The sequence below is a fragment of the Nelumbo nucifera genome, chromosome 6 (genome assembly GCF_055504915.1).
Source record: "Nelumbo nucifera cultivar China Antique chromosome 6, China Antique-T2T, whole genome shotgun sequence".
Taxonomy (NCBI): Eukaryota; Viridiplantae; Streptophyta; class Magnoliopsida; order Proteales; family Nelumbonaceae; genus Nelumbo; species Nelumbo nucifera.
In genome coordinates this window covers 39,495,321-39,567,409 of record NC_142654.1, presented here as the reverse complement: position 1 = coordinate 39,567,409, position 72,089 = coordinate 39,495,321, and the positions used below count along the sequence as shown (strand labels likewise).

The window sequence follows — 72,089 nt, the reverse complement described above, 5'->3', positions numbered from 1 at the left end:
TCTTTGACTGAAGCCGAGGTAGTGAAGGCCCAAGAGGAGGCTGAGGAGAATAATGAGGTCAAAAGTAGAAATTCTAAAGGAAGAACCCAAAGTTCCCATAAGGTTCGGGGAGCACTTCACCACGACTCCTTGTAAGCTGGTGTCTAAGGATATGTAGAGGATAAGGGAAACATACAACATCCCTCTTGAATAAGTGAGAGGGGAAACTTGCCTCAGCCCAGTGAGCTATGTGTGTATGAAGAAAGTCTAATTGTGGAACTAAGGTTTCCCCTAGATAACGGCCTAGTGATCATGTTGAGGTGGCACCATGTCTTGTTCATCCAATTGATGTTGAACTCCTTTAGGTATCTAGTTGGGCTTCTTTGCTTCTTTACCATTCACGATAGTCCAGTCACTTTGCCCATGTTCAAATACTTTCTCCACTTGTGGAACTAAGGTTTCCCCTAGATAATGGCCTGGTGATCATGTTGAGGTGGCACCATGTCTTGCTCATCCAATTGATGTTGAATTCCTTTAGGTATCTAGTTGGGCTTCTTTGCTTATATACCATTCACGATAGTCCGGTCACTTTGCCCTTGTTCAAATACTTTCTCCACTTGAAGTAGCACCAATGGGGCTATTACTACTTCTTAACTTGGTCGAACACCATTACGCCAAAGTGCTCACTGGAGCCCCTTCTTTGGTTAAACATTAGAAATGGGGTATTTTCTTCATGAGGCACAAGGATGGATGGCCCTTTGATCCTAAGCTAGCTATCTCGTGGACTAAAGTGAAGGCCTCGATGAAGGCCAAGCTGAAGAGAGAAGAAAGAGCAGCCCTAAGGCGGATCACAAAGGTGCACGTAAAGCAGTAAACCTCATCTTCCATGTTGATCCGAGCTAGGTTGTTGCAGCTCCCAACTGGTTGATCTTCATACTGTGGGAGTTTACTTGTTACCTTTTACCTTGACTTTCTAATTACTGACTATCTTTCGGTGTCATGCAAACGTAGAGATGGATGCTAATGATGAGGCTTAAATGCAGCATTTCCATGCTGCAACGGCAAAGAAGGCCACAACTTCATCATCGAGTACATTTCCTTCCTAGCATCGGTCTAAGGATACCACTCCCTGCCATCAAAAAGGGTGAGGACCACGAAAGACAACATTGTCAAGGTGGATGTCGAGCAAGCACGCTCCCTCTTTGAAGCCGGACCTGGTAGCGAAGAGGAGGAGGAGGTCGAGGTGTATCAACCAAATTGGAGTGTCCATTCTAGAGACACGTTAGAGACAAAGGGTGTAGCAAAGAAGCTCACCCGGGCCATGTTACTCCCTAAGATCTGAAGGGAGAATTCGAGTCATATGAGCAGGGCACTGGAGAGCTCAGTCATCCACAATACCATGAGGCTGTGGCGGTAAGTTTGATGTCTTTCTGTTTTTTTATTCATTTCTTCCAATTCAAGAGTTTGGTCTGATGTCTTTCTCTATTTTGCAGGTTGTCTACATGGTCACTAGTTTGGTCACCGCACATGTGCCCTTAGGATATTTTCCAAGCAGAGGGAAGGAGAGAAGACAATGTTGAAGGTCGAGCTGGATGAGGCGGAGAAGGCCATGGAGGCTAAGGAGGAAGACATGAAGAAGCTGAAGAGCCGCCTTCACGAGGCAAAGGAGAAGGCGAAGAAGACGACAGAGGAGGCAAAGGCAAGGGTTGCTCAAGAAAAACAAGAGACCATGGCTGAGTTCAAGACATCTGACGATTACAAGACTGAGTTGGACAACTTCGCCACTGACTCCTACCAAATAGGCTTCATGCACTTATTCCTGGATATTGCTCACGTGGTAGAGGAGCTCGTCCCTTGGGATCTGGAAGCACCCAACAAACAAACCAAGGGAGGAAGAGTAACCGAGGCCATTGACAAAGTGGACACCTAGGAGCCCTCCGATGATCCTTCAACTCAGCAATTATAATCGTTGAAGTCCTCAAGTGGTTACTCCATCAACCTTTTGTCCATTCTCTTGCATTGCACTTTTCTCTCTCTCTCTCTCTCTCTCTGTTGTCTTGTATGGCTCGGTATGTCGAGCCCAAACACTTGTACAAATTTTCTTTTGCAATGAAAATAGCCTTCGTTATTTCATTTTGATTTATCAAATTCTTCTATTGACTTATAATGAATTGTGTGTTTGTGACGTGGCCTCAGCCTCTAGGTGGCCAAGGTCCATGCCTTCATTGAAGGTTTGTTGGTTTCTAGAAACCGGATTCGGTCTTCGGATGATTAAGGCCTTTAGCTTGATGACGTGGTCTTTAGTTAACCAATGAAAGATTGTGTTAAGTTGGTTTCTACAACTCAAGTTGTCTCCGAGTTGGGCTGGCCAAGGTACTTCCAAGCTCTCTAAATGATTGGAGAGCTCGGTGGTGCCTAATCATTTTGGAGTCGATTGAAGGTTCCTCAATGGGCCAACAGTGACCCTCAGTCAACTCTACCCCAGCACCAAGCAAGGAAGCCATCATGGGTCCTCGGCCCTATGGAGCTATCTGGGCACCACGAGGTAGTCCTCTTTGGCCATCCTTTAGCCATGGGTGGTAGGGAAGTTTATCTCAGCAGTCTGGTGCGAAAATAGCTTTATTGCTTAACCGAGAAATTACAAAGAGTTCAGTTGTCGTTTATCTCAACGTCGTTCACTAATAGTAAATTCTCAAATTACTTGAACTTCAACTCCATGGTATGGAATTGCTATCAAGGTCCTCTAGTTTGTAAGGGCTTAGTCCCAATACTTTACTCGCTTTGTATGGCCCTTCCTAATTTGGTCCGAGTTTTCCTATGTCGGGTTCTAGTACAATAACTTTGCGAAGGACAAGGTCTTCTACCTTGAACTGCATGCAGTGAACCCAAGCATCACAATACCTGGCCATTCTCTACTAGTACGTCGCCATTTTGATCTGCGCTCAACCTCTAGTTTCTTCTAGGAGGTCTAGTTCGGCCCAAAAATAGCGAGGCAAGGTGCCTACAACCCCTTGTAACACATAGATATCAAAATGTTATCTAAATTCCAAAATTGGATCACTCTAATCAAACATCAAAGCACAAAGTTATGGCCTCCAAAAGTTTACATACATATTTAATGTGCAACCCATGACCTAGTCACATGATCAAATGGGTCAACGGTCTAACCAACTAGATTGAACAACTTTTTTTACCTGATCAATAGTTTTTGTACAAATTCCAGGTTTTACTAGAACTAAACATGGAATCATGACCGGACAATGTAAAACAAAGAAAATCATTGGTGTTTTTTATGCCTCAAAAGTCACCACGAAATATCAACTTTGTATATATATATATATATATATATATATATTTGATTTCTTGGAATAAAAAAAATGATGGCGCTAGAACCAAAAGAAGAGAGAGAGATGCAAGACACAGTTTCATGTCTTTGATCTTCAAACTAGAAGCATTTAAGTCCCGTAGGATAAACAAGAACCAATGTAACATTTCCACCATGTGAGAAGAGTTGGGCTATACATGTAGAGAGTATGCTGCACTCATCATATATTAATATATAAGAGGTATTACATGTAAATTAATACACAAAATACATCCAGGTCTCTTAATACTATAGCCAATAAACCTAACTTGCACCCTAAGTTTCTAATTACACCCCCTGTAGTCAAAAGATGGAAGTTACCGCCATTCAGTCATGGCAGTTGGAAATTTGATCATTGCAATCTTATTTCTCTTTCTCCACACAGTCCTAACCTTGCTTTGCTCTATCTGTTCATTCAACTTCAAATAAAACATCGTTCCCCTTAAAACTCAACTCAGAGCTACAGTTTTCTTTCAACAAGTACTTAACTTGCATTTCTTGATTAGCTCTTTTCTATTGGCCTAAAAAAGGAGCCGATTGTAAAACCAGAACTTAAAATTCAAGTTACTATAAAGAAAGGGAACCATGAAATTAGATGAAGCCATGAAAGAGTACGAATGCTCTGCACTCTGCTCCAATGTATGTACTCTCATAGGAGGCAGAGGAGAAGGAAACATCTCAAGGCTTTACCTTGTACCCATAATAGCTCTTGAAAACTCTGGGGAGAAAAACAGGCAGCAGCAACCCAAACAGATTGAAGCACCAGAAGACCAGATTGGCAACCGCAAGGCCTCTTCCAACATACAATCTCCTCGTCGACCCACCAATCTCACTCTTCAACCAATCCACTAGGGTAAATATCCTCCTCGTATTGTAAAACACTGGCACAAACACCCGGATTGGGATCGAGAATCTGTCCGTGAACGTCAATCCTTCCATGAATATTTGGCTGCATAACAGGAAAACGAGAGAAACGGCTGCCTTGATGCCTTCCTGGTCGCCTTCCAAGATCCCTTCCAGGATGTACGCAATTGGGAGGAAGATCCCAATTAAGGCAGAAATGGAGACGTAGATGCCCAAAAGCTTATTGCTTACGCCTAAGGTAGGGGGCTCCGGGGAGGGAGTGAGCAAAGGGAACACGAATTTGGAGAGGAAATGCACGTAAATGAGGGAGAAAATTACGAAAGCAAAGTCTTCGATGCTTACCATTCCGGTAACAGAGAAGACGATGACGACGGCGAGTGCGTTCAGATGTTTGTAGGTCAGAGATCTTCGGCGGGCGCTAGGTTTCTGCGATTTGCCAACAGAACCCAAGCGCTGTTGCTCTGATTGATGTTCTTCTGTCGCTGTACCTCGCCTGACATGCTCACTCATTGTGGTTGTCTCCAGCAGGCAGGGAGGGGAAACAGGAAATCAGACGGTTGCAGAGGACCAAGTGGAAATTTAGGACCGAAGAGGAGATCGATGGATTCCTGAGAGAAGACTTCCGGCCTTGTTGGATTAAGAGGGTCTGGACTGGAGTTGGGAGTTCAGAAGAGGATAAGACTTCTAATTATCAGCGGGGTAGGGCTTAGAGTGACACGTGTCATGAGGTCGACTGAACTCTAAATTTCCCATTAAAAAAAAGTTTGTCCCAGTCACAGCAGTAATCAATCAAGGTGGTTTGGTACTTGGTCTAGCAAATCAAATCGAAGCAGATGATGGAGCAAGGTAGAAACTTGCCGCGTGGATAAGTGTGAAGTGGCCTAAACTTACCAGCTGTACAATGTCTTTGAGGCCAGGGGAGGGTTGTGTAATCAATAATACACAAGAAAATTGTACACAGTATGAAGGTAAAATGCATCTAACGACTGTTGAACATAAAGATTGAAGAAAAATAACCAGTATGTACCAAAAAAAAGGCAAAAATAACAAGACACAAAGAAAATGAAAGCTTTGCAATAACGCTAAAAGCCCACATTATTACAGATAAAAAAAAAAAATTAGATAACATAACGGAAAGACCCTACCAGAATCTGGAAGAAATAAATAGAATAAAAAGAAAACCAGCCATTCTAAAGGACTTTCCGCCAAATTAATCTTTTTTCGTCTTTTTTTTTTTCCATTTCATCTTTCTGTTCTTTTTTATAAGCACAGAAGACCTCTGCTAAAAACTGGAACCTCTGCTGGGCGTTGGTGAAAATGCACAATGGTAAAATATAACAAAAAATGGTTTCAACTTTCAATCAAGTGCCGTTTCTCTGCTTGGGTATGTACTTTAGCTTTATCACCTTCTCCGGCTTTCCCCTGAACTTGGCTTTATTGGGTCCTGTAGGGGAAACCTCAAGAGGTCCCACCCCAGCGTTGCCAAGGTTATTCACTTTGCAACAATCAGATGGCAATGCCGTGGCCACTTCAGCATCATCTAAGATCTCTGGGGATCCTGGAGGTCCAGTTTTTGGGAATAGGACCAGCTTCACATGGTCAGCTGCTATTGCCTCCTTCCATCCTGCATGGAAAAATCTTCGTACAATTAGGCACACAAGATAGCCAAGTATGGTTTAGGTCAGGGAAAAAATAGAATGCTTACGCTGGGCAAGAAAAGCTGCTGCAGCACGACTCGAGAATAACCTGAGGCCTCTTGCATCAGTGCTTTCTTCCCACAGTTTGGAAGAACCATTTCTGCTCTCTGAACTATTATCATCTATATTACCTTGGACCAGACAGCTTTCATTGGACAGAATTCTATCAGTGCCTTCACCAGAATTCACATCCATTTCAGCTTCTCTAGTTTCATTTTGAACTGCCATAGAACCTTCTTGTCTTCCCACCGGTCTCCAGAGCTTGACCATTGATCGGCTTGTACTACTGTGACAAACATCAAGTTTAATGGGTTTCTCTTGGGTGTTGTTCCGTCTAGGCGGTTGATAATCCGAAGTGCACTGGTCAACAGAAGCAGCCAGAATATTGCCCTGGCACCCACCACTGCAATCTCCAAGAGTGACAGAGATAGAACCGATCAACAACTCGTTGCTTCCATTCTGATCTGATTGATTCAGAAATTCTCTTTGTTCTTTTACATTTGAACACTCCTCTTCATTTTCACACTTGGTTTTCCGTGTCCACACCTTATGACCATTAACCGTGGAAGTGGCTCTCTGGTCCCTGTAACTCCCATGCTTTGGTGCAGCTCCCACCTTCGACATAGGAGGAATCTGACCAGAGTGAAATCCATTTGAGGTGCCCTTTAGCTGTTTTGGTAGCTGCCTTCGAGCGGCATTCATCTGTCTTCGGCTACTTTCTTGCTGCACTTCATGGTACACATTCTGATAGTTGGCTGAACTGGTGTTACCAGAAGCCATCTCAACATCAGGATCACTAAAACCTGCGTGACTTCCTGTATCTGCTTCCAGATCAGTGTCCAAAAGTTGGTTGGGCTCCAAACTTGGTTGAATAGGATCCAATTGTTCTCCAGATGTGCATGGATGGGAGTCAGAGACGTCCACTGGGCTGGTTGTTTCTGCAGAAGGCAAATCCTCCCATGTCTCTGGGGAAGATTCTTTGAAATCTGTCTTTTCCACACTCGTTTGTTCTTTCGATTTCTGCTCTTTCTGTCTAAGTTTCTTCAGCCGTCTCTTTTCCAAGATCTCAGCTTGCCTTTTTAGGGGGGTGGAGGGTGGGAGAGAGAGAATGAGTCAGTTCAAGCACAAATAGAAAACGGATGTTTTTAACCTTAGAGCTTGGACCTCTAAAATGATATAAAACAGTTTTTTTTTTTCATTCTATGCCTTCTGAGCAGTTTAAAGGGCAGCCCAATGCACAAGGCTCCCGCCAATGTGGGGTCTGGGGAGGGACAGATGTATGCAGCCTTACCCCTGCATATACAGAGAGGTTGTTTCCAAGGATTTCCTGGTCACCCAGGTCATAATGGAGCAACCCAACCCTTCCAGCAGTTTAGCTGGTAAGTATAAGCAATTTGTTTGATTGAACTAGTTCACTGTTTGTTTGGTCATGAGCAAACAGAACAAAATACCACCTAAAGTTCGAATAACCTCGGGAAAAAAAAAAGCATAACTGTAATGCAAAATAGTTGTTCAATATCAGTGCCAACTGCCAAACAGGCAAGATTTTTACAGTGGGATTAACAATCCTAAAACCCAGCATGTTCTAGAAGTTCATTTGGCATTACTGCTGGAAATGATTCAAAAAAATTAATTTAATCAAAGTGTACAACCCAGAAATAGTTTTTTCTCTTTCATCTACAAATAAAATAAATGCTACACATTATTTATATAATAAAAATGCTACTCAAATATAAATAAGAAAATAAAAATCTAAGATAAATTGTGCCATATAAATTTGTCAGCATGTATATCATGCATGGTTTTAAACTCTTACCAGAATTTAAGGATTTAACTCCAGTATGATAACTGGAAACAAAAGTCAATGGGAAACTGGGAATTAAACAAAGTCAGTATCAGCTGTCTGGGGTTCTTGGGAGAGGTAGAGTGGTATGGACCCAACCTTTGGCATCTTTTTGCACAAAGTGGCCACTCTCAGACTCAGAACCCAAGTTCCCATGCTTGCCAGTCTGAGATTTTACCATTACACCAAGCAATGGCCCCTATAACTGTGAAATAAACCTATATAAAATAAATTACGTGTGAAGTTCAGGCATATGCATGAACCTGGTAGATTCAGGATATCAGACTTCGAGGAAAACTGAAATGAAATGCAAATAGAATAAATCATACATGAAGTTAACGTGTAATAAAAAGTTATGCATGAATGTAGTAGAGTCGCACTAAATTATTTTGAGCTGTTATTTTTCAACTTATTAGAGTTCACAAAATTCATTTTAAAACAAAAGGAAATATACAAGTGGTTAATTTTAGGGAGAATGACTGATCAGTCCAGGGCAGAATTTTGTAGCCCCACTGTACAGGGGGATGAATCCTGACTGTGGATTGATGTCAAATCCACGGGCAGGATGCGGTTTATAGGGGGGGGGGGCTACTAGTAGACTATGGGGGATTGTAATTCAGAATTCTGCATTGAGCTGCACTGTACTTAACCCTTAATTTTAACAACTTTAAATGAGAACTTTGTAAATATTAGAAGTTTCATTGAATTTGATGGGATATAAGCGTTGATAAGCTTGACAAAAATGCATAATGTATTCACTTCCATGTTCCATGTAAGCGTCCTAGATTTTGATACATGAAAAAATAGCATCAATGTTCCTCTAGCAATATCAATAGTTTAGCATATATATGAGCATCTCAGGTCCTTGTGTAGTCATCATAAAGAGAAAGTTTATGTTTCAAGTAATAACAAAGCTACAAGCCTACAACCCACTATCTTTACCAAAAAAAGAACCCACTCCAATCCTAAAAATTCTGGTAGTAAATATCACATATGAGATATGCATTAATTTGGTCATTCTTTCAGTAAATTCCAAAAGGAACCCAAATACTTTCAGTGGGTTCTGTGGCCCAACATCCAAAATATAGCAAATTATAAAACCACTTGCCAAACCATCAGATTCACAATTAGTTAATGTGAAGTCCATGCTTGCTACTGCACGAAAATGATAACCATCTTCTCAAAAGGTTTAGAAAGAAATAAAAAAAAATAGCCCCACTGATTTCCAGCACTGGAGGTTCGTTGTCAGAGACCACTAGATCTAGATGTACACAAAAATCCCATCTCCATATCAAGGGAAATCCGGTGTTCTAAAAGTGTAGGGTGCAAGAAAAGCACAAGGACCTTTTGACACTTGAAGCACAAGGTACAAGGCAAGGTATGTGCCATCTTGAAGAAGGGCAAACATTATTTTAAGTAAACATATGTGGACCATACCAAAGTGCTTCAAGCACTCAACAATTCAAGCATGAGAAACTTTCAATGTGTCCATTTTATCTCCTAGTTACATTATTTTAAGTAGCTAATGTAATGTAGACCTGTTCATGGGCCGGGCTCTAAATCTTCATAAACAGGATTTTCTTAGGCCCGAGCCCGAGCCCGAGCCCGAGCCCGGCCCAACCAACGGGCCTGCAACTTAGGCCCGAGCCTGGCCCTAATAAAAAGTCCGAAGCCCGACCTGTTGCTGACCTAACAGAAAGATGGTCACCGGTGCTGAGTTCGCATGACTGTGTTCGTCGGTGCTGAGTTCGCGTTGATAAAGCATAGGGAGGAAGAACCCCTGTTTTCTGAGAAACCCAAAGAAGAAAGGAAAATTGAACGAGCGACCATAGGGGGGGAGAGAGAGAGAGAGAGAGAACTCCTGTTTAACTGGATTGGATGAAGCTTGCTATCCCATTAGGGTTCTCCACCAACAACGATCTTAGCAGCAGCATCTTGTTTGACAGAGTGAGGGAAGAGTGGACAAACCTTGCTATGCATCACTATTTTCTACCGGTAGCGATCTTGCGACAGCTATCTCGTTCAGCAGAGTGAGGGAGGAGCAGATGAAGCTTGGTATTCCATCAGCCTTCTCTACCAATCGTGAATCGTGATATTGTTTGGCTGAGGGAGAAAGAAATTTGAGAGACCAAGAGAAGAGAGAACTGGGGTTCGGCTAAGACTAAGAGAAAGAGATGAGTGAGAAGAGAGGGGTTAGGATATTAAGGATTAGGGTTTTTTGGGTTTAACCTATAGGTCGGGCTCAGGCCAGGCTATTTTGGCAAATCCCGGGCCTGGCTCGAATTTATTGCGGGCTGGGCTTTTTGGCCCAAGGGCTCAAACGTTTGTTCAAGACCGTCCGGGGGCCGAGCCGGGCTGGGCCATCGGGCCACCCGGCCCATGAACAGGTCTAGTAAAATGTTAAACATCTTGCATTCCTAATCCTGGGAGATTGGCCCACCAGATCCATAAAGGGGTTGCATTTGTGGTTTTAGTTGCAGTTAATTCTATTTTAGGATTAAGTATCAGATAAAGGTGTTGCTTATGTATTGAAAACTTTTCTATTTGAGATCCTAGTTGCAAGAAATAAGACCTTGGGTATTTAAAAGGACTTTATTTTTGTTTATTTAATAGCTAAAAGGCCATTACTAGTGTACAAACAACAGCAAAAGACAATTTATACGTTGAGAATCTACAATAAAAAGGCATACAAGGGGGCTGTGCCTGGGTTCAAGCACAACACACGCCTCAAGATACACCTAACCAGTGACTCAGGTATGCCTTTTAAAACACTGGAGAGATCACTCATCCCTTGGAAGATACTTGTTGCATCAAGTCATTAAATTTTTCATCACAGAATGCTCTTTAGAAACTATTGAGTGCAAGATTTTGGTTCTTGAAACCAGACAGTGTTACTTCCAGTCTTCCACCAATACCAAGAGATTAATGCTATTTCTCTGCTCTCCCTACTTGGACAACCAACTATTGAAATTGTATCATATTTTTCTCAAAAAAAAAAAAAAAACATATGATAATAATATTTGAAATGAACCAACCACCAGGTCAAGTATTTCATCACATGTGTACCTTTTCTGAGCAGCTTCCTCTTCCTCCACAAGCAACTTCTGGCATCTCAGGGCTTCAGCATCCTTATCAGCTATCCATGCTTTAACCTGTGACAGGTGATAAGTGACTACACCACCAACAAAGCGTATAAAGTACAGACACATGTATTCTTTGCACTTGACAAGAAAACAAGGTTTCAAAACATCCACGTATAAAGTACAGACACATGTATCCTTATCGGCTATCCATAGATTAATGCATTTGCACTTGCAAGGACTTTCTGTTTGATTGAGCTCTTAAGAAAACATCCACTTTGGAAACATTATGATTTTACAACAATCAAATAAAAATCAAGGCACTCTTACTCCACAAGCACTTGCTACATTTTCAAAATCTATTTGAACCATGTGTAATATACAGTGACATATGGGTTAAGAGAGAAAAGGTATAAGAAATAAATATTTCAATTTCGCATCATTATTCAACAAGTGCCTGGATCACTTGCTTTTTAAGTTTTAACTGCCAAAATGCAGTGATGGACTTGAGATTGGGTATCTTTTAAGAAATGTTATTTAATTGTTCATATCTTGACACTTTTCTTCCAAACATAACCCTATATCAAATTAAACCAATTCAAACTTCTTACTATGCCTGAAAATGAAAATATTTTTCTATTTACCCTACACGAATTGACTACAAATATACATGGATAAGATTGCAAGTATTTGTGATGTGAAGAATGATAATAAAATAGCATAAAATCAGTGTTATCAATGCAGTCAAGCAATGACTAGTTGTTTAGGCCTCTCTAGTTGATGTGATGAGTGATGACTAGTCAATAAAAGAAGATATATTCTAAATTTAAGATATTGATAGTTTGATACAATCTCATAAGTCATAATAAGTCGACATAAGCTACAATCAAGCCACAAAAAAAAAAATGATATTGAACATTTAGTTTAATCTCTATTTTTCTTTTTTTTTTCTCTGGTAGGAGGAAGGGGGTGGGGTCAGAGCAGGGTACACATGAGGTCCACTGACCTACAACAAAGAGCCTGCATTTATGCAGGTACAGAGGGAAACAGTGACTGTCTCAGCTATGGGCATCAGCAGTTTAATCATTTTTTTTAAACAAAGAAAAGTTTCCAAAGAAAGAGAGCAACTTTGATTATTCGATGTGCCCTTTATTTGTGGCAACTTCATACCACTGAAAGAAAGAAAACTTAAAAGAATCCCATTGCCTTTTTTTTTATTTTATCCCTTTTTCTATTTTATATATCACCATCCAATCATGTAAGTTCCATCCCAGATATTTAAAGCAACAGCACAAATATAAACTAAATCGAAACATATTTTATATTTTTTCAAATAATTAAAAATCTCAAGGGCTGAAGGGTATTTCTGATCATAATCTTATGGATTACTTTATTCGATGTTTTAAAATGCGGAGGCATGACGCGAGGCGTTCCACTACCTAGAGGTTTGAGGCGTAGTTCAGAACGCAAGAAGCATAAGCCTCCCCGAACAGAAAGGGGAGGAGGAGGGGGGTTAGGAAGAGGATGAAGAGGAAGGGGGATCTCATTTTTTCTTTATTTTTAATAAAAATCTTTTATATTAAGAAGAATAAAGATGCATAACATCAGTTGAAGGGGGGGGGGGGGTCTTGTCAAAGCGGAGGCGAGAGAGCGAAGCGAGCTTATATTTTTGAGAAAAAAACTTACAGAGAAGATATCTAAAAGTACAAGTTCCAACAAAAAACAAAAGCTTATAGAGAAAATATCTAAACAACCATGACTCTGCAACATGGGCATGTTTTTCTTTTTTTCTTTTTTTTTTGAGAAAAAAGGTAAAGTATTGTATTAAACTTGACAAAAAGTACAAGTATCAAGTATGCAATATGGGCATGTTTTAAATAAAAAAGTTCAAAGGTTTAGACAGTTATCATCATCTGGAGAAAGCCTCAATACATAGTGGTCATGCAGTTGATACAAGAAATCAACCCATGGGCCAAGGCCAATCCAGAGGACCCACTACATCGTCTGAATTAACACCATCTCTCTATATGGCTGAAAGGAGAACATAGAGAGGACAAATGAATAAGCTACCTTTTTCTTTGATAGATAATGAATAAGCTACCCATTAAGAACACCTTGTATTACATAAAAATGTGTCCACATATTATACATACAGATAAATAGTTTGAGAGGGGAAGGGGAAGACAATACCAGCTTCTGTTCCACCAGGAAACTCGTGCAAGCAACCAGATTCTTCATCTCAAGACCAATCTTCCCAGCTTCTCCATCAAATACAAATTTTTGCATGGAATCAGCTGTGCCAGCACACAAGAAGGTATTTTCGCTTGCATCATCAAGGATGCTGAATAATTCCTGGGAAGATAAAGGAAACTTTGAAGGTCTAGCTTGGATAATATCCTGCAGAAAATATGTATACTTCTGAGATTCTCGTAGACAAAATACCAAATTATGAGTAATGATGTCATGGTAATAAGTAACAACTGCAAAATAAAATAGAGTAAAAAATGATGGAAAATATAGATGTCTCAATACCAGAAGGGCTGAACCAGCCTTCACATAAGCTTGTGGCAGTGAAGAAAACACCGGCTTCCAAATAAATGATGTCAATGCCCTTATAATTGATGACCCAGGAACTTCCTAAAATGTATTGCTTATTAGAAACACGTTAAACAATAGAGTGGAAAACATTTATCAAAAAAAATAGTGGAAAATACGAATTAATGGAGAAAGAAAGTGGGAAGGAAAAAAATGCAGTGCTAGTAACATCTTTACCGACTGCCTAAAACACCCAGTAACATCTTCGAACATGGACAGCTTGTATGTATTTTTTGATATCACTACAATTGACCTTTTCAAGATATAATATATATAAAAGGTTGTGTGTTCTTGCAGCCTAAAAAACAATTGTTAATATTATAAAAAAGGTTTTACTATCATGTATCATCATTTCCAAGATCCTTTTAAATTGGGAAGGGTAAAGTATCATTTTTCAATAATGTATAGCAAATTTACTAAACACTAATGCCTATGTACGCCAAGGCATTATACAGTAGAAAGTACATAAATGTATAGAGATGTCCACAACCTTCTTTTACATCTACTCTTTTGTAAAGCTCTTGCTCTCAAATGCTCTACCCCAAAACCACCCAAAATACCACCATAGAAATCATTTACCCAACTACCTTTATTGCTCAAACCGCTCAAATTACAGCTATACCCAAAAAAAACTCTAAAAATTCCGATAAAATTTGCCCATAAGTGGTCAGTTTGCAATGAATGAAAAGGTCTTCTGTTGTCACCTCATTTGCAGCACATAGTATGCATTCTAGTGAAATCTAACTCCATCCACACCCGCTTAGATTATCCCTCACTGGGCACTTACCTTAACACTGGTGGGCACCAGAGCTTTAAAAACAGCAATGTTCAAGTCCAGAGCTTATTCTTTCTCTTTATTTCCTATCTTAAATTTTATCATATAAAATTATAGCCTTCTTTAGTTGCTAATTTGATATGAAATTGCTCTATAAATGCTTATTATATTATATTATTTTTGAAAGTATGAAAATTCATTGGAGGAAATTAAACTTTGATGGTAGCTGTATGGGAAATCCTGGACCATCGGGCATTGGTGGGGTGATAAGGGAAGAGAATGGGAATATTTTAGCCATATACTCAGGTCCTATTCAGCATGGTGATGTAGTGAGATCAGAACTAATGACAGCAGTGTATGGTGTTGAAAAGCCAAAGAAATAAGGATTAACAGGCTGATTATTGAAGGGGACTCAAAAATTGTTGTAAACTGGCTGAAAGAGGAAGGAGTAATATGGAAGCTATGAAATGAACTCAGGCACTTCAAGCAGATCTCTAAATACATGTTAATCCAAGCAGATATCTAAACAAGGGATTCAAAGACGATCTATATTCTGGGCTGGTTTGTAATTAGTGGTTTTCTTCTCCCAGGCTTATCCTTCTGCCCACAACCTCTTGTTGTATATGCTTTTTTAATCTAATCAATAAATAAATTCTGTGTTGCTGATTAAAAAAAAAAGTATGAAAATCCAATATATTTGAAAGTATGTTAAATGGGTAAGCAGGTCAGCAAACACTGTGGCTGATTCATTGGCCAAGCAAGGGGTATCCAGGGAAGGTCTTTTTTGGGCATCTTTGTTAGGGGTGAGCAAAAAAAAGCGAAAAACCGACCGAAACCGAACTGAAAAATCGGTTAACCAAACCGATCGGTTCGGTTTCAGTTCAGTGATTTTAAAAAACCGAAGGTATCGGTTCGGTTTCGGTTAACCAATTTAAAAAACTGGTGGTTAACCAAACCGACCAGTATACATGTTTTTGTATATATTTTTTATATATTTATGTATATTATATGTATTTTATATATTATAAATTAATAAATACGCATTATATACATAAATATATATTTATAATATACTATATATTATTTATTATTTAAAATATAATATTTTATATATATTTATAATTTTTTATTATATATTTATATATTTTTATAATAAATATTATAAAGTTAAAAAAACCGAAAAACCAACGAACCGAACCGTCGGTTAACCGAACTGGTCAACCAATTAACCGATTGGTTTCGGTTCGGTTCCGGTTACCGGTTTTCCAAAAACCAGTACTACCGGTTTGGTCCAAAAAAAAGACCCACGGTTCGGTTACCCGAACCATGAACACCCCTAATCTTTGTAACTTACTCTAGTAAGTAGGGAAAGCTGTATCTGAATATTCTGAAGAGGTCACATCTCGTGCCTCTCCTTAGGATGCTTGTACTTCTTATCTTTGGTATCTAATAAAATTTATTCAATTGTCAAAAAGAAGTATGAAGATTGGAGCGAGCTTCAAGTGGACAAGAAGATCAGCATCAGCTAATGGACAAGCTAATACATTAACCAAACAAGGGACTGTGGGGGAGAGTTTGTTCTAGGCAGGGTTGTAAAAAGATTACTTTGTGTTCAACTCCCTAATTTGGGGGTTGACAGTTGTAATATTGTATCCTAATTTTATGTTAATGAAAAAAAATCAATATATTTGAAATACTAGGTCCTAGATATGAAGATTTTCCATGTTTTTTGGATCAGCAATGATTTGCTATGTTTTGAGAGGAAATGTAATGTTCTTAATAGAGAATTACTATATTTTCAATTAACATACAATTGTGCATGTTGAATGGTAATACAAACTAGGGAACCAGGCAAATTATAGATTTTTAATTTTATGAAATTCTTATCACCTAGGTGACTAAGCAACCCACTATTGCCCAGAATCGTCTGAATGCCTTGACAACTATGCTGTTATGTAGAAGAATCCCATACCATGGCTTTTTTATAAGCAAAGATTTATTATGTATTAAGCAAAATAAAATGTGTAGTGTGTATCAATGAAAACTTAACTACTTGCACATGTTTCGTCTTTAAGAAATAAAGCAAACAGACAATAAATTAAATCCAATAAAACCATTACCTCTAGTGTCACATTTTTGAAGGATACAAGTTCCTTGGACTCATCCAAAGAAAGCTGCAAAACATACAAATAAACAAGCAGTTCTCTTAGTGGGAAGTGCATTACTTACGAACAAACAGTATAAATTATAAAAAGACAAAATATTACCTTATCCCAAAATGCTCCTAATATATCCCTATTTTTAGGAGAGTCCTACAAAATGGCAACTAAACATCAAAAAACTGAATATCAAATGTCACAAAATAAGAACAAAGTCATCAGGAGTCTCCAACAGAAAGATGAAGACAATTTGCTTAACAACATGGAAGTACTATAAGTTTTCAAGATAGGATAGACCATAAATATTCAATATAGCTTGAACCATAAATATTCAGCATGGAAGTACTATAAGTCATCAATGTCTCGTAATAGAAATAAGACAGACAGAAAAAAAAAAAAAAACCTTGTCAATGTTCAAAGACCGACGATGTACACGTATGTGCCTTCTATAGTTGATGGGTGAGCAAAACTCCCGAGAACACTTATCACATTTTTGCATCGGAACCTTAGAAGGAGACAGCAGGGGCCATCCTGGGAGATCTACCATAGAGAAAGAGAGGTAATGAATCATCAACATCTTTGGTTTCAACCTCAAGCAAAACCTATTGCTAGCTACAACCCAAATACCTGATTATGACACTTGACATACATTTTTCAGGCTCACCATTGGCCTTAGCAGCTGCCTGAGCAAAGGCAACAACAGCCTCAGGGATTTTGAGAGTTTGCATGTTTTCAGAGGCACTCTTCGTCCCCTTTACTGCAATGCCGCTACTTTTTATAGGGTGAATAGATTCCTTTACCCCATTACTTTCCGAGGTATACATACTAACACCATTACAGTGCCCCAGATGACGTTCCTTCCCTTCTATGTTGTCATTAAACTTTGGGCCTTTAGAGAGCTTAGCAGTACCTTGCTGGTCTAAAGCATGAAGTAATTGAATCCACTGGACTGGACTGTCACCAGCCCTTGGAAAAGAAAGAAAAGGCTCTCTTCCTATTGCTTGTCTGATAAAACTGTCAAGGGAATCACTTCCCTCCTCTGGCTTCCCAACCTTCTGCTCAGGCCTCATTGTATCTGCAGTGCTGTAGTCCCTTGGTGTTGGCATTGGCATCTAAATTCCCAAACAAAATTGAACAATTGCTGCTTCACAAAACAGACCCTGTGTAAAAACAAAAACGGAATGGAAATTGTGAGAAAAATGTGCAAACAAACTATCATGCACTCATTGACACAACAGTTTTTTTAACTTCAATTGAAAATGACAAAGAATTTATTTAGTTAAATAAAAGCTCTTGACAAGGTAAAAACAATAAGATTCTTTTCCCCACTTTGTGCAAGGAGCAGGGCTAAATGATTAAGTTTAAGAGGACAGTGATAAGTTAGCCAAAAAATTGAAATAGTTCAAAGGAACTCATCCAAAGTAGCAAGAATTTAAATTCTAACAGCATTCTTCAATTTAGTCCTGCTTTCAAGGGTGTGCAGAACTGCATCTAAAAATAAATAAAAATATAAGTTTAGTTCAGTATGCTTTTCAATGATCTATGGACAAAAGGAGAGAGAAATATAAAGGAAAAAAAGAAGAAATGGGAAGGGAAGAGAGAAAAAGAAAAGTAGATTGTGGAATAAAAATAGGTATAAAATAAGTGCAACAGAAAAGAAAAAGAGGAGAATCAGGAGACATTCTATTTTCATCTGGTTTATACCCGAACTTTTTTCCCAGACAAAATCACACATTTTCAACTGAACCTTGGCCATCATTTCAGTTCCAAACCATATCAGAACTCTCTTTTGGATGGACAGACATAATGGTCAATGTTCAGTAGTTACAAATGATGAAGGCAGGGTTTGATCCCAAGTCCCAGGTTCAACTCCCCAAGACTTCACCAACAATGTTAGCTGGCATCACCAATGTATCAAAACTTAGTTTAACTGGAAACCAAGCCCTTGGTAACAGAAGCCACAAGAAATAGCCCTAGGTGCAGAAATAATGCAATGCTCCAATGACAGTTAATGCAGGATATGGAGGTTATAAAGTGAACTAATAACCACTTTGACCATTATAAGAGTAGTGCTACTAGTAAAAGTTACTGCATTGGCAATACAATGTCTTAAACACAGGATGATTTGCCTTCACAAACAGAATCATCCATGAAAAATCATCTTAGTCTTAAGGGTTGAGATATCAATAATTTTCAATCACAAGAATGAAAATAAAAGAACACTGATGAAAAATAAATAATACAAGGTTGAAAGACTATTAGATTTTAGATTTCATAAGCCACTACATTAAGTGCCATTATGGTGCTATTACCTCAAATGGATTTCATGGAATATCACTGTAAAAACAAACAATATTTCCTCTCATTTAGAGATCAAGTTGAACTCAAGAGTTCTATCTTTTTGTCAGGTAGGATACCATAGGTTTTTACTAAACGATTGTAATTTAGGATAATGACCTAAAATAATCCCATAGTAAACCATATACAGAAACGATTAGAACTGAGTATAGTGAATAATATACAATACAAAAGTCTTAGACAATAAACAACTAAGGCAAGTTTTCGTAACAAGACCTATCTTTATATAGCCAAACAGTTGTTCCTGGTCTATATGTGTTTAAAAATAGGTCTGTAATTTGAAAAAAAAAAACAATCAAGCACAAAGCATAATATAAGATAAACCCAACCATTACTCTTTAACTTGTTTCCGCTTTTGTTACCACTTAGAAATTGACAACATATAAAAGTAAAAATACTTAGAGTATTGCACCTGTTTCCATGTGACAGTTTTTACTAATACCAAAACATTTTAGCGGCCAAGGTCCTGATTCAACCAGACAATATCACGAAGTTAACATGGTATTAGATGATTTTCATTCAGTTTATCGCTTCAAACAAATGCAAGATGAGCTAGATTCTCCTAGAACTAGGTATTAACACTGAAACCTAATGTCAGGATCCCCTTTTCAATGAAATTTCTTAATGTGACTGTGATTAGAACCTAGTGCAGCTATTTTACTTTCAGAATGTGAAGCCTCTGCTGTCAGCCAGGGAGATCGCCATGGAATCCATCATTCTTTTACAGCGATTGATAGAAAAATTTAGAGGGAAAAAGAGAAATCTTCATATGGTGTTCATTGATCTAGAAAAGCATATGATAGAGATCCTAGAGAGATAATATAGTGGGTCTTGGAAGAGAAAGAGGTTCCAAATAGGTATGAATAGGTGTATATATATATAAAAAAAACCTAAGGAAAGGATTTGTATGAGAGTGCAACAACCAATGCTAAAACACCTGTGGGAGAGACAACAGATTTTATAGTTACAATGGGACAATGGGTCTTCACCAAGTTTGAAGGAACCTAGGAGTAGCTTCAATAGGTTATAAAATGAGAGTAGCTTCAATGGATTATAAAATGAGAGTAGCTTCAACAGCACCTGTAAGAAGTGATTTGTTGCAAGTTGAAGGGGATAGAAGGGCTAGGGGTAGACCAAAAAGGACATGGGTGGTAGTAAGAAATGATTTAAGTGCAAATAATTTAATAATGGATATGGCATTAAATAGAATGGAACGCTGAAACAGGATTCATGTAGCTGACCACATATAGTTGGGATAAGGCTTGGTTAACGATGATGGAATGTGAGGTTTCTGCTGCCAATAAATGGTTAGGTGAAAGTGTGGTCTGCAACAAACAGTTTTTCATTATTTCTATTTATGAAAACAATCAAAGTTATTATGTGGTGTACCATATGAAATATCATAAATGACTAATACCAATAAGAATAATCCCTTACTTTATTGTTAGAAACGAAATCAGGTGATCTCCAATTAAAAAGAAAAAAGGGGGCAGCCATTCAAAGCATTGGCCCCTCTATTTTCCCAAACAATCAAGCATGAACGGCACAAGCATATGGCTCCAAAGGAAATTCTTTAGCCTTAATAAAATTAACAACAAAGAGAAAAATATTAAGGGAGTTATATGTGAGTGTAGAAATTCGACGGGAAGATAAAATGCTATAACATTTTTCACGAAACCAAACAAAAACAACACGGACATGAGTGTAAACTTAATAAACAAGAATGTTAACTTCCTATTGTCAATATAAATATCCCTGGACTACACTCTTTACAGACTGTAGATTCACCAAAATTAAGTGAATGCAGCCCAAATCAATTAACCCGTACGGTACAAAGATGTGTACTACAAATGCAGCTAAGAACGGGTAACAGATTAGAATTTAGAACCTCCGTTTAGCCTCCAAATCTAAAAACAGAATAACAAAATTAAATATACGCCAAAAATCCAAAAGATAAATTTTAAAACATTATGAATTTAGGATATTTAGCTCCACCGCCCCGAACACTATGAATAAAAATATATAAAAAAAAAAGAGTAATAAAAAAATGCATATTAAAAAATGGAACGGATCAAAACCTAGAAAAGGAATAATCCAAACAGAACCATATAAAAAAAAAAAAAGTAGGTTAAGCAATCTGAAAATGTAAACGACCAATCGAATTCAAACCGGGTAAAGCAATTCAAGCGATCAGTTCGAATCAACAAATCACAGAACTTAAGAGAAGCTGGCTAAGATGCTCCGTCATGAGATCTACAATCATCCATTAATAACAAAACACTCAAAACAAGGAGGCGAAGTGGAGTGGCAGTTTGCATACCAGTTCAGATGGCGGGATCAGTCAGGAGAGTAGAGTTATTTTGGCAGGGGTTGCGGACGATCGGAAAGATTCGAGGTCACGGCAGAGAATTGACAAACCCTGAAGCCGGGATGAATCGGTCGGAAAATCTAAAGTGTTCGCCGAAATCTCGACCAAAAAAGCGAGGTTCCGAGGAGGGAAATATAGGGTATGCGAGAATATGAGGGGGAAAGGTACCGCTCTTATGAGAGAGAGAGAGAGAGAGAGAGAGAGAGAGAAAGAGTTATAGACAAATATACAGACCGTATAGCAGTATCATTTGGCACTTGGAGGATGACGTGGCAAATTCAAGCAGCTAATCGTATATACGATGCTTTGGTTGAGAGTTATTTTGGCAGGGGTTGCGGACGATCGGAAAGATTCGAGGTCGCGGCAGAGAATTGACAAACCCTGAAGCCGGGATGAATCGGTCGGAAAATCTAAAGTGTTCGCCGAAATCTCGACCAAAAAAGCGAGGTTCCGAGGAGGGAAATATAGGGTATGAGAGAATATGAGGGGGAAAGGGACCGCTCTTTTGAGAGAGAGAGAGTTCTAGACAAGTAGACAGACCGTATATTTGGCACTTGGAGGATGACGTGGCAAATTCAAGCAGCTAATCGTATATACGATGCTTTGGTTGGGCCGTTGGGCCTATTTTTTTTACCCCAACCCAGCGCAGCCCAGCCCAGCCCAGTGTAATGTAACTAATGTTTCGATCCCGGTTTTGAGATTCTGATAAACTAGCCACATCACATGATATTATTTGGGCCAAAATTCGTCAGGTCAAGAGAGTGATGCACGCTCTACTTACAGTGCGTCAAAGCGAAGTGCTCGGTAGAGCCTATTCTCTGCAAGTGTAAATCAATCCCGTTCTCAGAAGAATCGTCGAAGGCGCAATGGAGGACCTGCAAAGCAAACAAGAAGAAGATGAACAGATTAGAGAGCGTCGTCGTAAGCTAGAGGAAGTCTGTAAAAAGGGCGTGGGGAGCAAAGGAGGAAGAAGAATACTTGATGCCCCTATGGAGAAAAGATTCTGGGCGTGGGGAGCTAAAATGGTAAGTGGGGTAGGAATACCAATACCAAAGGCAAAGGAGGAAGAAGATTATTAGAAGGAGGAGGAAGAACCGATTTGGGAAAGAGCCTATAGAATCAGAGTATTATTAGATGTCAGAAACCCTTTAGTCTTGGGCAATTCACAGTGAAGAAGATGGCACAGAAGTTTGGTATTCATTCCAATATGAGAAGCTACCAGTCTTCTATAATCGGTGTGGTTATCTGGGCCATCGTGGATTTCGGATGTACAATTTTTTTACCAACTAACTAAGAGAATGGTGAACCATTCAATGGATCCAAGAAAAGAAATGCCTTCAAAGTCATTAACAAAACGACCAAAGAAGAAACTCACAGTCAGACGGCTAGGCCTGATAAGCCCTTTGATCAAAATGATGAAGAGCAGGATCGGGATTTCAGGAAGGCGTTACCGGAAAGAACTACAGACCGGCGACTACACACGGTAAGCAAATCTACAAGTTAAGAGAAAGTTGTTCCAAGATATCCAATCTCAAGCGGTAAATCCAAACATGGCCCGGATTGATAGGAACACTCTGCATGTGGTCCTATCTCGGGTGAAAAATGATCACCGGCAACTACCGGTGGAGGAAGGGGACAATACCGGCAAGCTTCAGTTGGGAGTGAGACCTGTTCATGGGCCGGGCTGGGCTTTGCCTCTTTATCAACAGAAGGCCCGAGCCTAAGCCTGGCCCGACCATCAGGCCCTTATATAAAGCCCGAAGTTCGACCTGTATAAAAAATGTCTAAATTAATATTATATTAATTTATTAATAAATTAATTTGTATTTTCTAATAGTAAAATAATATTTATTAATAATTTAAGAAATAAATATATGTTATATATTATATATAACATAAATGTTTTTTTATTATATGTAATAGTATCGGGCCGAGCTTGGGCCTGGGTTAGGTTTATTTGAGAAAGCCCGAGCCAAACCTGAAAAATGACTGGGCCTAGTATTTAAAGCCCAAGCCTGACCCTACGGGCCTGAAGTTTTGTCCAAATCCGAAAAATAACGAGTCGGGCCGTCGAGCTACCCGGCCCATGAAGAGGTCTAAGAGTGACTATAGATGGGAATGAAGTGACTAATGAGGACAACATGCAAGAAGCCCAGTGAGGCCTTTCAATCAAATCAAGTAGGAGATCACAGATTTGCTGAGATGGCAAATCTACAAAGACAAAGTGAACAACCATTAATGTTGTGTTTGTGTGCGGAGTGTAAAAAGCAAACCGGCTTTATACTCCTTTTACACTCTTGTGTGTTTGGAAATGTAAAAGGTAGCGTCGCTTAAGCCTTTGATTGCTTAGTCTCTCTCCTCTTTTTTCCATGTCCAACATTGAGCATGATCTTCAAAAGTCTAAAAAGCTGCAACTGAGATAAATGCTTTCGTTTTCATCATAGAACAAGAACCCCTATTTTTCTACAATGAATCAATAGATGAATGATGAATCGGTGTTAAATATTTGCAAGAAATTAAAAGGGAAAACATGGGAAAGAACAAGAGCTTTGTAGGATTTCTAGACGAAATTTGGTAACAAGAAAACCCACACAAAATCAAATTGGGATCGAACTATGTTGCATGTGTTACAAGAGCTTCATATAATTTAGGCTTATAGACTGAGACTCCAGTTTTGGGATCGAAAACTAGAGCTTCTTTGTCGCTACTCCAAGCCATGTAGTTGTAGAAGCTTCTCTCTTATCCAAGACATGTCTGGGTTTTCACCGCCAACCGACTAATTCCATCTCGTAATCCTGGATGTCGCATCGTAGTGACCATCGACCGATTAAAGTCGTGATTGTAACTACAATTGGATGTTTGAGGTCATGGTGGCTGCCACAATAGTTGTTCTTGGAGAAAGAGAGAGAGAAAGAGAGAGAGAGAGAGAATCACTCTCACCGAAGAAGCAGTGGCACCGAGGAAGAGAAATATTACTAGGAGAACTACCTTTACATCGATGGAGAGACAAGAAGATGTTTTTACATCAATTTTTTCAATGTATTTTTTACATCGATTCTCGATGTAAAAATCTATCGAAAAGCTTGTTTACATCGATATTCATTTGTATTTTACACTCCAACCAAACGGCTGTAAAACTGAACTAGAGTGTAAAATTACATCAAACCGGATTTTACACAGCTTCCAAACACAACCTAAGCTCGGCGAAGGATGTTCTTTGTTCAAAAAAAGGAAAAAAATATCATGTTGAATGACAGTATAGATGACATGGCCTTTGAATTCCTCTTGGAAAAGAAAAGGAATGCTTCAAATATTGTAATAAGGGAAATCTTGTCAAAATATTCAAGGGTCAAAGATCTCAGTGGTCGCAAGGAAAAGTGGGTAAGGATAGAGGAAGCAGACCTGGACCCAATCTCAAGTCAAGTTTTCCCCAGTATCCATAGCCAAAACATGACTCCAATTCTAATCTTTGCAGATGTTCAGGAACCAATAAACATGGAAGCCATTTTGGGTCAAAACTCAAAGGAACTAGAAATTAATTTTGAACATATGGAAGATGGATCTAAATCTAATTCTAGCATGGATAGTATGAATCTAGATACAAACAACATGGAAACCAATCTGAACCTGAATTCGGGGGATTTAAATGGCTCGACTCAACAGGATAAGTTACTCCTAAACCTAACGCTTCCTTTCATATTTGTTTGTCATCATGCTAGATCTCTATTTCTTTATAATTCTATTTCAGTTCATGAATGTTTATCAAAAGAAAAGGTGTAGAAAATAGAAAGGAAAAAATGTAATTGGAAAAAAATGACGTTAAAAAACTAGACTCGGGTGAACAGATTAAGCGAAATCAATATGAGGAAAATCCAAAAAAGCACAAAATATTTTAGTCCAGTACAAAAGGGTTTCCAAAAGCTATGCCATTCAATTCTTAAACCACCAAACACCTCCCTTTATTGTAATAGTTGGCAAAAACCCCCAAGAGCATGCTATAGCTCTCAGTCAAAATGAAAAAGTAGGTTGATGGGATGAGGTTGGTGAGAAAAATCCATGTTTAGGAATTCACTAAGAACCTCTACTTTTGGCAATTACAAAGAGATAGAAACAAATGAGTAGGTTTAAGGACCTATCCCGGAACAGGCCCTAGGGGAGAAATGAAAATCCTAAGCTGGAATTGTTAGGGAATTGAGTCTACCCTAACAATTTGAGCTTTGAAAGAGACTAAAAAAAATCAAATCTAGACATCATTTTTTTAATGGAAACCAAAAACTCCCTCCTAAATGTAAGGAAAAAATAGAAGTTTTTAAAACTCTAGAATTGTTGGGGATGTGATGCAAGGGGTTGAAAGGAGGCTTAGCTTTGTTTTGGAAAGAAGGAATTGTAGAGAAGGTACTCTATGTGCTAACCAAAATATAGTCCATGTCAAGGTTAAAGATATGGGAGGGCAACATTGGCATTGCTCTTTCATTTATAGGGAGCCAAAAAAGAAAAAAGAAAGATCCTCCTCCAAAAATGGAAACATTTAGCAAGGCTAGTGAAGGGGCCATGGTTGTGTTGTGAAGATTTAAATTTAATTTTTAATCAGGATGAAAAAGAGGGGGAAGGAAATGTAGTCTATCTTACTTATCCAGGAATAGAAAACACCTAAATGGCTGTGGTATTCAAGAGCTACAAAGTCATGGCTTGAACTTTACCTAGTTAAACAAAAGAGAAGGGGAGGGGAATATACAAGCAAAACTAATCAAAGCCCTTAGTAACCAGTAGTGGAAAAATCTCTATGAAGAAGCACATGTGAAAATCTTAATCTCCTTAGGCTCTGACCATCTCCTTGTCCTTGTAAGTAATGAAAAAAGATCCAATTGGAAGAAAAGGCCTTTTTAGATGAAAGAGATGTGATTCTCCCATAACACCTTTGAGGAAGCCTTGAAAGAGTCCTGGGAAAAAATCAACTTGGCTCTGTTCAACAACAATTAAATCAAAAAATTGGAAACCTCAAAAAGTGTCTAAAACTTTGGAATAAAGAAACATTTGGGAATGTGCATAGGAATGTGAAAATCCTTAAGAAATATTCGGAGGCCAAGCTGAGAAGAAAGCCTAATTTGGACATAAACATAATAAAAAGCATTGATTCAAATCTAGGAATTTGGTTAAAAAGAGAAGATCAATTCTAGGCTCAGAAGTCTAGAGTAAGTTGGCTTCAACGTAAAGACAAAAATACTAAATTTTTCCATGCCATGACTATGAAGAGGAGCAAAAACATAATCCTAAAATTAGAAAAGGGGCCAGGAATCTGGGTAGAAAATTATAAGCAAATTAAAGAAGTCGTCAACATTTTGAAGATATTTTCAAAACTTCAAATCCAAGGGATTGGGGAAATATTCTCAACAGTTTGGATGGGAAAATTTCTGTAGAGAAAAATAACTAGACTGAGAGAGATATTGAAGAAGAAGAAATCAAAATGGCTCTTTTCCAAATGCCCCCCCCCCCCTAAAATCCCTAGGACTTGATGGTATATAAAACTCCTTTTACCAAAAACTTTGGGATGTTGTAGGTCAGGATGTTACTAGAGTTGTAATCAATTTCTCTAATCACAACCAACTTCTATCTAACTTTAACAAGACCTATATTGCCCTAATACCAAAGGTAAAAAATCCCACTAATGCTTCCTACTACAAATCCATTAGCTTGTGTAACACCATATACAAAATAATAGCTAAGGTCTTAATGAACAGGGTAAACCTTTGCTCCACAAGCTGATTAGTGAGAACCAAAATGCCTTTACTCCAGGAAGGTTAATTCAAGATAACATTTTGGTTGCTCATGAAGTGATTGATTTTCATGGAAAAAACAAAAGGAAAAAAAATGCCAGATGGCTTTGAAGCTAAACATGAGTAAGTTTATGATAGAGTGGAGAGGAAATTCCTAAAGGTGGTCATGGGTAAGATGGGGTTTGGGAACAAATGAATAAGGTGGATAATGGAATGTTTAACATCTATATCCTATCAAATTCTCATAAATGGCTATCCAAGAAAGGTTCTTAAACCTAAAAGAGGAATTAGACAAGGGGATCCTCTTTCCCCTTATTTCTCTTCTACTTTGAAGCTCTATCAGCTCACCTCCACAGTCTTGTTTTGCAGAAAAAACTCTCACGAATTCAAATGAACAAGGAATCACTTGTGATATCTCATGTTTTTTTTTTTTTTTTTACAAATGACAGTTACTTCTTTACTAGAGCTATCCTAGCTAAAAGTCAAACTCTCTTAGAAGCAATCAAGCTTTATGAAAAAGCTTCTGGCCAACAGGTAAACCCTTCTAAATCTAAACCTTTTTTTCCAGTAAAAATCTGCACCCATGACTACAAAAAATGCTGGCAAAAAGCCTAGGTATTAAAAAGGTAGAGAAACCAACTACCTATCTTGGATTGCCCACGACTATAGGCAAATAAAAAAAAGACCTCTTCCATCACTTGTTAGAAAGAATAGAAGTAAAAACCTCAAGGTGGCATGAATTGCTTCTATCACAATGAGGGAAATAGGTTCTCTTAAAGTTAGTTGTAACCGCCATCTCAGCCTACTCAATGTCATGTTCCCTCTTGCCCAAGACTATTAGTGATGAAATGGCCAAAGCACAAAGAAAATTCTGGTGGGGCAATCAAAATAATCACAAGAAAGTACATTGGAACAATTAGAAAATTATAAGAAAGAATAAAAACAATGGTGGTTTGGGGTTTAGGGATCCTTATTCTTTTAACCTAGCTTTACTAGCTAAGCAAACCTAGAGGCTTTGAACTGAAGAAAACAACCTATGGATAAGAATTATAAGAGCAAAATATCTAAGAGGTAAGGATTTTCTAAATGACAGATTGTAGAGCAAAGGGTCCTAGAGGTGGTAGAGTCTCTTGGCTGGTAGGGAGATTTTAAAACAAGGTGCCTTCTGGGAAATCAACTCAGACAAAAAAGTTAAAATATGGAGAGATAGTCCTATTTGGGTTAGTGATCTAATTAATCAAGATACAAGAAGATTGGACTTTGAAGTTATAAGGAACAATTTTAATGAGTCTAGAAATAACTAAAATAAATCTAGCAAAATGGTCATTGGGAAGATAAACTTGTATGGAAAAGGGAATGCCTCGGGAAAGTTCACTGTAAAATCTGCTTACTTTCTTTTTTGCAAAAAAAAAAAAAAAAAAATCAGAATCCAAGACCCTCATGAACACCTCCCTAGCCAACTCATCCATAATCAACATTTCTCTAGAGTCTAGAAACAAATTTGGAAGCTAAAAAATAGACACCAAAATCTCCCATTTCTTGTGGAGATGCTGTTGCGATGCTATAGCTGTACAAGAAAACTTGGTCAAGAAAGGTCTCTTGGATTCTCCTATATATCCTATGTGTGGAAATGAATCAGAATCTATAATGTACGCTCTATTTTATTGTAATCATGCAAAACTAGTATGGTTTGGGTATGTGTTTAGCTATGATACTGATCAAGCTTCATGCTTCCCAATATTCATAGAATGCCTATGTAATTGGAGAGACAAATGTTTAGTGGATTTGACCAAAAAAGAAGATTTGTTAATTTTTTCATCTTTGTTGTTTTGGAACATTTGGAAAAGCAAGAACATGTTTGTATGAAAAGATAGATCCGAATCCTAAATCAGCTTTATTAATGTTAAATAGGGCCTGGAGGGGGAGGATGATGATTTTGCAACCTAAATGGCTAGGTACTTCACAAGATCATGACTCTACAAATTCTCAAATTTTTTGGTAAGCCCCCAAGAAATTTTTTTGAAGATAAATGTTGATGGAAGCTTTGAAGCTTTAGACAAAGCAACTTTTGGAGTAGTGATAAGGAACCATTTAGGACTTAGCCAAGCTATGTCCTATGGCTTATGCTCCAGCTCTTCCCCTCTTCAAGCGGAAACAATAGCCTTACATTAAGGGAATCCAAGTAGAAAAGCAACTTTTTGGTGGAGACTTCATTTTGGAAAGTGACAATCTAACTCTAATTTAGGCTCTTCAATCAAATAATTCATTAGTAGTGAAGGATGCTTATTATCTTTGAAAAGACTTATTAGCTTTATGTGAAGGGGTGAATGTTTTTTTTTTCTTTTGTTAAAAGGGATGCAAAAGGGCTAGCCCATAAACTAGCTCGAAGAGGGTTAAGGGAATCAGGCCTATTCTCAGAAGCCATTCCCCTTTGGGTGGCTTTGTGGTTGAACAGGTTTACTCCTTGCAATGGCTCTGTATCTTTCACTTTTGAATACTAATCTCGTTTGACAAAATAAAAAAAAAAGAGAATAATGCACAAATGCATTGAATTGTTCCCACAAAAAAAAATGCATTGAACTACTATCAATTTTTTTATTTATGAATTGTTTGCTACTTCAACCTCAAGCCCACAATGAATGCCACGTGGAAATGTAGATTAAAGTATTTGGTATCATTGTTGGTTCTATCTGAACTATTTTTGGTTGATCAATACAAAGTGGCATACAAATTTTATTTCAAGTTGTTTATAGTTGAAACAAGTATTACTTTAACTACCCTTCTAGAGGGCTGAAGTGTCGTGACTTCTCATTTTCTAAGGTGGGTTCCATGTAGACACAGTGGCTGATCCATGAACTTTGATCAATAGGGTCAAGAATTATCATTACCATCAATTCACAAATTGTTTGGTATTATGGTCATTTATTTAATAAACATTTTATATTGGATTTATCTTGAAAAATGAAAAAGTGATTGATAAATATTTATTTGGTGTTGTTTGATAGCTAGGTTTGATGCCATTAAGCGCCACATAAACTAAACAGTAAATAATCGGTTGGGTGTAAGGGGAAACATTAAGGTTACGTTTGGTTCTATGGGCAATTATTGGAAAAACGCCACCACAGCAGTGCCACATAGGAATTGATGTTTATTGTGTATGAAACCCACTATTTGGTTTCAATGGTTATCAAATAAAGACTGAAAAACAGAAATTCTTTGATCTATGTTCATGAGGCATCGAGGGAAACTTCAAATTCTTGTTTCCCCCAACCATTGGGCATTTATTGAAACGAAATGTGGTGCACTTTAAGCTGAGGTGGAAAGTAACTTTATGGTGTGTTACTTGAAACGCCCAATCAAACAACAAAATCAATAATTGTTTAAAGTAGTATTTTTAAATAAACATTTATCTATGTTGGGCTTCACAACAATCACCACAAAATAAAACTACAAAATGTTTGAAAAATATCAACCAAGAATAATCCAATATATATACAACTTTAAAAAGCACGAATGGCCTCAAGAATATTTCTGGAATTTTTTAAGGACAAAATTTACCCCTTTATATTTAAATTTATTGATAAAAAATGAGGGCAAATAGGGTAATCAGTTCTTGATATTAAATGAATTGAAAAGAGGTAATTTTAAGATATTCAATGCATTCAATTCTCCCTCATTAAATCCAACATTTAAGTTATTAACTTGCAATTATATTCGTTAAATCATATATTAAAGTCATTTTTGTTTCTTCTCATCATTAAGTTCTATTAATTAAATTCATACTAAATAAATTAATAATTCCAATAACATAAATGCTTATACTTTTAAAGTCTACCTAGCAAAAATAGTGTTTTCATCTAAGTGATGGTAAGAAATTAAATCATTTTGGGTCAAATGGGTCAATCTATGTTGCCATGATTAAATAATATAATTCAAAAATAGATAAAATGAAAAAAATAGAAATTAGAAAAAAAATTGGGAACATTTTTAAATACATATTAAACAATAATAAGTATGATAAATAAAAAAATGTTGTTACTAATGATGAAAATGGAATATAAAATTTAAAACTAATTAGAAATAAAAATATTTTCCTATTCTCCTCATTAAATCCTATATTTAAGATATATTTTTCTCATCATTAAATCCTTGTAATTAAATCCATAATATTAATTTTAATAGTATAAAAATAAATATTAAAAAAATTAATTTAAAAATAAAACCATTTTCTTCCCTCTCGGTGGTGGGCAAGCAATTCGACCATTTATGGTCAAATGGATTAATAAATAATAAATAATTAAAATAAATAACTATGAAATGTAAGAAGTATTTTTATTAACGATGAAAATGGAATGCCAAATTTAAAATATACTTAGAAATGAAATAATGTCATAATCAAATAATAAAATTTTTAATAATAGAAAATACAAATAATCACAAAAATAAAAAAAAAGATAAAGAAAATTTGGGTACATATCTAATGCTATATATTTATAAAAAAATAAAATATTGGGTACATCTCTAATATTATGCATTCATTATATTGAACAAAAATAAGTTTTATACATAAGAAATAATTTTATCAATGATGAAAATGTAATACAAAATTTAATCTCAACCTAGAAATCAAACTATTTTTCTTTTTAGATGGTGTATTAGTGTATTGAGTCAAATTATATCATAGACAAACAAAAATTAAGTGAGATAAGTAAAAAATATTTTATATAATGTAAATAAAATATATAATTTAAAGGGAAAATTATAATCAAAGTCAATTGTACAATTAGGTTGCAAGTTGGTCTAGAAACCAACAAAACTCTAACAATCGACTCTACATTTCAAATTATAAAAACTCCCATTATGTTATTAAAGGCTTATGTGGCTATTGCTTGAAGGGATGGAAGATTCATCATATGGATGGTCGAACCATGCAGGGTGGTTGGGCGAAATTTCAAAATTTTTTTCCCATCCTGGAATCGTATTCCCTAATTTATAAAAATTACATTTTTCAAGGTTCGTTCTTGAAACAAACCGAACTAGATTTGAAACCAAAAGAAGGAGAGGGATATACCTGATACGGAATATAAGTAACTCCCAACGTATGTGTTCGCGCCCAAAGAGGTCACCAAAACCCGCCTCCATTGAAAATGACACAGTTTGTGTTAAGGCAGGATCAGCATGGAGGTTCTTCAACAAGAACCCTAATTCTTCAGCAAGAGTCACGCAAGGGGTTGTGAGCATGACTTTAGATTATTTCTTTTAGCAAGAAACAATATCAAGATCTAATCTTGATCAATTCCAAGAGTGGAAATCGAACTGGGTAGGGGCGACAAGAGCTGGGGGAGAAAACTACAGAATGTTGAATGTGTAAACTAAGGAATTCGCCCCCTTATTTATAACCTTCTTTGGATTAGCTTTCTAATCCAATTAGGAAAGAGTTTCTTGATCCCAATCTGATATTTAGATCTGGACTCTTAAGTGGATAAGACATATTTTATCCTCTTGCTTATAAGTAACTCCCAACGTATGTGTTCGCGCCCAAAGAGGTCACCAAAACCCGCCTCCATTGAAAATGACACAGTTTGTGTTAAGGCAGGATCAGCATGGAGGTTCTTCAACAAGAACCCTAATTCTTCAGCAAGAGTCACGCAAGGGGTTGTGAGCATGACTTTAGATTATTTCTTTTAGCAAGAAACAATATCAAGATCTAATCTTGATCAATTCCAAGAGTGGAAATCGAACTGGGTAGGGGCGACAAGAGCTGGGGGAGAAAACTACAGAATGTTGAATGTGTAAACTAAGGAATTCGCCCCCTTATTTATAACCTTCTTTGGATTAGCTTTCTAATCCAATTAGGAAAGAGTTTCTTGATCCCAATCTGATATTTAGATCTGGACTCTTAAGTGGATAAGACATATTTTATCCTCTTGCTGATTCTAATAAGATTATAAACCTAATTCGCCCCATTTAATTAAACCACTTAAGCCCAATTCGAAATGGGCTTTAGGCCCATTAAGTCATATGACTCACTTTCCCTTTTAAATGTTGGCTAGTTTGGTTCTCTTTGTATGGCGTGAGACCCTAACATTAATCTCCACAAAATCTATATGGGTTCAGCACAGCCTATGTTACAAGGCCTGGCCGAATTCACTACTGAAAACAGTGAACCCCTGAGCCCATCAATATAGGCTCTTAGCATGCCCAACATTTACACTAAATGGTCCCTGGGTCTAGCTACCGTATGAAGGCCCAAGGACTATGGACTTATGTGATATTAGCCCATCAGGTAAAAACCCTAAATTGTCTTACACATAACCTCTCAGCCCATAATGATCGAACACTACTCGGCAAGAGATGATCTCTCCTTCTACTGTAAGGTACAGTGTTGCACTCTCTACTCACATGGATCCTGGGAATTAAAACATTTTGCAAACATTTTGTAAAAACATAATATATATGTATATCTCTATATAAATATATTTTGTAGAAACAAATCTCTACAAGTTTGAAATCAATTGCCGATAGTTTAGGTTTCCATCAGTGAGAGTGCATTCCCCAATCATTCACTTTGTCTGACAAAGGGGCTGATTCTATCACTATGATCACCCACTTAGGTGAATTCTCAGACTACCCCAACATACCCAGGTTTTGACCCCCACTAAGGATCTTACTGATTGGCATATCAAAGGCAATTTAATCCAAAAGCTAGTGCAGTACCATAATTGAGTCTAGGGGTTAGGTGTAACTTTCCAGTTTTGTCCATTTGTCTCCAAGGTCCAGGGCATAACTGGAAAATGGTCTAGTTCAGAGTTTCAATCAAACCCACACTACATGTGCTTCAGGTTTCACCCTGGTAGCTGAGACAAGCCACCCTAACCTTCTTGGTAGCACATTAGTGTTAGCATTGGCAGGATAAACCTCCCCAGGTCTATCCAACGGCTATGAAGATTCTAAACTAACACGAGTCTCATAAATGTCCATTTTAAGGGTATTACACAGAAACACACCATAATAACATGAATCAATTATGTACTTTATTCATTTACAATAAATGTCAATAAGTATATCAATCCGATTGGAACTAAGGGCATAACTGTCTAACATTGCCAACATGGGACTCTTAGTTCAAGTTGGACAACAAAAAGCCTATACCGAAAGTAGGTTTTTAGTTTCTCTCCCACTTCATCTTTCTTTTGATCTCCCTCCCTTCCCTCTCACTCTCACAATCATCTCTCGATCTCTTTCTCCCTTTGTCTCTCACTCTTTCAACTTCGGTATATAGCCAAATCAAAACCTCTCTCTCTCTCTCTTTATTGTTTTCCCTCAATCTCTCATTTTCTTCTCCCTCACTCTTCCTCTCGGTCAATATCTCTTTCTCCCTTAACCTCTATCATTCTCCAGTTGGTGTAAATTTCATAGCCAAGAGTTTTTTGTGATTTTTTATTAAATTGGTGTAATGATTTTTGAACATACCAAGTTGGTCTCATGTTCTTTTATACAACCTGATTAATACCATATAAGCGTGTAAGAAAATAAAAAAAAAGAATAAGAGAGGGAGTGAGAGAGAAACTGAGGGTGAACAATAGAAATTAAGGGAGATTGAGAGAACATAAATATAAAAACCAAAAACCATTTTTATTTATTTTCAAATCACACAGTCATTGAGCAAATAAAGATGACAATGAGAGTGAGAGAGTGTAAGGGAGATTGAGAGAGAGAGAGACTAAAAATCCCTTTTTTATTTTCAAATCACCCAACATTAAAGGGAAATTTCAATATAAGCTTTTTATTGTGTCCAATATGGATTAAGAGTGCCATGTTAGCAACAACTACACAAGTCTCTGATGACATGGCAGGGGTTTTTTATAATTTGAAATGTAGAGCTGGTTGTTAGAGTTTTGTTAGTTTATGGACCAACTTGTAGCCTAATTTTAAATGTACAACCAACTCCAATTATAATTTTTCCAAATTTAAAACTAATCCAAAAGCAAAGCTAGCTATTTTCTTATCTAGATGGTGGGTCCACGGTCCAACATTTTAAAGAAACCCATGATGTCATAATTGAACAATAAATTTAAAAAAGATAGAACACCAAAAATGAAAATGTACAGAATTTTGTCGAAAACATTTGATAACATTTGTAATGTTATATATTTATCATATTAAATAAAAATAATTGTTAAAATAAAAGTTATTTTTATTTATGATAAAAATGTAATACAAAGTTTAATAATAATAATAATAATTGTTATTTGCTATAAGCATTTAAGTTTATTTTTAATCATATTGTTACTTTTGTTAATTTTCAATTTCTATCTTAAATATGATATATCTAAAATTCAAATGATTAATATAAAGGAAATTTTCTCATGTACAACGCATGTGCTTAATTACTAGTTAACAAAAATAATGAAATCTAAACAAAGGCAAATGAAAGCAAGCACCACCAAGAACATAAAGGATTTACGTGGTTCGGCCCTATCGCCTGTGTCCATAGGAGAGATGAAAAATATTCTTCATTATGAAAGAAAATGAAAATAGTACAAGTACCTTATGGCTTGCAACCCAAACCAACCCTTAACCCTTGTACACCTGTTCTCCCTTTCCTTTCTTGACCTGAAGAACAAAAACAAGAGAAAAACTCCACTATTATACCAAGAGCACACCCTATTTCTCTCTACCTCTCTTTTTTTCTTCTCCAATAAGAAAAAGAGTAAACTTCTCTCTTAAAAACCTAACCCTACATACAAAAGAAAGCTTTTATATGTAAAACCCCAACCTAAAGAGTGACTACACCAACTGCTAAATTAAAAATAATCCAATGGTTGAAAAATAAAACATAACCCCAACAATCTCCACCTTGGCTTATTTTTTAACCACCTTAGAGATCTATTGTTTTATGCCTCCACCTACTTGTAAATACTGCAAACCTCCATTGGCCTTGTAAATAATCATCTACTACACATAGCTTGAATCACTTGGTCCTGATTCCACTTGATTCAAACAAAATGACCAATGTACCTGTGTAACTACACTCGAGCCAACAATCCTAGTTAATTCCAGAGAGAGGAATTGATCATTCTTCTCTTCCAACAGGAATATTCCTCTCACCATCATATATACCTTGGAAACTTGTAGCACTTGTCTCTGCCTTATTTGGGAAAGAGACTCTTCATGTGGCTATACAACCTTGCGCACTCCATTTCCAACATCCCATCAAGGTCGTGGGAGCGACTACACTCCCAACTAGATGATACAAACCCTTACATTTTCTCCCTTCCTTAGGATCATGCCATTGTGTGTGATTTTCATGACTCCACCTGTAGCAAAGACCTTACAACCCTTGGAATCCAATTAGTTTAATGATATTAGATTCCTATGCATTTTTGGGACAAATGCCACACCACCCAAAGTGCGAACCACTCCATCAAACATTTTAATTTTCATTGTCTCAACAACCATGATGTCACACGTAGATCCATCACCTAAGGAAACAACACTTGTCTTCTTCTCTTGAAACATATCAAAATATTCTCTCCTACAACTAATATGCATAGAACACCCAGAATTAAAACCCACTCATTTAAAGAAAAATTGCACATACATTTGGAGACTATGAGAACGTCTCCATCATCATCCGATGCAATTGCCACAGTTCCATATTCATCCCCACCCTCATTTTCATGTAGGACAATCTCTCTTTATGTTGCCAAATTCCTTGCATCTGTAATACTGTACTTTTCCCTTCTCCCTATCCTTGGATCTAGACCTACTGCTCTTAAATCCCCTGTTAAATGACCTTCCTTTCCAATCCGTTCCTTGCATAACCAATGTAGAGTCCTGCTCACTCTTATACTTAGGCTTCCTCCTAAACCTCATTGGATAAAAAAGATGCATTGACTTCTTTCAACTTCACTTTATCCTTTCAGTATATCAATGCTGTCACCAAATTTTCATACGAATCAGGAAGCAAGGTAAGAAGCAAAAGGGCCTTATTTTCTTCCTCCACTTTGACGTTAGCTTTCCCTAATTGATCTAAGATACTGTTGAACACATTTAGGTGTTCCAAGAGATTCCCACCTTCTACCATCTTTATCCTATACAACTACCACTTCAGATATAACTTTGTAGTTAAGCTTTTTCCCAAATATAGTTTATTCAACTTATTCCACAACTTTGGTGCAGAATCTTCCTCCATAATGTTATTATCGAGTAGTAATCAAATCATAGTAATACACCTTGACTCGATGTCCTTCCAATCAACATCCTTCATGTCTTTTTGTCTTCCCATCCTTTCCCTTCAACACTCTAGCCAAGCCTTGTTGAACTAAGATGTCATTTACCCTCATTTGCCATCAAACCTCTTAATATGGAACTAAGAGCTTGTACCTTTTGTTACCATTATCTCTTAATCAATTTCACAAACACCTTGTAAACACCAACCTGGGATCTTTGATACCACTGTTATGAATTGAGAGGAGTTGTCAAAACTAGAGTATCATACACGTATATGCATGTAGGACTTACACACAAGAGAGGGGCACCACATACAATCCAAAAGCTTAAGCTATTGGGTTAAGGGACACTCTTGTATAAAAGTCATTTGCACCTCTCATTCCTTTCCAATAGGGCTGTTCATAAGAAGACCCAAATCAACCAAACCGATCAACCCGGTCCGACCCAACCCGAGTTGGCCAGGTTTTCTTTAGCAACGGTCGGTTTCGGGTTACTAAAAAGCATAAACCGATGGGTTAGTTCATTTTCGGTTTCCACACATGAAAACTGAAACCGAACCGACCCAAACCGACTTAGTTCCTAGTTAGTACTTAGTAGTTAGTACCTAACTTAGTTTATACTTTCTACTTACTTATAGTTTCTACTTTCTAGTATTCTTTTTAGGAATGCCATTAATGGCAAGCATTGCAAGACAAGGAATGCCATTAATAGCTTCTTGCATTTTTTGGAAGGATTAAAGAAATGATCATATTTTCTAAGGTCCTTTACACCAAATTGGTAATTACAATTAGGTGTCTTTTTTCTTCCTCCACTTTGACGTCAGCTTTCCCTAATTGATCTAAGATACTGTTGAACACATTTAGGTGTTCCAAGAGATTCCCACCTTCTACCATCTTTATCTTGTACAACTACCACTTCAGATATAACTTTGTAGTTAAGCTTTTTCCCAAATATAGTTTCTTCAACTTATTCCACAACTTTGGTACAGAATCTTCCTCCATAATGTTATTATCGAGTAGTAATCAAATCATAGTAATACACCTTGACTCGATGTCCTTCCAATCAACATCCTTCATGTCTTTTTGTCTTCCCATCCTTTCCCTTCAACACTCTAGCCAAGCCTTGTTGAACTAAGATATCATTTACCCTCCTTTGCCATCAAACCTCTTAATATGGAACTAAGAGCTTGTACCTTTTGTTACCATTATCTCTTAAGCAATTTCACAAACACCTTGTAAACACCAACCTGGGATCTTTGATACCACTGTTATGAATTGAGAGGAGTTGTCAAAACTAGAGTCTCATACACGTATATGCATGTAGGACTTACACACAAGAGAGGGGCACCACATACAATCCAAAAGCTTAAGCTATTGGGTTAAGGGACCCTCTTGTATAAAAGTCATTTGCACCTCTCATTCCTTTCCAATAGGGCTGTTCATAAGAAGACCCAAATCAACCAAACCGATCAACCCGGTCCGACCCAACCCGAGTTGGCCAGGTTTTCTTTAGCATCGGTCGGTTTCGGGTTACTAAAAAGCATAAACCGATGGGTTAGTTCATTTTCAGTTTCCACACATGAAAACTGAAACCAAACCGACCCAAACCGACTTAGTTCCTAGTTAGTACTTAGTAGTTAGTACCTAACTTAGTTTCTACTTTCTACTTACTTATAGTTTCTACTTTCTAGTCTTCTTTTTAGGAATGCCATTAATGGCAAGCATTGCAAGACAAGGAATGCCATTAATAGCTTCTTGCATTTTTTGGAAGGATTAAAAAAATGATCATATTTTCTAAGGTCCTTTACACCAAATTGGTAATTACAATTAGGTGTCTTTTTTACTTAGATTAGAAGCCTTCTTAAAAATTCCAAATTTCAGTCTTCTTTTTCTAACACAATTTGACTTTCTCTTTTCTTGGTAACTTCTAACTTGGTCCGCCCTTACTCCCTTAGCCCCTCAACTCAAGCACTCAAACTGATCCAAACCAACCCAAACCGACTCAAATCGACTAGGTCGCTTTTGCCTAACACAGGGTCAGTTTTGGTTTCATTTTCAAGCAACCCGACCAGGTCGGGCCGATTGGAAAAATAGTAGTAAACCGACCCAACCCGACCCATGAACAACCCTACTTTCCAATGTTGGATTCTTTTCAACTACTCATACATGAATCCCAACAATATCCCCCTTACATATGTGTTTCTTCCACATTGGGAATTCCATACTCCCCTTTCGAATGGTAGCCATTGTCATATTGCCAAACTTGATATGCACCAACCAAGAGCCCTTTGCTTATGACCATAGGGGAGCCAACTATGGGAGCACCATTCCCATGGATGGAATTATCATGGGATATCAACCACTCTTGCCAACTACTCAACCCTGAGAAAGCTGGCAAATCCATGGGAGTCACCATATGCATCTGTCAATACTTGTGCCTAGCCAAAACTTTGGCTTCGATGCTACTTTGTTAGGGCCTCACAACAATCACCCATAGAATAAAATGACAAAGTATTTGAAAAGTAGTAACCAAGAATAATCCAATAGCAACAAAAATAACGAAATCTAAGTATAAACAAATAAAAACAAGCACCACCAAGAACATAGGATTTACATAGTTTGGCCTTACCACCTATGTTCACAGGAGTGACAAAAACTATTCTTCATTATAAAAGAGAATGAGAAATAGTCCAAGTACCTTGTGGTTTGCAACCCAAAACAACCCACAACCCTTGTACACTTGTTCTTCCTTTCCTCTTTCAACCCGAAGAAAAAAACACAAGAGAAAAACTCCACTCTTACACTAAGAGCACTCTCTTTCTCTCTACCTCTCTTTTTTCTTCTCCAACAAGAAAAATGTAACATTCTCTCTAAAAGAACCTAACCCTACATTCAAAAGAAAGCTTTTATATGTAAAACCCTATTTAACCTAAAGAGTGACCACACCAATCATTAGATTAAAAATATTCCAGCGGTTGAAAAATAAGACACAATTCCAACAATTTGATAAACACTGCATCAATAAATGCCCATGGAACCAAACATATTAAAAATGGTGTTTCCCCCAATATTTGGCTCTCACACAAACCAAGAAAATGTTTATTTAATAAATAGTCTTACCAAATAGCACTTTGGAATAAATGCCTATATGGTAATGAGTTGGCACCAATTTTCAAATAAATGGCCACAAAACCAAACACCATCTTAGTCATAATAGGATGGGTTTGAAGTGGGAACCACATTCCCCAAATTCAACCTTGGTCCCTTTTAGGGAGAAAGGTGGGTCGGGTAGGGTGGAGACTTCACTCCCCATCCTTATGTGTGTCCTCGTCCTTGATCGGGTATCCCTATCCTCACCAAGGTAGTATCCATCCCTAAACCAATTAGGTTGGGGAGGTTGGATACCTAGCAAGGAAGAGGAAAAATGCCATCTCTAGGTTTGATGAGACAAAGTAGAGAGATAAGATTAAGCTCCTCAGGGATGTGAAATGAGAAAAAATAAACAAATGAAAGAAAAGTAAAACAAAATAAACATAAGAGTTAAAGCCCTACATCTCAAACCTTATAACTTGATGCACATGGGATAAAGACATAGGTGTCATTCTTGTATATTTTTTCTTTATTTCTTACATATTCACCTCTAAAAAAGGACCCCATTTAAGAAACCAAATTTTACTTGACCCCTACTATTTTATTTGTGTGGGGGAAATTGTGAAAAAACTTAAGTTTATTCACAAGTTTCATAACTATATATATATATATAGTCTTAGTGTGGGAAACTTCCCACATTGACTTCAATTAGTTATTTGAAGGGCTATTTGTTTCAACATCTTTAAATAGTAGCTTACCTAGAGCTCTTTAAAACAATTGAACCAACTTAGCTGAATCTTCAGCTTAGCCATCCTATTTCATGCCTTAATATCCATGTGTATGAGGTTGTTTGTAGAAATGTCAAATTGGCCTTTCAAGTAGAAACAACTAAAATACTAATAACTCTCACTAAAGCTACTCTCATATGTGAGGTAACAACACTTATATCACCAATTTGTAGGAGTGAGCGTTATTCAGTTAAAACAGAAAAACCGAACCGGAAATTTTGGTTTCAGTTTTTTCGGTTTGGTTAACTCAATTTTTGGAAATTTCGGTTTTTGGTTTCGATTTTCATAATTATAAAGTCGACCAGTTAACTAGAAAAGTTAAATTAACCAACATTCATTATATAATATATAATATATAATATGCTATATATATTAGTTTATTATATATAGTATATATAATGAAATTCAGTTTTAACCAAAATAATAAAAAACCAAACCAAAAATTCCGGTTTTGGTTTTTAATTTTTAATTTCGATTTTTAAAATTGTAGTTTATTCGGTTCAGTTTTTAACTAGATAAACTGAATGCTCACCCCTACCAATTTGTATTGGTCAACCAAAAATGTTTCAAGCAGAAATAGTAATGATATCATAGAGGTGCATGCCACCACTAATATAAAAAGAGGTAGAGGATGGACAATCAATGTTTTAAAACCAAGCTTGAAGGCTGAAATTGTTTCCCCTTTAGACAAGAGGCCAATGGTTCAACCATCTAGGTTAACAATTGATATATGATATAATCAATGAAAAAAATGTAAAAAAATAAGAAATGTTATATACTAAAACACCCCTATATTTTCATGGATTTATTAAAACCTACCCTATGGTTTACGTTTTACTAAAACACCCCTATAGTTTGCAATCAATTTACTTAATTGACCTTCCATTAGATGATAGTGGAAAATGACAATTTTGAACCTCATGTCCATTTGAATAAATTTAATCAAAAGGAAAATAAAAATAAAAAATATCATTTTTGCCCCTAATAAGACACGAGCAACCATTCTATTTGGTTATATTTGGTTAGTTTTGTTTTTTGTATGAATAAGTGTTAGGGGTAATTTTGGAAAAAACAATCATGGCCCCAATGCCCTTGAACATTTTCTACTCAATTTAGGTGATCATGTTACCATTTCTAAATGGCAAAACAAATCACTTCGTAGTGAAAGGTTGATCAAGTAAATAGTTTGCAAACTATAGGGGTGATTTAGTAAGATGAAAACTTTATGGTAAGTTTAATTGCTTAAATAAATCCATAAAACTATAGGGGGTATTATAGTAAATGACCCAATAAAAAACAATATAGAAACTCGATAACCTGCTGAATGGATCAGATCAAGACAACAAATTTTTGTAACATAGCAAATTAGAGGTTAAGGGATTGTATATACTCATCGTACTTGATCACATGTTTATTTTATTTTGGATTTCAAATGGTATTGTCAATGGGTTGGGTCTGGTTTGGGTCATGATAGACCTGGTCCAATTTGAAGCGAATATGCAAAACCAATTATTAACTGGACACTATAGGATTAGTAGTCAGAACTATTGGGTCTAACCTGATAAGACCCAATTATAACCAATAGTTGTATTTTTAACTAATTTGCCGATAGAGGATAGACGTACTTATTTGTTAATCATTTTCTTACTGGTTGTCATTATTTCCCTAAGCTTATGGATCTTGGCAATGAGTGGTTAATGACAATTTTAATCATCACATCCATTTGAATAAATTTAATCAAAAGAAAAAATACCATTTTTACCCCTAATAAGACATGAACAACCATTTTATTTGGCTTTATTTGGTCAATTTTGTTTTTTTTTTTTTTGTACGAAGAAGTGTTAGGAGTAATTTTGCAATAAACAATCATGGGCCCCATGCCCTTGAATATTTTCTACATAATTTAGGTAATCATGTTACTATTTTCAAATGGCAAAACAAACACTTCTTGGTGAAAGGTTGATCAAGTAAACAGGTTGCAAACTATAGGGGTGTTTTAGTAAAATGAAAACTTTATGGTAGGTTTAATTGTTTAAATAAATCCATGAAACTATAGGGGATGTTCTAATAAATGGCCCAAGAAAAAATAATATAGAAACTTGATAACTTACTGAATGGATCAAATCAAGACAATAAATTTTTGTGATATAACAAATTAGAGGTTGAGGGGTTCTATATACTCATATGATCACATGTTTATTTTATTTATTTTTGTATGCTTTCAAATTGTGTTGTCAATGGATTGGGTCTGGTCTATGTCATGGTAGATGACCCAAGCCAATTTGATGTAAATATGCAAAACCAATTATTAACCAAACACTATAGGATCTGTAATCAAAACAATTGTAAGACCCAATTATAACCAATAGTTGTATTTTTAACTAATTTGTTAAGTGGTTCTTTTGTAGCTTGTCATCATTTCTCTAAGTTTGTGGATCTTGGTAGCGAGCGGTTTGATGTCATTCTCTTCAGAAGAGCAAGATAATGGTGGTGTTAGCATCCAATTTTTGCTCTCCACTACTAAATTTGATTGGCATATGGAAAATCTTAAGTCTTTGAACAATGATGCATTTGAGTGGTTGAAAAAAATACCCCCAGCTCTATGGTCTAGACTAGGAGTGGAAAGGAATCGAGCCTTTCACAAGCTATTCGAGCTTGGCGAATTAAAAGCTCGATTCAAATTGATTTATGTTGATCTTCAAGCCGAATTTGAGCCAGTGAAGCTCGGCTTGTGAGCCAACTATATATATATATGTGTGTGTGTGTGTATATATATATATATATATATATATATATATATATATAATTTTTTATTATATGTATGTATACATACATACATACATACATACATACATGTAAAATAAATAATTTTTATTATTCTTATTTTTTTGTATGTAAAATAAAAAAAATTATTTTTATATGTTTATAATAAGCTTGGCTTGCAGTCAAGCTTCAGCCTTTGGACGTGCTCGAGCGTAATACTATTATGGTGAGCCGAGCTCAAATAGCTAGGTATTCAGCTAAACTCGGCTCATATCGAATCAACCCCTAGTCTAGATTAGCCTTTGGACCAAGAGCCCATAGCGATGATGTCTGCACAAAATTCTCAAAAGCTTTTAACAAGTGGATATTGTATGCAAGAGGCAAACCCATCATTACATTGGTGGAGACAATCAGGAAATAGTTAATGAAGTTGGTCTAGACAAGGTCGAGGTATTAGATGCTTGACAATGAGAAGAGTCTTGTTTGCCCAAATGTCAAGAAGAGGATAGAGTATTTGCAAGAGCATGCCTGTAACTGTTTCTCTGTGCATGTTGGGATGTTTACACTAGAGGTGGTTTACTTTGATAGGAGGGTAGTTTTTAATTTGGAGAGAAGGACTTGTACATGTAGACAGTGGGTAGTGACTAGGAACTGGGATACCTTGTTGTCATGCAATTTCATGTATACAAATGCAGAAGGGTGTAATATATGATTATGTAGATCCTATGTACATTATTGAAAAGTGCATATGGGCATACAACAATATCATTGTGCCCATCCCAAATGTTAGTGGCCTTGTGTTGAGCAAGTGATCCCCATTGTCCCACCTGCCATAAGGCTACAACTAGGAATAGAAAAGAAATTATGAAGGAAGGGCCCAAATAAGATGATTAGTGGACACCAAGTGTCTAGAAGGGGCAGGTTCATGACATGTACCCTATGTGGGCTGGACATAGACCTAATACTAGGAGCACAACACAAGCTTTAGAAGTGAGGGCACAAAGAAGACTAGTGTTTAGAAAATCAGACCATACCAGCCAGTTGAATCGGTTGAACTATAACTTGAGACCTTAGCTAGTTTGGTCTTACCCCAATAAACTCTATTGCTAAAAAAACTAGTGAAAACCGGATGACCAGCCAATTTAATTGAAAAACCAGTAAGATGGTTCTAGTTTCATGAAACTGCCTAGGTCATTAACCAAGTGAAGTTTTAAAATGTGTTTAATAGGGTTTAAACCCATGACCTCTTATTTTCATATATTGCTTAATTACCATTAGTCCACCTCTTAACTTGTATTAATTAATGACTATTTATTGTACATATTACTTTATTATGCATGTATTTTAAAGAAAATATAAATTAAGAGATTGAACCCTACTTATTTGCTTTAAAAGTTAAGGAACTTGCCATTCATACACCATATTTTAGTATATTAAAAGTTGTGAAATATATTATATATAGTATTTATATGTCCTGTAATATATCTATCTATCTATCTATCTATCTATATATATATATATGTGTGTGTGTGTGTGTGTGTGCGCCACATCATCATGATTCAACCTCCGGTTCGGCCCCAATTTAACCTCTAACCTATGAACCTCTCCCTTCTTTAGTTTTATGCCTGGTCCAGTTCTTTGAACATTGGAGAAGACTACATACTAGGAGGGGAGAGATCTTAGGGGGAGAGATTATTATCCCAAGGGGTTGGAGTTGGAGTTGGGCCTTTGAGGCATAGAGCACCACTGGGTGGAGTTCCACCTTAGGCAACTAGTAGTAGGCTAGTGTTACAGCTGCCACCGTCCCCAATGAGAACTACAACAATTGTTTTTTCTCAGGTACATTATTTATTTACATATTTTGATTATTGTCTTAAACCACTAATTCTATTGATGAACCCATACTCTCTTATACATTATCTCACTTGTTCTCATGATTCTATTGATTATATAGGAAAGCTTTACCATGGAAGGAGGGCCATCCACACAATAGATCAGATTACATTAATATACAAGGTACCACAACTTATAACAAACTGGTTTGATTTATGACTAACTTTATTTCTTTTTTTGCTGAAACTTTGCCTAGGTATTAGCATCACCATTAGTGAATTGAGATACAAGGCATGCTAATAATCTTGCATGTGCTAGGAACAAGCATGATTATGATTTAACTCACTCACCAAAGGTTGTGATGTAGCTCATTAGGGGTTATGATAAGTTCCAATGACTCATTAAAAGCTATGATTTAACTTACTAGTAAGGTCTGTAACTTGATATAAATTTTAATTTCACTTAGTGGATGTTCTTATGTAACTCAACAAAAGTTCTGTTATAACTCATTTGAAGTGATGTTTTAACTCACTATAAGTTATGTTTTGATTTAACTCACTGGTGAGGCATGATTAAAGTCACGAATGAAGTCTGCCTTAACTTAGTGGTTGAAAGAGTTCCTATGCAAGTTAAATGACTTACTTTAACTGGTGAGGTCCATAATCCCTTTGTTATTATGGAGCTGTGATTTACCAGTTAAAGGAGTTCTTGTACAAGTTAAGCAGTTTGGTGTTTAACTTAGGTATATTTTGTAGAGGGTTGGGATTTTGATATGCATAAGATAAGGGTTTTGATGTGCTTGTGTTGAACTAATGTTGAGCTAATGTGGGTTAAACATAGAAGTTGAAAGTGCTTCTCAAAATTTTTGGGTAGCAGAGTATTCATATGAGAATCCAAAATTTTTTAGGTAAAAGACCTTTAACTCATGAAGAAGATGGAAGTGATAGAGAGAGCAGGTGGCATAGGCAATGACAAAGAGAGGAGATGACATAGAGAGTGACGGAGAGAGGACACGATAGAGAGAGTGAGAGAGAGAGAGAGGAGATAAGCCCAACTCCATAGCAGATCTTAATTGTTGCAGGAATAGCTAGCGGAACCCATTTTGCCAAACAAGGGAATAACTTTACAGGAATGTTTTGTGTAATTTTTCCCAAATTCAACCTAACAGTCTCCATGGCAAAATCCCATTCTATAATAGACCAAGCTCAAAAAAACTAGGAAATATGATTCCATATTAGAGTTGCATTTTGAAGGATGGGAAACAAACTCCCTCACTTCAAAATCGTTGGTTTCCAAGCAAGCACTCATAAAAATTAGCTTAACAAGACATTAATGAGAAAAATAAAATTTAACAGAGCCTTTGGAGAATTAAAGATCATCTCATCATCCCTTAATTTGTCATGATACCACAGTAGCTTCTACTTTTTTATCAGTAAGGAGAAAAATGTGCCTGGCTGTGTGTTTTGAGAAGATAAAACATTAATCATGTTCATCAAAAAAGTTAAGGAATAAGAGTATGTAATGGTGTAGCCCATGTACAACAAGAGCCATATGGTGGGGCCCCTTAATATCCACCCAAGAGAAACCTATGATACATATATTCTTTGATGGTGGGGAGCTGGGGTCTAAGATAGGACTAGTGTAATCGGGTGGGTGGAGAATGAAGCAGAAGGTCCTTGGCTGTTGAGGCATAAAAGAATGAAGCTAGAAGTCTGGCATCTAACTTGAACTGCTCATATAAATACCTAGAAAAACCATGACTTTGTTGATGGACTTGCAAGGAAGGGGGTAAACAACAGCATTGTATGGGGGTCACCAGGCTTAGGGACTGATACAACTTTGTAATAGTTTTTGGCATTTCTAATAGATCCTAAAACCTTTCTCCATTCTAATATGGAAACTTAAGCACTATTGGAAATATCAACTTCATGCTTTATGGCACCTAATACCTTTATTATAACTTTAGTTCTTATAATTTTGTGATGGTTATATGCAAAATATTATTGCAATATTAGAGCAAGCAAGTTGAGGAAGATTTCTACCATTTAATTCTTTATAGAACTTCAGTTCTTATAAGCTCATTTGATTAATACTTCAAACATACTTTTTAACATCTGATGCTTATTGGTTCATGTAGGAGCTGATGGAGTTTGATAGAGGTTATTTTGAAGGAGTTGGTCTTTATTGCTTGTTGTGTAGACACATGTTACAAGTTTTTTTGGACAATTGGAGATACAAGTAGATACAAGGTTTTATTTTCTTGAAGAGGTATAGTTAAGGTTGGGTTGGGTACAGGATATAGTCAAACAAGTTCTTTGCTAGGATATAGTTTTTTTTTTCTTTTTGAGTGTTGGGCTGTTGACACAAAACTGATTTGAACCTAGGAAGGTGATTTTGGTCACCCACACATTAATGTAAATTCAGGTTTTTTTTTTTATGAGAATTTTTTTCTGAGTGTTGGATTGGTGATACAAAATTGATATGAAGTCAGGAAAATGATTTTGGTCACCCATACACTGATGTTAATACATGTTTTTTCTTTTTATGAGATACAAGCTAAATACTCTATGATAGCAAATAAAAAGTTCTTATTTTGGTCGACATGTATCCATCCAAATCGGCAATTCCATTGTCATTAATGATACATTTGATTTGCAGTCATCTAAAGCAATTAGAATTATCTTTTTATATGGCTCTAATTGATAGAACACATATGTGCAAGTCAAATAACTTGATGTTAAAATGCTCAATTGAATTGGATGCTAAAAGTGATTTAGATGTTGAAACAAGTAAAAGAAACTTTGATGTTGAAATCATCAAGTGATTTAGATGTTGAAATAACTTGATGATTTCAATATCACTAATTGATTTCAGATTTAAAATTTTGAAGAAAAAAAAATCAAATGACTTAAGGTTGGAGCAAACATTCTTTCAAATTTGCAATTCTAAAACAATTCAAAAATTGCAATAACTTAATGATTCAATATCATCAATTGATTTCATATTTACAATCTTGAAAAAAATATTTTTTTTTTTCAGATTTGCAATTCTGAAACAATTCATAAAATTGAAATACCTTGATAATTTCAACATCATTACATGATGTCATATTTACATTTTTGAAACAAGTCAAATACCAATTTTCCATACTGAGTGGAACCCCTTCAATCCAATTCAGATTTACAATTTTGAAAAAAAAAAAAAGATTCTAAGTGGAACTTCATGACAAAACATAAGTGCACATCTATGTATATCATATTCAAGTTCATAATCATTTGAAACAAAACATCAATTTATAGTGTTTCATTTATTCAAAACAACCCATACCCCAATTTGAATACATACATCTCAATTCTACTTCTTACTTTCTATACATGTAAAGACAAATGAACCCAATGATAGATGCAATGCCTAAGACATGCATTGTCTTTATCCCCTTTACAACCAGTTTTATGGTAGATTCCAGTGACATCAAACGAGAGTGGAGATCAGCTATCAACCTATGAAGCTCCCCAATATGGTTTTATACAAAATTCATTTCTAGACTGATTTTATTAGTCATCTGTAGGAACCGTCCACTGAAAAAAGTTGCATGGTGCATGTATGCTCCCCTACATAAACAGTCAAATGCAATGAATATAAGCATGATTGCCAATTGATAGTCAATACACATACATATATAAAATCATTTTAATGCTTACAAGATTGTTGGTACAGCTGTAAAATATCCGATTTGGATTAATAACATGTCTCGGACACCTAAATCATGCATCTCTTCCCACACTTGCAACCATTGGCTTTATACCTCAAGTATTTGACACATGAAGACTCACTGTAAGATTGAGAAGACATCCTTGCATTAAGTTTCAACCAAAGTCATTATATTTGAACCATAAACTCATATTCAAACAAAAGATTAAGTGAGGAACTTAAACTAACATTACATTTCAAGTGAGAAATGTAACCAAAGAGTTTTCGTGCAACTTTTTTTTCTATAAACCATTACATTTGAACCATAAACTAATGAAGACTGAATTCGCTTTGGTTATATAACCAAAAAATCAAGTAACAAGCATAAACTAACATTTAAACAAAAAAACAGAGAATGACACAGTAAGGAAAGAGATCATACTGATGATAATGGAGCACTGGAATTGGTAAACCTTGAAATAAAATGGCAATTGTAGACACTCGAAATCTTTGTTCCAACTTTCACTTCCAACATTTTCCACTCACTGTAGCTTAAACGAACTTTAAAATACTGTTTATTCAACAAACCCTAGTTTTCCCCCCTAAAATTTAAGTTTGTCTTAAGAAGGGTAAAATCATTTAAAAAAATACTTAAAAGGGTAGTTATGGTATTTTAAAAAATCTAACCATCACATGTCATCACGTGATCGACATAACGGACAGACTGTTAATGGTAGGGACCAAATTGATAGTTTTTGGGAGTTTAAGTACTGTAGTGGCACATTTTGAAGTTCAATGGCTCCCCCATAAACAATTTCTTAAGTTTCTTCCCTTGAAAATTCCTTTGAAATTTTCATACATGTGTTTCACACAAAATTGGTGTTTAGCACTTGGAATCATTCTCTCGAATGTCTCCATAAGGCCCTGAAACACAATTAGCATAACTTTTAGTATATTTATTCAAATATCAAATATAGATTGGAATTAAAGCGGTAAATATATTACTTCAAACATGCTCCTTTTCCCTCCAATTAGTTCAAACAATAAAGACAAAAATCAAGTCCAAGATTCTTTGGCATCTAACAACAACAAAAGCAATTAGGAATATACAGTTATTCCCATCTAGTATAACTATAGGTAGTATATGATCAAAGTTAGATTGCTTTAAATGGCAGCCATCAAGCCCTATAAATGGGCGACAACCCTCCATAAAGTCAACCTTCACTGTATTGAAACACACAAATAGTCTTTAAAATTGTCTTGATGAATATTCTTTGAAACCAATCTTTTTCTATACTCCCTAGATTTGAATTCAACAACACATGACAATAAATAATTAACCAACTTCTTATATTGCTCACTTTGAATTCCCTCTATACCAATGATTGCCTTCCTCTTGGCTCTATATGTTATTGACCTACTAATATCAATTCATGTACTCTTTGAGGGTTTTGCTACATAATGTAAGTGCTTTCAAGTTCGGATTTATTCTTGTACTTTTTTTGTAAGTCATGCTGCACTTAGCTTATCATTCTTCAAAGCCTTTGCACATTTACACTTTTTTGAGAATGATTTGATTTATAATGTCTCCTTATCTTGCATCCAAGAGCTATATATGTACCAATCATATCTTTTCCGGGTTTGCATCTGCCCCCCCACAGATTTGTCCCAAAAAACATCCCACGAACTCACAGCGCACCGCATGTCCTCCCACACGCAAATGCATCTAACTCGTGTGGAGCTAATGGGACGACCGTTAGCTCATCCCCTTAGCTCCCACTTCACCCAAAATAAGTAATCTCTCACACTCTCACTCCTCTCTCTCAAATCTCAGCCTCACTTAAACCCTCGACCTGGAGTGTGCGAATTGAAATCCGCCAGAGCTTTCCCCTGTTCGAGTTCCCTCGGTTGATGCCGATGATCGTTTCAATAGCTTTATTTACTAGAGGTAAGTTTCCCTCTTTGTTCTCAGTTCTTCCATTCTCAGAATTGTTTTTTCTTATTTTCTACCTTGTTTTTTGTTTTTGCAATAGAAAAAACAACGGAAGCTCCAACCCACATGGGTATGTACAACAGAATGTGTTTGATATTTTGATGCTTGAAACAAACAAAATGAATTAAGAACTGATTTTGGGTTGAAATGTTCGGTTCAGATGACTCTAGATGAAGCCAAAAAATCATGCTCGCATGTCTGGATGATTCAAGCTCTGGAGGAATTGGTGCTTCGTCTGCAACAAGAAAGGAATTAAGTTCTTCCTTGTTCTCTAATCTAGGAGATGATAGCAATTGACTAGTAAATTTTTAGACTGGTGACAAAGAGACAAAGCACAGAGCATAGAGGCAGAGGAAACAAGAATCCTTCATGACAACTTGAGAACAAGAGAAGCAAAATTGTACATGCTCAGTGATTTGGAAAAACCCATGAAGATTACTCAAGAAAAGAAAACATCATATTGTACAATTAGAAGCAATTTTTTTTTTTATTAAATGAAAATGGGTGATTCCATTAGAACCTTAAATTGTCATCAAAAGCATAATATTTTTTCTCTTGTGAAGTGAGTTGTTGGTCAATGGAAGAGGCATAGAGTTGTAGATGTTGCAGCGGTTCTGACTTGTCGGCGTCGATCAGCGGAATTGGAAGGGGGCTCCCACTCCGGCGAAAAATGAGAAAAAAAAAACAAGGTAGAAAATGAGAAAAAACTTACCTCCGGTAGGGATACTTACCTCCGGTGGGTTTCAGTTCTGAGAGCAGAAGGTCGAGGGTTGAAGTGAGATGAAATTTGAGAGAGAGGAGTGAAAAGGATGACCTTTTGGGAGAGAGGGAGCTAACGGCCGTCCTGTGGAATGTGTGGGAGAACACGCACGAGTCCCTCTAATCCGCATGTGGGAGGACACGCAGTGCATGCTCACAACCCATGGAACGTTTTTGGGGGGCAAAGCTGTGGTGGGGGGGGCGGATGCAAACCCATCTTTTCGTATAAACTGTTGCAACTTTTTCTTTATTATTCTTCAAATAATCAAACTAGATACCATTTATAATTGCAAATGTCATAAGAGCTTCATTAAATGATGTTGATGGATTGAGAAATGTCAACCCCATTGACAACTTTGGTGCATTCATAAGTATCTAATGTACAAATGACTCAAAATGTGATGAATGCTCATCATCTGAACCATGTGCACAATGCAACTCACCTGAATAAAATAGAACCCACCACCAATAAATGAAATTAAAATAAATTTTGATGCATCTCTAAAACAAAATGGTAATTGTGCTTTTGGTTGTATAGCCAGGGACTATATTGGTAAAATTCTTTTAGCAAAAATGAGTCCCATTGGAAAAAACCACAATCATGGGAGCCGAAATGCGGGCGGGCAACCTACGAAACCCACAAAATTGCTCAAAGATTCAACCATGTCTCAATTACGATAGAGGGCAACTTTCTAACTACTATTGGAGTGCTTTAGCAAAGCTTCATCCCCCTTGGAGATGCACCCACCGATTTGTGGACTACAATTCCATCACCAAAAGTCTTCCTCGAGGGTAGACCTGTTCATGGGTCGGGCTCGGGCTTGATTTTTGCCAAATTTTGAATGGGGCCCAGCTCGAAACCCAAGCCCAACACAGTGTAAATCAGTCCCGAAGCCTGGCCCGTGAACAAGTCTACCCGAGGAGTCAAGTAAGGGTGTCAACGGTATTTGAAAATCTAATTTTGAATTTGAGATTTGACATAATCGAATCAAATTCGGATAATTCGAATATCTAATTGGTTGAATTCGGATATCCTATTCATACCAAATAGCTAATTGGATTTGAATTATATAATATATGAAATATTTATATGTTTTATATATTTTATACATATAATAATTAAAATATATAAATAATTTATATATATATAAATAAAATATTTATTTTATATATTTGTTAATTACCTGAAATAATTAATTTGTTGAATTCGAATCAAATATTTAATTGAATTTGATTTGAATATTATTTTTTCAATATCCCTCGAATATCAAAATTTCTAATCAGATTCGAATTTGGATATTATCTGATTCAATTAGAATTTGATCCATTTACACCCCTAGAGGCAAGTATGTTCAAACCTAGAAAGAAGGCAACTGTGCAGTGGGATTGGTTAGGGACATCAAAGATTCGAGACTCTTCTTCAAAGACTTCCCCTGGGATCTTCGCTGCATCTCCCTCCTAGACTTAGCTTGGAGATCGTTCCCTCGTGCTGTGTAATTTAATTCTCTTAATATCAACAAAAAAGAAAAAAAAACTTGGATGTTTGTTTTTTGTCATCTATTACTGCTTCTCTCCAGTTTTAATTTATGGCCAAAGGGATATTCGGATTTGATTTTAGTTTACCTATTTTTATTCCAACAATGTGTTTAACAAATTTTGTATTTCACGTCATCTTCTTTCTTATATGGGCATGTGTACTTGTATTTTGGTTATATACAAAATTTAAATTAAAAGAATAACAAAAATACATACAATAGGATTTCAGGGATGGTTCTGTAGCCATTCTTGAATTGCAGATCGTAGGGCATGATTTGGGATAAGATTGCAGTGGGCAAGCTTAAGGTTTGTCATGGGTGAAGTGTCGTGGCCACTGTCGATCCATGCTTTTAATGCCTCAGCTTCATACGTATAACCATCTGCTGCAATGTGAGGGTCTCGCATGATTTCCTACAGTTTGATCAGGAATAACAACCATAAATCCATAATACAAGAAAAGATGTACTCATGTTTTTAATCAATTTTTGTTTTTTTTATTGTTTTTCAATCCAAGCACAAAAGCACTTAAACATTGCAAAGTATAAACATGTAGGTTAGGCTGTGTTTGGTTGCAATGCAAATAAATTTGCACTGATCCGCAATGCAAATGATTTGAATGTAAATTCTGACAACTTTTTTGTTTCAAATTTGCCTTTATACTAATGCAAATAAAATTGCACTGCAACCAAACACAGCCTTAAGGGTGCAATCCAAACCCAAATCCAACATGTCTGCTCTTGTGAGTGTTAGGTGTACATCATATAATAATACATCAACAGTCCACAGTCTGTACGCTGGTTGTTATGTGTAACATAAATACAGTGCTGAAACATCGTGACCTTGTGGTCCTCGTTTTCATATAAAACCCAACTGAGACTATTAGGGTAAAAAATAAGTAAAGAAACTGGGCCCAAATAAATCCAACCCAACCCAACTTTAGATTGAAGGTTGGGTTCCGCAACGGATTCAGTTGAGATTCAAAATTTAAAGTTGACCATTGACCTAACCTAATTTAGCCCAAATTGAGTTCATGCTTACATGTGTGCAAATAAATATTAATCACATAAATACGAAACCCAAAGCAAGTGTCCCACTTTATAAATAATATTATAGGGAAAGGGATTAATATAAAGTTAAAAATCAAGACAAATATGTTTGGGTCATTATTAATAATGGGATTAAATCACATTAATGGCAAATACTAGGCACAATCGAACCATTACTTTTCAGCTTCTTCCAGGTACGTGGACGACTGACTTGAGTCCTATCTACATACTATATGTATGACCAATGCAAGGGGGGTGGGTGACCTGTTGCGGAGCTGGTAAATCAGAAGACAGCTATGGCCCCTTGAACCTTGATGTCAACAAGACAGTCTGGGTGGGCCAACCTAGCATTCCTCCAGTACATTAGCCCTGCCCGAATTCAGGATTGGCTCAGTTAGAACGTCCTACTTTCAAATTGAACACAGCCTGGACCAGCCCATGCGGCCATACCTCCATTCAGGAATCAAAGATACCACTGAAGGAAACCAACAGGGTGTCCTTTAATTGTATCGTACCAGGTGGTCACCCATATACCGGATATATCATATTCGAGAAAAGGCTTCGGCTTGGGTCTGGGACCATTTACCAGTCTGGGACTCTGGGGAACTTGTCATGAGCCGGATCTGCTACCCACAAGACGCAACCCACGAAATCTACACCCACGTGGATGAGGCCCAAGACCCCAATCGTGATGCTTTTGGTCTAACAAGTGCAATGCCACGTGCTCATGTTAAAAAGCTAGGAAGAGTTTCACTTGCACGGGTTACCCGCTGAGCTGGAATTGGAATTATGAATTATCTTTTCTTGTTTTCTTTTAGTCCCATAGAGTGATGAGATAAATGCTCAGTGGCTTAGTAGGGTGGCAGAGATGCATGCAAGCCATGGGCACACAACTCGAAGGAACTGATTTTCCACGGGTTTGAATTGATATCTCCTCGATGGGCCAACTGACAACCTAGGCTACATGGTTATAAGCGAGTTAAAATCAGCCCCCCACTGGAGGGCGCCCCACAACGTTCCACTGCACATCCTCGCTGCGTATTGAAAACATCTCCCGATGATGCATCGAAAAATGTTTTTAATACACGGGAATGCATTATAGGACGTTGTGGGGGCTGATTTTAACTTGAATTGATTACAGGCGGGCTGAGTGACAATAAGCAAACAAGACTCAATTTTTATTAAGACATTTTAACTGCAAAAAAAGGAGGTAAGTCCTAATGCCAAATGCAGCCTTATACCAGATGAGTGATGAGAAGCTTGGAAAGGTGATGCACATACAACTATAAGCTGCATCCTGCTTTAGATGGGAACACTTCAACTCACCAAGAGTTGAAATGCCACGCGGTGATTAGTTGTGTTATGTCAATGGGTATCTGGTCTGGATCCGCATGCTTGAGTCCACCTAGATCTAGATCCTACCAAAAAATGGGTTACGGGTCCATTAAGGTTTGGGTATGGGGTCATACGCTTTGAGTCCTGATCCAATTTGCCAAATGCCCAATTATGATGGCTACCCATCTATGTATTTGATTAATTAATTAAAGTCTTGTAACTAAAGTCAAGAGATTGGTTTCCGAAATGGGAGCCTAATTCCACCCAAGGTTCAAAGTATTGACACGTATCGGTCGATACGTATCATTCCGAGACCCCTCCGATATGCCCCTATAGTGGGTGAATCGAGGGTTTGACCGGTTCAGGGGATGAAAGAGACCTAAACCGGCCCCCCTGAACCGGTTTCAGAAAAAAAAAATAAAAAACTTAAAAAAAAAACAATATCAATTCTCCCAATACGCCCATACCAGCATATCGGGCATATCGATATTTTGAACCTTGATCCTACCATTCAATGTGGTTCAAGTTTGACAATATTGGGTGAAGATCTCTGGTGAATTGAATAGCAAGTACTGATATTTGGTATGTAAGGCTGTGGTTTGATAGCCTAAGGGGTATTTTTGAAACTTGAATTGCATTGAAGTACTCATTTTAATAAAAGGGGTGATTTCTTGTTATCAGACATTTTAAAACTTGAATGGCATTGAAGTATCTTTTGTGTCATTTTCATGGTTTTTAAAACCGAACCGGCCAGGGGTCCGGTTACCAATTCGAACGGTCCGACGGTTCAATCCGAACGGTCAGCCTGTTTTAACAAAAAAAAAATGAAAAACGGTCAAAACCATTTGAACGGTTAACCGGCTGGTTCAGTAGTTTGCTGACCAAAATCAACGACTTTGGGGGAAAACAGAACCGGTCAGGTGACCGATTCCCGATTTTTCCGGTCCGACCATCCGGTCCGGTCCGGTTTTGAAAACCATGGTCATTTTAATGATGGATTTTCTTGTTATCATACACTTACCATGTTTGGTTCAACTCTCATTCTTTCTCATTATTACCTAAAGTAAAATTCTAAAATGAATAAAAATAAATAAAAATGGGCAGAATGAGAAAATATTGCTGTGAACCAAACTTATTTTTTTCTAAATAATATATTTTTTTCCAATTTGAAAAGTAAGTGCCATATGTTGCTCATTTTAAATCTTCGAAAAAGTTCTGTGCTGGCAGTCTCCAAAACCATCTATTTACCGACAGATGGCCAATGGTCAATGTCTGTCAACATAAGTTTCCATGGCAATCCACCAATAAACATCTATAACAACGGTTAATGTTTGCCATCATAGAGTTTCTTTAAAGAATGAAAAAAAGCAAGATGGGATATGAATAATTTTCTTGATGTAGTGAGACCCATGGCAAGAATTTTGTAACTAAATGCTCTAATATTATTCATTCTTGCCCATTATAAATTAAAAAAATGAAGCCTAAAGCAGTAAACCAAACAAGGCCTATTTATTTATTTATTGATTGATAGATAGTTATTGTAATTTGTTACCAGACATTTTATATCAATGGTTTAAAAAAAATACAGCACAACAGACGTTCAAAAAGGAGGGAGGTTTCAGCCTAAACATTAGGTATCGGCTGCCATATAAAATGCCTGATGGACATTTAAGGGGGTGTTCTACAATATCAATGTTTTTTGTTTTCATTTATTTTTAAATTTGCCATATTAGCAGATTAACCAAAAGAACGTTCATGAACTGTGTTTATATTTTGAAATCTAAAAGCAAGTTGATTTTGTTTAAAAAAAAAATGTTACTAAAACTGCCAAAATAATAATTTCTAAAATAAAAGTATAGAAATTATATGAGTCATGGAACATGATAATAAATAACATGTTCTTTAAACTCAACAATTCAAGAACAGATTTGGTTTCAGTTTTGGACACAAGGCTGTTTTGGTTGCAGTGCAAATTTATTTGCACTAGTACAAATGCATTAGAGTGCAAATGTAAAAAAAATGCAAATTCTTGTTTAATTTTGTTTTGGATTTTACTTTATTCTGCCTCATGTCTTAATTTACTCCATTTGTACAACAAAATAAACTAAAATTTGAAACAAAATAGGACAGAATTTACACTCAAATCATTTGCACTGCCATGGTTTTCCATCAGTGCAAATTTATTTGCATTGCAACCAAACAGCCCAAGAAAAAAAAAACACATACATAACCATAAACCAACAACAAATTTTCTGTATTTTTGTTATTAATAGGGCTGTGTTTGGTTGCAATGCAAATAAATTTTCATTGATGCAAAACTATGGCAGTGCAAATGATTTGAGTATAAATTCTAGCCTATTTTTGCTTCAAATTTTAGCTTATTTTATTTGATTGCAGTACAAATGAAGTAAATTATGACATAAAGCAGAACAAAATAAAATCCAAAACAAAATTAAACAAGAATTTACATTTTTTACATTTGCACTCTTATGTATTTGTACTAATACAAATTAATTTGCATGCAACCAAACACAGCGTAAGAACCAATTCGTTTTCAAATCAGCCGGAACCAATGACTTTTTTAGAAGTACCAATGGCATAACGTTAAGACTTATTACAGTCATGGGCCTATTGGACACAGCCGGGCATCGGTTACCCATTACCATCTTAATCACTCATAATACCACACCAGGGGACTCTAGCAATTATTATCAAGGACCATGGATGTCTGCTGCTATGCCATATAATGGGTAATGGCTGGGAGGCGATAGACTTAGGCCATGTTTGGGAGTGTTTATATTAAAAATAAGAGTTTACATATGCATCCCACGTCCCACAGCACATCCCCACCATGTATTGGGAACATCTCCTGATGATGACATCATCATTTCTGGTATTATCATTGGGAGATGTTCCTAAAACACGGTGAGAATGTGCTGCAGGACGTTGTGGGGCACCCCATAGATTTGAACTCTAAAAATAAGTGCTTAAAAACAAGTACTTATTCGAATAAGCACTTATTTGCATTTGGCATCCAGCTTTTTCAAGTGATTTTAAAAAATAAACACATTTTATATCAAGTGTTTGGTGGTCTTTTTTTCCAATAAGCACTTAAATAAGCAATTGTGACTCTTTTGTCCTTCATTTTCTTTCAAATTTTCAAAATATCCAATACAAATTGAATGAGTAAAAGTACTTTTATGAAATGTAAAAGTACTTATGTAAAATACTTTTTATAAAAATGTTTTCATAAAAGTGCTTTTATAAAAGCACTTTTATAAAAGTGCTTTTATAAAAGTTCTTTTACAAAAGTACTTTCGTAAAACAATTTTTAGAATACCGATTATATCCTTTTACAAAAGCAATTTTACAAAAACACTTATAAAAGTAATTTTATGAAAAGTACTTTTGTTAGAGGAAAGTATTTTTATGAAAGTACTTTTACAAAAGTAATTTTATGAAAAGTACTTTTATGAGTAAAGTATTTTTATGAAAGCACTTTTATGAAAGAACTTTATGAAAATACTTTTATGAAAGCACTTTATAAAGGTAGTTTTACGAAAGCACTTTTATTAAAATTCTTTTACGAAAGCACTTTTAATTTTATGAAAAGTACTTTTGTGAGGAAAGTATTTTTATGAAAGCACTTTTATGAAGTACTTTTACGAAAGCACTTTTACAAAAGTAATTTTATGAAAAATACTTTTACGAGTAAAGTATTTTTATGAAAGCACTTTTATGAAAGTAATTTTATGAAAGAACTTTATGAAAGTACTTTTATGAAAGCACTTTTACGAAAGTACTTTTATAAAAGTATATTTATTTCGTAAAAGTACTTTTATAAAAGTGCTTTCATAAAACTATCTTTATAAAAGTGCTTTCGTAAAAGTACCTTTATAAAAGTGCCTTCGTAAAAATACTTTTATAAAAATTATTGCTTTTGTAAATATACTTTTACAAAAGTGCTTTCATAAAAATACTTTACTTTCATAAAAGTACTTTTCATAAAATTACTTTCGTAAAAATGCTTTCATAAAAATACTTTACTCTCATAAAAGTACTTTTCATAAAATTACTTTTATAAAAGTGACTTGTAAAATTGTTTTTGTAAAAGGGTATAATTGGTATTCTAAGAATTCACTGAGGACAATTATGGGAGAAAAAATTGAATAAGTGCTTATAGTATGAACACTTAAAAAAAATAGAAAATTTGAGCTGAAAAAATAAGCCCTTATTTTAAAATAAACACTTATTTCAGACTTATTTCCCAAACACCAATAAGTGCTTAATGGTGTGGTTTCCACCCAAATAAGCACTTATTTTTAAGCACTCCCAAACATATCCTTAAAAAACGGTAATATCATTCTTCTGTTTGTGAACTACCTACGTATAATAATTTTGGTGGGTTGTAATTCTATATCCTCGTGGTGAAGATGTGATGGATGATGAGTAGGGCTGCAAGTTAGATTGATCAAATTCGGATAAAGGTAAACCAAATATGATCCAATAAGAATCCGAGATGATATCCAATTTCGATCGGCTATCCAACATCTCACGGATAGGTTTGAACTCAATTTGATTGTATATCTAGATGCCCGATCTGAATCCCAATCCTAATGGATCAAATCAAACAATGTCTGAATTCCATCTAGTTAATAAATGAATTATAGAGAATGACCTTTTAGCCCAGGGTCAGAATTCATAGGCACAAAGTACAGTTGGGGTAGGTGCCAGCTCGGAATTGATGCCAATTCACGGGAGGATATGGGTGCATAGAGAGTGGGTTTTTGACATTTTGAATATTTATAGATTTGCAAGAGAATTTAGAAATCTGCATTAGGCCTGTCCGTACTTTTCTATTATATTTTCACACCCAATTTAATCCAATTACGGCTAAATGGGATTAAATTTAATCCAAGTCCAACTAAAACGAATTTAATCCAAGTCCAACTAAAACGAATGGGATTAAATCCAATTCATTTGCACCCTTAATGGATGAGAGAATGAATTGTGTGGAATCTGGATTTCTTCCTCACACCAACCTCACACCTCAAAGCACTTGCAGATGTGAGGAACATGCTGTAAGGTGGGTGTGAGGAACATCTTGTGAGGACGAAATCGGAACTCTTGCCTTATCTGGATTTCCTCCTCACATAATGGATCTCACTTCTCACAGCCACCTCACAGCACTTGCAGCTGTGCATTTGGAATATCTCCCCATGAATGAAAACATACAAGAGAGATGTTCATGATGTGCAGCTGCAACACGCTGTGAGGAGAATTCAGTGAGGATTGCTAGTCCCTACTCCCAAATACCAATGACTGGGTAAGGAAGCCAAGATTTGATCTTGATTTTAAAAGTAGAGCCAAGTAGTTAACACTCACCTGAAAGACGGGGCAAATGAAATAGGATGGAACGCGTCCATAATCCACTGGTCCCAGATGGGCTGATGAAGAAACTGCACAGGAAGCCTTCATCGGCTCAAGCACCCTCCATGGGTCTGATCGAAGCTCTGGACGGTTTTTCCGGCTAATCTCACAACATCTAAGTGCCAAGTGAGCCAATTGCCTTGCTTGCACAAAAGGCCAGTTTCCTGCCGATGCATCCAATACTGCATCCAAATTGTCCTTCTCTAGTGCATACTGCATCTCCCTCATTATGCCTAATGGTGGTCTCCCCGTCAACAGCCTTAACAGTACTACCCCAAATGAGTACACGTCTGACTTTGGTGTTAATTCTCCGGTAGAGAGGAATTCAGGATCCGCATAGGCAAATGTACCCTTTGGGTCAGTTCTCCAGCATGCTGAGTCTTCATCATGGGGGATGAAACGGCAGATGCCAAAATCACCAAGCTTACTGACAAAGTTGGCATCAAGGAGGATGTTGGCAGGTTTGAGATCCCCATGGACAATCCTATGAGGAGTGTGGGAGTGGAGGAACATCAGGGCAGAGCACATTTCTGCAGCAATTCGAGTTCGCATTTGCCATGAAAGAGGGGGAGTGTTGTCCTTACAGGCAAGTCGGTCTTCAAGGCTGCCATTGGGAAGGTACTCGTATATAAGACACCACATTTCTGGGCAGGTTCCAATGAGAGTGACAAGGTTCTGATGCCGCACTCTACTCAACACATCCACCTGCATCAAACATATGCTCATGAATCAGCCAGTGTGAAATAACAATGCCAAACTTCAATCCATGAAACTTGGGCCAGATTTACCTCCCGTTGGAATTCGATGAGACCTTGCGAGCTATGAGAGTGAAGCATCTTTATCGCCACTTGGGTGTGACGAAGGTGTCCCCTGTATACGCTTCCACATCCCCCCTCACCTATCTTCAGGGCTGGGTCAAAGTTTTGGGTAGCTTCCTTAATCTCTTCTGCGGAGAACTCAGAGAAGCATTGCATCCTTGATATGCTTGTGTCATCATCTTCCATCTTTTTTCTCAACTCCAAAGCTTCTCCAACTGCACTCTCACGCTCTTTCTCCAACTCATCTCGCTCATTCTTAAGATTCAGAATAAGTTCATCTGCTAAAACGAGCTTCTCCTCCAACTCTAGCAACTCTGAGTTGGTATAACAAATTTGCCTCTCCAGTACTGATTTCTTGCCCTGGGCAATCTGAAGTTCTTCTGTTGCTTGCTCCAACAAGCTCTTCATTTTTTCAACCTTTCGTTTTTCTTTTGCAAGCAATTCCTCCATTTCTTTTCTTTGCAACTTCTCTTTCTCATACGACATTTCTGACGCTTTGGCCTGCAAAGTTCAGCTGTACTTGTGAGATCCAGGAGAAGAATATGAAGGCTCTCCCCAGTTTTCATTTTGAAAGTTACATATTAAAGCAGCTGGAAATGATGCAGCATTTCCTATTGTATGCAAAAACCTAACATCTCGTTAACTTGAAATTCTAAATTAATATATTTTTGTGCCGCTTTAACACAAAAAACATATTAATAAACTTTTTGAACTTAGAGTACAATCTTAAACCCATCAAAATTTGGCCAGCTGATTCCATTGTAAGGGACTCAAGATCAACAGGCCTGTAAGGCTCTGTCTACTGTTCAGGTTGGAAGTAGCATAATCTATTTAACTTTTAATTTTCTTGCTTTTCTATTAGAAATTTCCCTCATATTTACTAGTCAATGAGAATAAGTAGAAAATTGACTTTGTAGTAATATTGCAGAGTAAATAAAGAAACACAATATTCTACCAAAAAATCAACAAAGTAAGAAAATCATCATTACAGGACATGACCCTCGATAGAGCGGAATGGCAAAAGGATTCATTTAGCTGATTCCATATGGATGGCTAAGGCTTTATGAAGTCAAAGTCGAAAATAGGATTATCCATTAAGGAATAGAAGGATTTGGATCAGACAAAAAAAGAAATTACTTACTCTTCGTATAGCCTCAATTGCATCCCTTTCAGCTTTCCGACGCCTGACAGACTCCTCAAATGCTTCTTGCTTTGAGTTCTCAGCATCAGCCATGGCTTGTAGAAGTTGATCATATAGTTCATCATTCACTGGTCCTTGCTCCACCTAAAATCCAAAGAAAATATTGAAGTTGTTCACCCATTAAAGAATTTGAGTTGGTAAGTTAGACCCAACTGACCCAACTTGACAATGGTTTTGAAAGAGAAGCTCCTAATTCCTACAGAGCCAAAGGAAACTGAATTTAACTTCTCTACAATTCAAGGGTGTATAGATGCAGAGTTAGAACTGGCAGGACAGACCTACCAAGCACATCACATAGCTTTTGAAGCCTTAATTGATTGCGGGATTTGGAACTGGGTCCAGCTCAACTTGCTTTTCTTAACAATTGATGCATGATTTCTTCCAAGGCTCCAACTTGTTCTTTGGAGACCATTGAAAGAAAAAACCTGCAGCATTACCCGCTAAAAAACTCGGGAATGTTGTACTTTGGGTGGCTCAGATTCAACCCAAATGCAAGAATTTAACTTCACTTTATCTTGATTTAACAGGTATTTTGAGGCACATACCACATATTTCAAAACTACTATCCCTCTACTAAATATACAGATGGTAGACAGTACTATAACAAGTAGCAAGAACTACATACAAGTACCGGATCATTTGCAGGAGATGTACAATGAAGATCCTCGTTGGGTTCATAAAGAGAGGACAACCCCTCGTCACTCTGAGCATTCGTTGTCATTGAGGTTGTATCTAAATTGCCAGCTTCTCCAATTGAAGACCACGTTGAATTACCTGAACTCTGAGAAGGGAAACTTCGTGATATCATTTCCCATCCATTGGCAGTCACCTCTATAGATGACTGAATCCGTGGTATTGCCATTTCTCCAGAAACTTCTGAGGAAGATGATGCTGTGAGTCTTCCTCTGTGACTGACAAATTTATCAGATTTCACTAGTCGGAATAGTAAATCCTGAACTGGGTTTGTTAGCCTCACATGGCTGTTTTGTGCCTGCAGAAGAGATCCAGAATTGAAAGAGGCTGATTGGGTAGGTCTGGTGCTTGGACTGGCCATTGGCGTTGGAAAGACCTCTGTTTCTGATCCTTTTGAACTACCTTCCCTGTTTCGTAAACGGTTCTATTGTTAGCGATGGTTGTCACATTAAAGATCCGTTTGGAAGAACATTTTTTTGAGTTAAACTTCTCGTGATTCCTTCAGTACATCACAAGTAGAAACTAGTCATCCATGTTATATATGTGGTAACTCATCATAAAGAGCTCAGGCCATTTAACTGCCCGTCTCTTGAACCACTCACATATTACAAAGCAGCCATGTTGGATGTTTAAATAGAGTATAAAGGTTCAAAGCAGGGGGATAATGGAAGATTTAGAAGTGTAATGGAGGCCTTTAGGATCCCCAAGATGTTCCTTGACTTTGGGTCCCTTATCATCATTATTGGCATGACCATATTGTGGTAACTAAAATCTAATGCATACCTTGTGTAGATAAGGTTTCCTCTACAGATAAACCATATATGGCATGATGAATGTGCTTGTTTGCTCACATAGATTGCTTTCTTTGATTTGAGATCCATCATTCTCCTGAAATGGCAAGTAAGAATACAGGTTAATGAACACATTTTGAAGTAAATGCAAGTCTCAGTAGTGTTGGTTGAGTGAGTTTTGTCTTACATAATCCTACCAAAGAGGTTAAAACACACCAAATTTAACTTAGAGGTCACAGACAATCAAAATACAAATTCCTATTTCAATAGAATATCAAATAGGAAGAGACAAAAATGGCGTCAAATTCTTTATAAGACTTTATAAGAGTTAACCAAAAATGTCAATATCAACATTTTAGTGAGAGTAAAAAAGGGCACACATCTAACAGGCCAATATGAACCTGTTGACACGTTTCCTTAATCAATGTCTAGTTCTGTCTTCAAAAAATAATGTTTTATCTCAATTGAAATATTAGGGTCCTATTTACTATCTTGTTTAGACTTTTGAATGGGAGTTATAAGTCTTAACAGCACCAATCACAAAAAATATAAAACCCCAAGTGATAAAAATTAAATATAGAAATATATTAGACACTGCAATTAATTTATACTTTGAATAGTGCTTGTCTGCTGCTGCTCCCATAACGAGTTTTTTATTCCCATGCTGAGCAATGAGCTCTACGATCCCCTGCTCAATACTGTCCATTTCAATATCTAGTTTCTCTGCTTGGACCTATAAGAAATAAATCATTGAGGTCAACAATCATTAAGAACATTTATGCAAGTATGTCCATTATATATATATATATATATATTCAAAATGGGTCTCCAAGATGTTAGAATGGTTTAGATCTGGTACATACATATGGTGGACAGCCAGTGAGAAAAAGCAATTTTCATCACCAAACACTGGTTTTCCTAACCTTAAATGAAAGTGAATACTACTTGTTTTGTGCTATTATACAAAATTATCACTGTACCTCACTTGAAAAAACAATAAAACTGTCAAAGTTAAAAATGAGGATCATTTGTTTAACATTATTGGAAACAGTTTCTCCCCCAACTTCAATTAAATATGAGGATCATTTGTTTTGCTATATGAAACAAAGTTAATCATCATTGGAGTACAATAGAGAAACAACCATATGCATACTTCAAGTGCAAATCAATACCCCAGTGGAGAGGCAAATCGAAAGATATTCATTTAGAGTATCATGCATTTTTTGCCTTTCATGGTCTTGGTGTAACCTTGCTTCCTTCTCTGATGCTGCACTTATTGGAAGATTTCCACCCACTGTAGAACAACAAGAAATGGGGAAAAGATAAAAATTACTATGCCATAGAAGATAGCTTGAGAACCATGTCTACATAATAAAAATGAGAAGAGTGAATTAGATAAGGCAAAAAAAAGGAGCACAATGCACATAAGAGATATAGAGTTCTCCTAATCATTTTATAAAAGAGGAATGCTGGTAAAAAATGAGTTTATGCAACTCTTGGGATACCTAGCCCTTCAGGCAATGTGGAATCCATGCCTAATTTTGTCATGTAATGTGTATTTTCATGGGTCTCACCACATCTGTACGAGTAGACATCCAAAAGTTGCATAACCCGTGGGCCTACTAGTATTTCTCTAAAGAAAGAAGTGCTTCTCCAAAGAATTGAACTCGTGCAAGAGGATTAATTCATCAAAAAGTGGTTTCCAAGGCAACTGTATTTGCTCTAGACAAGGAGGAAATAAATTCATTAAGAAGCATGTTATCCTAGAATTGAAGAAAACCATGAAGAAAAGAAAAAAGAAGCTGATCCTTGGAGCATCCTGGGAAAAGTGGTTTCTCACCAGTGGGACCTGTTAGTCTTGTGCAGTTGAACAGGCCCAACCAAAAGAAGTGCTTCTCCAAAGAACTGAACTCATGAAAGAGGAAATAAGTTCATTAAGAAGTGGTTTCCAAGGCAACTGTATTTGCACCAGAGAAGGAGGAAATCAATTCATTAAGAAGTATGTTATCCTAGAAAGTAAACCAAGAAGAAAAGAAAAAGAAACTGATCTATAGCTTTGGAGCTTCCTGGGAAAAATGGGTTTCTCACTGGTGGGACCTGTTGCTCTTTTACAGTTGTAAAGGCCAACCAACCTAGGTGATATCTAGGAGTCCGGATCTTCTGTACTTTTTTGTTCTCCACTCCCATTCAGTCTGTGACACCTACAGATTCATGGGCCATATCCTCCTCCATTCACATGTAAATACTCATGCATATCAGACCAGATGTGATATTTTCATAACTTTTATAATTTTCAGTTTGGTAAAGATTTTTGAATTTTAATTTTTAGTAAGTTCAATGTAGGAGTGTGTTTAGTTTGTTTAGAAGTTTATGAAGTATCTAATGGTTGTCTTGTGGACTCCATAGTTTTCTTTTATTTTTTGACCTTAGGTTGAAATCATGTTACTCTTTTAATGCTTTTTTTTCCAGAGGTCAAAACATGTTTGTTTTGCTTGATTTTGATATTTCTGATAATTCTTTTTAGTTACATACCCAACAAGGCTGAGGTTTTGTAAATTCAATGTGAAATTGTGAATATGGAAAATTTGGCCATTTTATTCGCAAGATACTAATAGGCGACAATTGAGTTCAGAGATTCTATTTTGTTTCAATCTTATAATCTAAAGTTAGGAAAGTAGGCTAACCAATTATTCTTACTAGAGTCTACGAAAGTACATCTTTTGGTAGTACTAGTACCTAGTGTTTGAGTAAATTAGAATATGGAATAAGAATAATTTGAATTTATTTATTGTGAGCTAAGTCCTTGTTTTTTTTTTCTCTCTTCCAGTCTATTCTTTCTCATATATCTCAATTTTCTTTGTCCACTATTCTTAGCTTAGAACCGCAAAATCTGTAGGACATTCCTCCTGTCCAAGTCCATATTATTCTTATATTCTTACACATTCTTATTAATGTTTCTAGGCTTGATATAGGAACTCACAATTCCATAACAAACATGGCTCTTGATAGAGCAGAATGAGGATAGAATTTGTGTAGAAAACCCAAAATAGATTGGTTTAAGGTTGAATTGGATGTGAAATTTATTGGTAAAGCTATTGGAATGTGAACTTTATTGATAAAGCAACTAATCCCTGGACCAGATTTTCATCATGTAAATTCTTAGGTCAAGGAAATAATGAATGTAAACTATAACAGTATCATATAGAATATATAATTCATGAAAATAGGGACAAAATATAAAAAATAACAGCATCAAAATTGTAAAAGAATTAAAAAAAAATGAGAACAGTAGAGAAAAGATTTAATACTTTGTTCCAGTTATCCCCAAGTCTTGTTTCCTAGCTATTTTTCCTTCTGGTTGTCTCAATTGGAATTTAAAAATTAGAAGCCTTGTCACCAAGAACACTGAAAGAAGTTCAGTGCAAGAAAATAAAAGCGAAAACATAATACCAAAACGAGAAAAAACAGTGAAAAGAGACAAACAAGTCTAATAGCTTTGCAGTCTAGCAATCTGAATTCAGCTGGACTACCTACTGGGCTACTCTTTCTTAAAGGAGAAGAGATTCTATAAGAGAATTTCAAGAAATCCCAGTTCTGAATGATTTAAAAACTATGAAGCTAGAACATTCAATCTGATAGCAAAGCGGACCATATAATAGCTTGAAATGAATATTCACGGAAAGGTCTGATTAACTTACTGAGCGGAATTGTACGTGGAGGCTGATGAACATGAAGGATGCATATCTTATCCCTTCCCGAGTTCCTTAACGCCCATAACAGAGTCGATTTGCTCTCCTTCACGTCTTTTCCAACGGCCACAAAGATTTTATCTTGAACATTACTGGTCGAAGGTAATGCTTCGGTAATCTCTCCACCACTCTCCATCGGAGCCCCTCTTGACCAATCGGTTACAATTTCCACTTCCTTCTCTGCCAGTCTCTTTTGAACATCAAAAAGAGAAGCAAGCCAGGCGCGCGGAATTGCTTTCTAGGTTTTCCCAGAGAGATGTTGAGACATGAACATGTTGTTCGAGATTCCCGTCACAGTGACCGAGCAGTTTCCGCTTCGCAAACTTATCATTTTACGAACTTTTTTTCACTCAGAATTCAGGCGTCTAGCTTCTCTGCTGCAAGTAGGATAAAGAAGAAGAAGATGATGACGAAGACAAAAGAACAGCTCAGCGCAGAAAAGTTTGAAATCTCAGACCGAACCGACCTTTATAGATGAATTAAGCTGCAATTCGTCAACTTGTAAAGCCCAATGGCATCGATAGAAACGGAAAGGACCAACTTTGGGGAGAAAAATGTCTAAATCTCTGAACTCTCTATGGGTATGATTAGCCACCTTTCTGTTAAAAAGGCTGCACTTGTCTTGGGCTAAAAAGACTAACATATAAAACAAAGAGATATAGCGTTGAAAGGGTAAAAGGGCAAAGTTCTTGCTATGCGAAGCTTCGTGGAATCGTGGACATTGTGGTACCTAACGTCTACTTAAAATATATATTTTTAGTGTTAATTAATTAACAGTTTAACACATTGTTATCTCTGTATTTGTATATTTTTACATGGGAAAATATTCCCAATGCACGGCTGTAGTTACCCTGCCTCCCCTTTCGAGGTTGTTTCCTTAAAATACCAACAACCAGACAATATATAATTGGCCGCCTGGCAAGTTTAAGTATTATATATACAGTCAGCCTAGACTCTAGAGTCTACAGGGAGAAGGATGGGGATTTTTGAGGTAACGGAGATGTGTGATTAATTAATGAGCGTAGCCACCACGCAAGCAATCTGCACGGTTGTTTAGGTCTCATGTGAGCCACGTGGTTTATTAATTACAGTAATTAACGACATTTTTCGTAGGAGTAATTAAGACTTAATTCCTACCTCGTTCTTTCGGTATTGCTTCTTGGAAACTATCCAGAAAAGAAAAAATAGAGGCTGTTCATCAAAGCAAGAAGAAGAAGTGCCACGTCATTGATCTTAAGCGATGTCACCAATTTTTCCTCCCGGGTCCGGACTTCCGGAGATTTCGTAGAAATCAGCGGTCCCAATTGGATGGTGGGCCACATCTTAAGCATTTTTTTTTTATTTCAAATAGGAAAATTTATAATTTGCCCACTTGAATTATGATAAATTCTCCCGCAACTGTTTCCACCTGTGACGAGATTTATAATTTGTCCACTTCTGAGGTGGTGTGGGACCAAACATTGTGAGGAATATTGAAGGAGCATTGTAGGCTTGTAAGTTGTTGCTGATAGTTAGTTGACCTTTGCATAGAATATAAGCTAGTATGAGCGGGTTTGCGAGAAGTGAAATACTATATAAAGGTAACTTTTGGGGTTTAATATCAATAAAAATAATATATTTAAAAAAAAATTTAAAAATAGGTTAGTTTTTTAAAAATAATATCAATAAAAGGAAAAAGCATTGTTTATCTTTTTTCTTCTTGCCTTTTGTTCACCAGAGCCACCATCCGCCGCCGCCCGCCATTGTCGTCTGTTGTCGCCCACCATTGCCTTCGCCTCCGGCAACATTGTCGGAGGTGGCTAGAGGTAGAGGTGGTGGTGGCGGCGTTGGTGGTTTCTCTGTCCAATGCCGCCACCTCAGCCCACCTCCGCCTCCGCCTCTGCCTCTAGCAACGTTGCCGGAGATGGGTGGAGACAGAGGTGGCGGCGGTAGCAAGAAGAGGAATGACCACCAGCGCCGCTGCTACCACCTCTGATAGCGGATGGCGGTGGCGGGTGGTGGCGGATGGCAGCTCTAGTGAATAAATGACAAGAAGAAGAAGATGAACAGTATTTTTGCCCTTTATTGATATTATTTTTAAAAAGTTAACCTATTTTTGAAATTTTTAAATATATTACTTTTATTGATATTAAACCCCAAAAGTTGCTTTATATGCTAGAAACCCAATAGTTTTTCATTGTTTTTCTTTATCTTTTTAAATTTTATTTTGCTTTTTCTTGAGTTATTAGGTAGCTGTGAGACTAAACAGTTTCCTCAGTTTTTCCGTGGAGTCTTAATCTAATCTTGATGACAGTTGCGCATGGGTATCAAGGGTAAACAGGAGGAAACTAATTAAAAATGAGGGTGTCCTAACCCTGAGAAATAAGCTGGGATCGAAAGTGGAAGGCACAAATAGAAATCTGGATGAACGACATGGGAAGCTTAAACAGTTGGAAAGGGGAAGCCAAGAGGCTATTAGAAAAAGAATGGCATGTGAAAAGACACAATTATCCTTCAAGTGTCATCTAATTTTCTATATATCAATTATTCTCTTATTGATTTTTAATTCATATGTTTGAAGTTCATTATGAACCAGATAAAATAAATAATAAGAGAAAAAATAGAATAAATTTATTTTTCTTTTACTTGGGTGCTGACATGATTCACATGAGCAGATTAAGAGGCAAATTGAGGGATTCAAACTCAGAAAGGAAGGTTTGTACGAAAGAAAGAGAGCTGAGATATATTGATAGCCATGATGAAGATTTAAGACTCTGGAAACTCAACCAGAATACGGGCCTTGGCTTCCTCGACAGTTTTCCTGGGAGAACAAGCCTGGCACCACGTTTCACTAAAATCCGTGTCGTCTCAGCTCGATCCCTGAGGTGACGACACTTGGTAAGTCAAGTGGTTTAAAAAACAAGTGAAGAGAAACTAAAGATAGAGAATGCCTATTAATATGAGAGTAATGTACATGGAACTGTAGAAGTGGGGTCACCTGTGAACTCTGATAATAGCGGTGATGGAGCAGAGATCGGAACATGCTTCGATGACCTGCTCGGCCATCGACTTGGAGCTGAAGCCGCTGGGATCCACTGAACCGAGGAGGCATTTTATTGTGTGGAGCATTTTGCTATAGTATTGCTATTACAAAAGGACCAAGAAAGAACATATTATAGGGAAACGAGTGTTGTTTTCAGGAAGCTATGAGAGATGGATTGGCCTTGGCAAAGAGAAGGGTTGGCAACCAAGGTAGGCGCGTTGGGAGGAGGTTAAGAAATCAGGAGACTAAAAAATGGCAGTGTTTATATAATTTATCAAAAGGTTTCTTTGGCCGGGTTTTTGTGCACCAAGTATTTGGTAGAGGAGTTTGGAGGAGTGGCAATCATTGTATGCAAGAAGGGTTTTTGATGTTTGTGACAGATAGCTTGTGCTCCGTTTTATTTTTTTTAGGAAGAAGATGATGAATATTTTGTTTTATTTCAAAGGGTAATTTTGATATTT

At 36.7% G+C, this 72,089-nt stretch overlaps 3 protein-coding genes and 1 long non-coding RNA gene across 10 annotated transcripts; 1 reads left to right on the top strand and 3 right to left on the bottom strand.

The window, feature by feature from the left end:
* Positions 1-3,504: 3,504 nt before the first annotated feature.
* Positions 3,505-5,037, bottom strand: LOC104586367 (uncharacterized). Its single transcript, XM_010243572.3, has one exon. It carries the CDS (start codon positions 4,715-4,717, stop codon positions 4,022-4,024), a length of 696 nt encoding a protein of 231 aa, XP_010241874.1. The 5' UTR covers positions 4,718-5,037; the 3' UTR covers positions 3,505-4,021.
* A 133-nt stretch (positions 5,038-5,170) lies between these two features.
* LOC104586368 (uncharacterized) lies at positions 5,171-21,539 on the bottom strand. Of its 3 annotated transcripts, none has more exons than XM_010243573.3 (10): positions 21,035-21,539; positions 17,006-17,516; positions 16,760-16,896; positions 16,465-16,509; positions 16,318-16,371; positions 13,360-13,464; positions 13,018-13,224; positions 10,814-10,899; positions 5,913-6,979; positions 5,171-5,831 (listed from the first exon to the last, which is right to left on the bottom strand). In XM_010243573.3, exons 2-10 carry the CDS (start codon positions 17,466-17,468, stop codon positions 5,569-5,571), a joined length of 2,427 nt encoding a protein of 808 aa, XP_010241875.1. In that variant the 5' UTR covers positions 17,469-17,516; positions 21,035-21,539; the 3' UTR covers positions 5,171-5,568. The 3 variants fall into 3 exon arrangements, with proteins under 3 accessions (XP_010241875.1, XP_010241876.1, XP_088745958.1); XM_010243574.3 differs by having other exon boundaries at positions 17,267-17,516; XM_088889832.1 differs by having other exon boundaries at positions 16,984-17,516; positions 21,035-21,538.
* Positions 21,540-50,993: 29,454 nt separating this feature from the next.
* On the top strand, positions 50,994-52,640 carry LOC104586369 (uncharacterized). The gene is made up of 3 exons (XR_733442.3): positions 50,994-51,203; positions 51,289-51,318; positions 51,409-52,640. It is a non-coding gene; the product is annotated as an uncharacterized LOC104586369 (long non-coding RNA).
* A 1,015-nt stretch (positions 52,641-53,655) lies between these two features.
* LOC104586370 (U-box domain-containing protein 33-like) lies at positions 53,656-69,257 on the bottom strand. Of its 5 annotated transcripts, none has more exons than XM_010243576.3 (10): positions 69,073-69,257; positions 68,556-68,983; positions 66,030-66,151; positions 65,469-65,590; positions 64,850-64,954; positions 63,999-64,473; positions 63,314-63,457; positions 62,143-62,673; positions 61,310-62,059; positions 53,656-53,954 (listed from the first exon to the last, which is right to left on the bottom strand). In XM_010243576.3, exons 2-10 carry the CDS (start codon positions 68,740-68,742, stop codon positions 53,769-53,771), a joined length of 2,622 nt encoding a protein of 873 aa, XP_010241878.1. In that variant the 5' UTR covers positions 68,743-68,983; positions 69,073-69,257; the 3' UTR covers positions 53,656-53,768. The 5 variants fall into 5 exon arrangements, with proteins under 5 accessions (XP_010241878.1, XP_088746728.1, XP_088746729.1 ...); XM_088890602.1 differs by having other exon boundaries at positions 64,005-64,473; positions 69,073-69,256; XM_088890603.1 differs by lacking the exon at positions 69,073-69,257 and adding an exon at positions 66,698-66,762 and having other exon boundaries at positions 68,556-68,748.
* Positions 69,258-72,089: the final 2,832 nt, after the last annotated feature.

Bases quoted from the DNA above. Each gene is read 5' to 3' on its own strand.
- LOC104586367 (XM_010243572.3), bottom strand. From the start codon at position 4,717: ATGAGTGAGCATGTCAGGCGAGGTACAGCGACAGAAGAACATCAATCA.
- LOC104586368 (XM_010243573.3), bottom strand. From the start codon at position 17,468: ATGCCAATGCCAACACCAAGGGACTACAGCACTGCAGATACAATGAGG. The intron at 16,510-16,759 runs GTTTTTTTTTTT...GCCATTTTGTAG, and splicing joins GGTCTTTGAACATTGACAAG to GACTCTCCTAAAAATAGGGA. The intron at 10,900-13,017 runs GTATTGTCTTCC...CACCTGTCACAG, and splicing joins TCCTGGTGGAACAGAAGCTG to GTTAAAGCATGGATAGCTGA.
- LOC104586370 (XM_010243576.3), bottom strand. From the start codon at position 68,742: ATGGAGAGTGGTGGAGAGATTACCGAAGCATTACCTTCGACCAGTAAT. The intron at 66,152-68,555 runs GTAAGTTAATCA...GTTGTTCTACAG, and splicing joins TCCACGTACAATTCCGCTCA to TGGGTGGAAATCTTCCAATA. The intron at 64,955-65,468 runs GTATAAATTAAT...TTGCCATTTCAG, and splicing joins GCAGACAAGCACTATTCAAA to GAGAATGATGGATCTCAAAT.